Source organism: Manduca sexta, chromosome 8, assembly GCF_014839805.1.
Source record: "Manduca sexta isolate Smith_Timp_Sample1 chromosome 8, JHU_Msex_v1.0, whole genome shotgun sequence".
In the NCBI taxonomy this organism is placed as follows: domain Eukaryota; kingdom Metazoa; phylum Arthropoda; class Insecta; order Lepidoptera; family Sphingidae; genus Manduca; species Manduca sexta.
In genome coordinates, this window is record NC_051122.1 from 9,867,759 (window position 1) to 9,939,847 (window position 72,089).

At 34.5% G+C, this 72,089-nt stretch overlaps 6 protein-coding genes across 6 annotated transcripts in view; 1 reads left to right on the plus strand and 5 right to left on the minus strand.

Annotated features, from left to right (window-relative positions):
• Positions 1-5,385: 5,385 nt before the first annotated feature.
• LOC115445385 lies at positions 5,386-10,902 on the minus strand. Its single transcript, XM_030171626.1, has 3 exons — positions 10,840-10,902; positions 7,636-7,741; positions 5,386-6,726 (listed from the first exon to the last, which is right to left on the minus strand). The coding sequence occupies exons 2-3, from the start codon at positions 7,723-7,725 to the stop codon at positions 5,548-5,550; spliced, it is 1,269 nt and encodes a 422-aa protein (XP_030027486.1). The 5' UTR covers positions 7,726-7,741; positions 10,840-10,902; the 3' UTR covers positions 5,386-5,547.
• Positions 10,903-12,283: 1,381 nt separating this feature from the next.
• On the minus strand, positions 12,284-24,631 carry LOC115445375 (T-complex protein 1 subunit gamma). The gene is made up of 12 exons (XM_030171614.2): positions 24,448-24,631; positions 24,307-24,368; positions 24,038-24,214; positions 20,726-20,923; positions 20,328-20,452; positions 18,701-18,896; positions 17,321-17,475; positions 16,272-16,440; positions 15,574-15,666; positions 14,657-14,771; positions 13,943-14,118; positions 12,284-13,093 (listed from the first exon to the last, which is right to left on the minus strand). Exons 1-12 carry the CDS (start codon positions 24,476-24,478, stop codon positions 12,968-12,970), a joined length of 1,623 nt encoding a protein of 540 aa, XP_030027474.1. The 5' UTR covers positions 24,479-24,631; the 3' UTR covers positions 12,284-12,967.
• Positions 24,632-27,430: 2,799 nt separating this feature from the next.
• LOC115445380 lies at positions 27,431-56,158 on the minus strand. The gene is made up of 2 exons (XM_030171618.1): positions 56,084-56,158; positions 27,431-28,420 (listed from the first exon to the last, which is right to left on the minus strand). Exon 2 carries the CDS (start codon positions 28,415-28,417, stop codon positions 27,431-27,433), a length of 987 nt encoding a protein of 328 aa, XP_030027478.1. The 5' UTR covers positions 28,418-28,420; positions 56,084-56,158.
• Positions 56,159-60,608: 4,450 nt separating this feature from the next.
• Positions 60,609-65,673, plus strand: LOC115445370 (centrosome-associated zinc finger protein CP190). Its single transcript, XM_030171607.2, has 2 exons — positions 60,609-60,745; positions 60,971-65,673. The coding sequence occupies exon 2, from the start codon at positions 61,020-61,022 to the stop codon at positions 65,004-65,006; it is 3,987 nt and encodes a 1,328-aa protein (XP_030027467.1). The 5' UTR covers positions 60,609-60,745; positions 60,971-61,019; the 3' UTR covers positions 65,007-65,673.
• A 48-nt stretch (positions 65,674-65,721) lies between these two features.
• LOC115445371 (ubiquitin-conjugating enzyme E2 J2) lies at positions 65,722-68,223 on the minus strand. Its single transcript, XM_030171609.2, has one exon. It carries the CDS (start codon positions 68,044-68,046, stop codon positions 67,366-67,368), a length of 681 nt encoding a protein of 226 aa, XP_030027469.1. The 5' UTR covers positions 68,047-68,223; the 3' UTR covers positions 65,722-67,365.
• A 1,689-nt stretch (positions 68,224-69,912) lies between these two features.
• Positions 69,913-72,089, minus strand: part of LOC115445376 — a 15,669-nt gene continuing 13,492 nt past the window's right edge. Inside the window, exons 18-20 of the mRNA XM_030171615.2 lie at positions 71,770-71,894; positions 71,651-71,693; positions 69,913-70,965 (exon numbers count right to left, since the gene is read on the minus strand). Of these exons, the coding sequence (XP_030027475.1) occupies positions 70,818-70,965; positions 71,651-71,693; positions 71,770-71,894 (316 nt within the window). The 3' untranslated portion in view covers positions 69,913-70,817. The remainder of the gene's footprint in view (positions 70,966-71,650; positions 71,694-71,769; positions 71,895-72,089) is intronic.

The following is a 72,089-nucleotide window of genomic DNA, read 5'->3' on the forward strand; positions in this document are numbered from 1 at the left end:
CATCTCGAAACCTGAAATTACTGTTGCCTAAAATAATGATATTATTCAATTGCATTGAATTGAATTAACGATGTACAACACCTATTTCCAAGTTGTAGCCAACACTCTTAAACTAAAGGTGGAGTTACTCGGGCATACAAACTAGAACTACATGATATTAAGATGACTTGGACATAGAGAATAGACAACTTGATTATATAAACACTTGATGTCTAAAAAATCGGATAAAAAATTGATATATTTTTTTTATTACTTTGAATGACGAGACGAGCTTGCCGTTCGCCTGGTGGTAAGCGATACGACCGTCCATAAACAGTAGAAACAACATCCAACACCTTGAATTAACAAATATTGTTTGGTATTTCACTGCGCTCGCCATCCTGAGACGTGAGATGTTAAGTCTCATTATGTCCAGTAGTTACACTGGCTACAATGTCCGTCAAACTGGAACACAGCAGCGAATACACACTGCTGGTTGGCGGCAGAAATAAACATTGCGGTGGTACTTGCCCAGGCGGACTCTCACATATGAGAGACATAAGCATAAAATATAATAAATAATAATATAAAACAATAGTAGAGCAACATCCCCTCGGGCAAGCCGTCATCGTCCCACGGCGCGGTTACTTTATAGTCGTGTCATATCGGTTAATGGCTCGCGCTCTTTGTCGCCGCGCGCCGCGGTCGCAGCCACTCGGCAGCCGCTGTGCGTATATCAGCCGACGGGAAATCGCGAGCCCATTCCGCAGTTGTCTTTGTCATTGTTAGGTGGGTTTTGTTAGGATAGAATGGTGGTTTCAAAACAAATGTATGAAATTGTGGTTTATTTGTTTTTTCGTATGTTCTAAAACCGTAATATAGCTTATTTTTTGATTCAGTCTATTGTTTTTCCAGTCTAATTAACGCAACGCGTCGGCGGAATTTAAGAAACTGTATTAGCAACGGAAATTTCTAGTACATATTAGACCACAAGAATTGGACAATTAAAATATCAATTTGCCAAAATTTAAATGTCCTTAAATCATTAAAATGTCATGTATTTTTATTACGAAATTTTCTTCATCACTTTTTGTTAAATTACAAACGGTCTTCCTGGTTATTGGAATAGGCGTGCGATAAGTCATCGCGCAGCGTGTGTCATCCTTTAACACCGCGTAAAATGGCCGTAAATAACAATGTATGCAAATTATTTTTTTAATACCGAATCAGACGACAGAAATTCTTCTAAGAAACGAAATAACTCGATTGTTCGGAGATCGCGCCTCCTTAAACTTCTAATAAAGTGTCACATAAAGTAAAATGAGTAAGCCGAGATCGCGGATAGTGGGTTCGATGCTCGTTCTAAGAAATCGATACAATGTCGCGAATGTCACTGTTAATTTACAGCGGTGTTTTATTTGGTTGTGTTGTGATCTTTATTGTCAAACGTGTAGAGGTGAGTTTTGTTCTTTTTAAGCGTTGGTTCTTTTTTCATCTTTGTTTTTAATCAACGGGTTTTAAGCTATCAAATGCTAACCCATAAAAACAGACGTATATTTTTGCGTGACTAGAGAAACAAAGAGAATGTTTTTGTGTAAAACACAATTTATCTAGGTTATTGTAGTTACATACATAGATGCATTTGCCGTACTATCCAATTTTTGACCACCGTACACAAGGTTTTATAACCCACCATAGCAGCCAACGTAAATGTGTCGCGTTCTGGGATCAGCCTGTGTATGTTCGGTTCCTACTGACCGGCACAATTGTGTGGATTGTCGAGGGTTAATCATCTCTCGTCAGTCGTCATTCTATTGGACTCTATACTTACCATCAGAATAAAAAAAAGTTACGCGGCATCAAACCTCATTTCCTATAAAGGATTATTTAAACCCCCAATTAACCTTTGCTACCTTAATACTAAATACCCATACATTACTAATCCCGTGCCTCAGAATCAATTATTCACATTCCCATAATGGGAAACTTATACTATCCGCTAATCATGACTATTTAAAACCATTGGCAAATTAATTTAATACGGGACAGAGGGACAACGCGCGTAAATATTAATCCCGGGACACCGGGATCCATATCTCGTGTTTAATGAATAACTAATGTAACAGTTATGTTATTAAGGGCCGAGTGAAAATTATCAATTTCCCGGGTTTGAGAACGTCCCGCCGCCGGCCCGGGAGCACCCACCCCTGTGGAACTGTTTGAACTTATAGGGTGTTCAAAAATTTAAATAATGTATTTATATTTTAATGACTTGCGTAGTTTAGATAATTCGACGTCTCCTTAAGGTGTGAATTTTCGGTGGCTGTATGTAGTTAGGTTTTATTATGACTTCTTTAAAATTATGCCGTTTAAAATCGGCTAGCATCAAAATATTCCAGCATGCATTAAAGAACTCTTTAGATAGGTACCGTAATTTCAATGTTTACGCACGGGCGCACGTTATTTGTGATGAAACCTGCATACTTGAGGAGTTGTTTATAAAAACTTTTAGGGTGAAACTATGTGAAGTCGGCCAATCTGTAATAGGCCAGCGTGGTGGACTAACGCCTAATCCTTTTTAGTGGTAAAAAAGCCCCGTGCCCAGCAGTGGGACAGTATATAAAACAGGGCTGATGTAATTTTTTACACTATTTGAATATTCAAAATTCATGTTTATCTATATTTAATGCTAAATATAAAACACTAACGCGATTTTAGAAGCATTTTAAACTCAATCGCAAAATATTTACCAAAAATTAAAACCGCAAGTTCCGGACGTGCCAACCCTAATCCAACCCCTTTCCCTGCGGGTCCCATATCAAGTTGGACATAAAAGCAATTCAGCAAATTGTTATTGACATGTTAATAGTGACAGTGTCGTGTTGTCGCACCATGCAAACTTCGCCTTATGTTAGTTCCACAAACTGTTATTACGTAAACTGCTGTACAATGGCTAGTTAAAACGTTTGAACCGTAATGTTTAACTTGGTAATGAGTGTCTTCGTGGCATTAAACGAGATAGGAAATGAAGGATATTTGTTAGGAGTGTAGATAAAGGTTTATAATGCAACGTTCAGGGTTGTTTACTTCTGTTATGGGATATTTGAAACACTATGAAGCAAGCAGTTTAGCAGTCGCCATTCTTACTTGTTTGGAATGTATTGTAACTGCTATAGGAAATTTGACTTAAATAATTATAACATAATCCGTAACACCACAGTCCAAACTGCAGTGTTTCCTTGTAAAACTACACACCACATCGTTAAAAAAAAAGCTTTCAATATTTGTTTTGTTTAATTCACTGGTGGTATCTCTCATATGTGAAAGTCCGCCTGGGTCGGTCGGTCATTATCTATTTCTACCGCCAAGCAGCAGTTTCACTGTTGTATTCCGGTTTAAAAATTGTAGCCAGTGTAACTACTGGACATAATAACACTTAACATTTCATGTCTCAGGATGCCGAGCTCTGTGGAATACCAAACAATACTTTATAGTAGTTGGATGGAGTTTCTACTGTTAATTGGCGGTCGTATCGCTTACCACCAGGTGAACGACAACCTCGTCTTTCATTCAAAGTAATATAAAAACTGCTCTAGGAAATCTGACTTAACTAATTCTAACAAAATCCTAAATACAGCATAAACAGTAGTGTTTTTTCTCAACTCTACACACCATTAAAATATTAAAATACTTTCAATATTACACTACAGTGCGTCAAAACTCTTCATTCTTATATAACCGCAAGATCAAGAAGCCACAATAGCAACCCTTTACACGATTACCACAAACAAGGTCCCAATTAGCAACGCTACCCCGGACTCAACAGAATCAACCGATGGTCTGCTTCGAACTAATGAATTTCGCCTCAAGACAGACTCTGTTACAACAGTGCCCCAGGTCTACCTTCTGTCACAACCCTTTAGTAGTGTGTACAGGGTTTTATTATTTGAGGATAATTAATATACGTCTTTATTTAGAGTTTTTGGGTAAACATTATAGCTTTTAAGTGTCATTTAAGAATTCAGTCGCTGTATTAAAAATAGTCATTACGTTAATTGTATTTAGTTACTACTTGATTCTTTTTGTAAAAGGCTGAATAAAGCCTTCGTAAATCATGTTATTCCTAATTTGAACCAATAACATCATATGCATCTGTTAAATTATTAAAATTTAAAAAAACCTGGTAATTCTTTTAATCACTATCACTAGACTTAAGTAAGTCGCTGCTATTTATAAATTCCATAAAACTTAATTCAATATAATCCTACAGTATCGACATAATGTGGTTACCTTATCTATATGAGCTTATAAATAATTTAACTGGTAGCTGATTATGTCAACGTTCTACGGGCCATCTGTCTGTTTGTTTGCAAAGGATCATATTTGCGGCAAGGGAAACGTACCAATGTGACGCAAACAGAATATTTCATATATTCCAATAATTTTATTGATGTATTGATACATTTCGGTATACCAGTGTAAGGGGTATCTGTCTAAACATTAGTGTAATCGATTGTAGTTTTTTATTACTAGTGCGCTATAATTCAAATCTAAATAAGAAATAAATACAACGTTTTTAATCGGTGTGATATTATGAAGCATTATTTTTGAACATAGAAACTGTTCTACGATGCAAAAATTTAATTAATACCAACAAAACAATACAAATTTCCTCACGTATTTCTTGAAAATGTTCGAATTTTAAAATTCGAAATCCTTGATGACAGCCGGATATTGTAAAAAACATAAGGCTATCTTATGAATTAATGTGGTGGTATCCAATATAGACTAATAAACCTTTAGCGGCAGTTTCTCAGTTAATTTATTGTTCTCTAGAATGTTGTCAGACGATAATGTAGATGATTAACGCGTCTAATGTCCGTGTATCGTTGAATGGAAAATCTCTCTAAATCATTATTCGCATGCAACATTAGACTTTCACGAGCCCTTGAGCCGCAGACGAGACATTTAATTACAGTGTAATTTATTACCGGCCCATTAATCCCGCAGCTCTGAACACTGCTGGCACCAACATTAAAAAACCAAATCTATCCCCTTGATTACAAGCTGTCACGTCGTAGGATTTTTTCTAAGCCCTCAATTCTAATTAGTTACGTCTTGCACCGCTCGAGTAGCGACTATCCATTTTCTTAAATGCTGTAATCGGCCCCTACCTCGGATGTTGCCAGCCGCAAAATTTATTGCTTAATTACCTCAAGAAAACGCGTCGCGGCCTCGCCATCCGACAGATGTTTTTTATTCGCGTGGAAAAACAAAAACGGTTTAAGAATGACATTAATTAATTCTTAATGAAATTCATCTTCACCCTCCCGTGTTTTAATTTAAACGCTCGATTTATTACTTGTACAATTTGTCGTTTCAACCCTAACTAATTAAAACAAGATGATCATTTAGAACGTTTATTAGCGTCGATACACGCATTCAAACTTCCCGATTACCATTAAATAAATACTATTTTGTTAAAATCTTTTCTGATTGCATTTAAGGCTATTTTTCAAATGGTTTTTGTTGAAAAACGAGCCAAAAACGTCAGTATAGCTTTCTACATTAATATTTTCTTTGATAATTATCTACTGCTCCTTGGAATAGCGGCTCATCGTAGCGAAAATATCCATTATCAGACCTGACGACATCTTGGAAAGCTTTGTGCGTCGGTTGGTTGTAAGTGTCGACATTGGGTTGATACTGGTGACTCTTAATTATATTTCTATTAACATCTCTATTATCGGATACAGTTTTCGTCTTATCTTCCTTTTTAGGCATAACTGCGTTTGGAGTAACTTTCTCACCTACTTTCTTGTCCTTGTTAACAGTTCCAGCACTGGCGAGGTCTCTATAATTTCTTTCTTCTTTCCTCATTGGTGCGTACGGGTACCTATTCCTAAATCTATAGTCGTACCTACCAGTTCTCGCATACATATCTTCATCGTAACGTTTGTAAGGATCCACAGAGTATCTGTACCTCAGATCCACGCTCGGCGGGGTACGGACTACCTCAGGAAGATGGGCATAATATATTATTCTTTTCGGTTTTCTCGGCACATAATTGTCAGCAACCTCATCGTACCTGTCAACCCTCGGTCCATAACCAGCGAAGTATCTCCTTTGGTCGTATAAATCATAATACGGATCCCGTCTGTATAAATCATCTGGTAGATTATAGCGATCGTCGTAATACGGCCTTCTAGATTCGTCCGGGTAATAGACAGCTTGTCGCGGATACACTGGCTTATAATTCACTGGATCTTCTTCATCCGGTCTTACGAATTCTGTTCGCAATTCCTTTGTCCTCGATGAACGGTCTATGGATTGCTTATCATGCCTCGACTCTGATGCCTCTAAAGCCTTGTTTTGTGTGACAAAATTGACTCTAGGCATTCGGGAATTAATGAGCTCTCCAGAAGGTTGCGGTGGGGTTAGGATATCGTCGTTTTGGTCATTGTGACCAGAGAGAGGCAGTTTAACCCAATTTTCGTTGGATGCCCTTGCTCCCCGCCCAGTGGGTTTATCAGTAACTTTCTCAGTAGTTTGGTAATGAGAAACCACATCTTTAGCGTCATTGGTGATTGAAATTTTTGTTGTGGGGTCTTCTAATGGGGGCAAAGGGCCGGGGATCCAGGGCGTGGGTTGGTTAATGTTTTGTCTGTTGTCAGAGTGGATGTTGTAATACTTTTCTTCTTCAATAACACCGCGACGGCCTCTGGGCGTTTCTGAATCTTCATTTTCCTGAAAACGTAAGCGATCCATTATTAGAGCTTACTATTAAATGAAATAGCTGGAATTTGTTTTTTAAATTCTTGTAAAATATTTTAATTAATTAAGATAACCAGTATATAACTTTTAAAGTAAATTTACTTCTTTATTTCAGCATTGAAACATCAAAAATTTTATTTGCTTCAGTAATTGTTCTAAACACCCAAGATAAGTTTCTAAATTTAGTATTCATTGGCTTCTAGGATGTCGACACATTAAATCCTATGAAATTACCCGCGTGTAAACATAACGATTGATCGACACGAGGCAGACGACAAACACTTCACCATGATTACGATAGTAAACTCATTTTAAAATAGGTAGCCTTCGATCTGTTTATTATTTTATATAGATACGTTATTAAAATGAAAAAGAAATTATGTTATTTAATTAAAGGAGTTATGTTTGCCTACGCTGAAACGTTAATATAATATTAAATGTAATTTGTAAAGTCAAAGGTAAATATTACATAAAAATACTTATTATATAATAGCCCTGTAAATGCAATATAGGTTGAATACTATGCATGTAGATAATTAAAAAAATAATAATATCTCTTAAAAACATATTATACCTATATATCTTACAAACATTAATATAAAAGGAATACCCACCATCTGATGGTGAGGAACAAGACCCAAGCCACCGGAGGTTAGAGATTCAAAATGATAAATCTTCACACAATAGCTCACAAAACCTCCTCAAAATCAAATTTGGGTTTAGAGAATTTATTTTACTCATTAAAGACAAGATGTCTACTTACAATAGTGTTAGTAAATTAAAGTTATTTAAAAACTATGGTTAGCTGAATCAATCTTTACGTGTATTTAATTTAACTGTATATATAAAAATATTGTAAATAAGTACACATTCTGTTTTTACCTCGGTATTTTTCATAAAATCGTGTGGTAGTTCCACAGTAATTACGACTCCGATGAGCGCGGTAAACAAGATGATCGCTTTGGAATCCATTTTCACTCATTTACTCCTGAAATTGATAAAAATATTTCAATTATATTTAATTCCCAAAAGACTTATATTCCAACAATGATATGTATAGATAATTTTTTTTTAATTCACTATATTATAGTAAAAAATTAAATCCTAAAAGGAAATCTTTCTATTATACCTAAATACCCGTCAGGCAAAAGGATTTCCTGACGGTTCGGAGCGAGTCACAGCGTGTGCTTCTCATTCTCTTTCAAGGCGAAATGTAAAGCTAGTGATGCCAAAGCTTATATGTAATATTTTATAAGAAAAACAATAAAATAAATATACCACCCAAAATTGATCAAACATGAGTAATAACGACGTCGATCGTAAAACAGTAAGTCTAAAAATTAGCTTTTTTTGAAATACAATTATTTGCCTTCTAACACAATTTTCACGTAGATGCAGTCCCGGGCAAACACTAGTTCAGCTAACTGTCCCTTTCCCAAACAGGACAAAGAGAGTGCCGGAAACGTGATGAAACCGACGGAAGTCAGCGGGCATCGAGCCGTGAACAGTATCTCCATCAAGTACTATGACCTCGCGGACATTTTACCAACACAAAGGTGACACTTATTATGTTTTCAGCGAATATTGATTGCTATGTTATTACTGTTTAATGAAAGTTTCATGTTTCAGTCAAGGTTCGCTTTGAAAATTATGGCATATCAACATAATGGTATTATAAAAATCTAACGCAAATGATAGTAATTTTAGAGCCTATACACACAGCGTATTTTTTACGCGCCCACAATGCAACTAATACTCAAATAGTATACATAATTTGCGCACTAAAAACTCACAGAGAGCGTGCGTATTAAAACGATTTGGTCTTAAAACAATGGAAGTGTGATAAAGATTTAAGATTAATTAATTAATAAGACATCATGTGTTAAAAAATACTTAAGTTATTTCATTGTTATACATACCATCAACTATGGCAGTTAACAAAAGCTTATGTCTACACCAATACAAATACTATCGCAATATCCCGAACCGATCAATGAATGTGTTTTAAAGAATCCAAAAAAACTGAAATAATTATTTATGGACCGACCTAAGAACGAACCCAGGACAGATGATACTGCTTAAATAGACATCAATAAACAACTTCAAACGAAACCGTATAGACCACCAGTTATTGATAATCATAAATCTATGCCTAGACATGTTAGGCTAGTCAATGGTCCCACGGTATTATCACAGTTTGGGCGATAGCGTGTGACGTTCCGGTCCATATAGTTACGTGCTATTGCCCATTGTCCAGTTTTCTATCGATCACCGTTATAGCCTTCTATTGAAGGGTCATAGTCAACTGACCTAGATACAGGGTAGGCGAGTTACTGAATACCTACATGGGTTTTTACGTATGGAAATTGTAAGGGGGAATATGAGTTGACCAGTTTATATGCTTTTTGTTCTCAAAATGACGCTTACCAAATCATGGTAAAAAGAAGTCGCACCGCGTAAATGTTAATAACTTCGTATGAATTTCTAAAGTATCGTGTCACAAGATGTCGCTTTGCTGAAGTTATTATAGTATTGTCATATTAAAACCACCAACCGATGCCTATAATGTGCATCTTGACTTCTTCCTATTCCTAATAATTTCATTCGAATGCTCTAACGGTCGGTGTTAATAAGTTACCAACATTTAGTTGAAGTTTATTACCCCAACTCGTCAGTAAAAGTTGCGCTGTTACTGTAATTTCAATAACAAAAAATTTAATGCGTAACTGAGATCAAGAAAACACTCGTATCTAGGTATAGAAAGGTACTGGTGTTGGTACTGAGTACTTGTAATGTTGTTAGAAAAAAGTTATTGAGTACTTTTTATGTTTTCAAGTATAACCTTTCAATATTTTTACATTCAATATTACGTCAAGCAATTTACATAACATACTAAATAGATTATTATAGCAATGATAGCTCAATGTTTATCTTTGGTAAAAACAAAACGCACCAATAACAGCAATCATATTCGACCCTCCGATAGATGGAGGCTTCACGGATAAGGTATTCTTATTAACCTTAGTTTATAGAAACACAGATAATAAAAAAGTACGCGTTTCAATTGTTTTTAATCTGTCAGTATGTTATTCAGACCGGCTGTGAGTAACCAGCTTAAGGTGGTTTAGTAACATTCGTTGGCTAACAGTCTACACCAGCCGATAAAGATCTTTAGCACTTTCGTACTATTTGCATCTAAGGAGAATATTTCCGCGTATGTTGAATAATTACAATCAATTTTGATCAAAAACAGCGAATTTAGGTATATAAAGAAAGTTTATCAAACTTCGTTGAGTAACTTTTCACTTCCAATAATTTAATGATGTTACATCCATCTAGCTTCTAAAGAAACTTCAGTAAATTAAAGTCAAGTAGATAAAAATCAACAATTCGTTTAGTAATCACAATCATCGCAGGATCTATTCCGGTCGTAAATACATTCACTAGTGGTCTCGTTACACAAAATAAACATTAAAACAAATCTGTTATACTTCATACATGTGATTAAATGTGATCCCAAAAGACTTACTAACGATAACATTTATAATTGTGTAAAATTATAAAATGAAGGTTATTGTAATTGCAATTTTTCGGAAAACCAAAACCTAAATCCGCCCCATGACCATAAATTAACGACTACAAAGCCTTCGGAACATCAAGAGTAAAAATTAAACAAAAATCCCGATAATATCCAAAGTGGTGTTATTTAGATATCAACATTCTCATAAACATAAGAAACAACTATTTAACTCTTTTTGTGTGCAATAGGAAACTACATTTTTTAAAACGCTTCTACTTTCCTGCTGACATCTTTAAATCCAGAAAATATGTTTATTTTATCTTCATTTAAGGAGCTTGGTCGTATTTTTACGACAATGTCCCTCCGTACGTCCGCTTTTATTGGTGTTTACTCACTTTCCATGCTTTTATTTTTTTTACTAACATCTAACCCCTTCTGAGACGACAACAACCTATTTACATTACATTGATACCATTGATACAAAATACGGTGTAGGACTTCTCAGAAAATAGTAAATACAAATGTGTTTAATTATACAGGTGCAAAAAATTAATGAAGGCTCTTACGTTCGCATAATCCGCAGTGGACAGCTGGTCAGGAGAGCCGCCTTCCTCCTCTATGTGTTGTAGCGCAGTGACGGGCCGCGGTTCGCGTCGAGGGTCCACCCGTCGTCACGCGTCACGGGCTCATTGTTCGGACGTGATCGATGCACGTTTCCATTGAACGTTGGAAAATGTGTCAGATTCGTTACAAAAAGTTAGTTTATATATTGAAATTATGGTTTCTTGCTATCTGAAAGAACTCTAGGTTTCGATTTTGACTCTTTCATATTTCATCACTCTATCTATGGGGTTCATTTGCCAAAAGTAGGTATGTTGGTATAGTGCACTTTTTAAACATGGCATATTTCGGGTATAAAAATACTTATATTTCACGTATAAAAAATACTTATTTTTTGTAGAAAGAACCCGGATCGAACAAGTGGTAAACCTGACGACCATATGGAGAGTTGACGATGGGATCCCGCTCGGATACGATAAAAAGATACGAAGAAGCCTTAAAGAAACTACCAAAAATATCTCACTTTATTTATTGGTGGCATAGTAGTATTACGGTACGACTACAGTGCTGAGGTTTTGGGTTTGATCCTCGGGTCGGGATAATGATATTGAATTTTTATACTCAGCATCAGCCCGCAGTCCGGAAACTGTGCCCGGTAAGGCTATAGGCTCGCCCTTTAACATCATGGAACAGAATACACACGTCGGACACACTGTTGCGCCTCTGCTCACGCCTTCAGGGATAAACGGCATAAGTGTGTGTTTATTCCATCTTGTAGGTGAACTACATGAGTGTCTTATCTTCCAAAAAAAAATTGCTAATTCTTTTAAACATAATATCTTAGAAATTATGAGTAATATATAATACGGCGGCTCAAATGGTAACATTGCTAATTGATTTAAACAAAATATTTTATATATAATACAGCGCCGCAATGGAAACAAGCCTATAACTGTAACTATTTAGGATTCATCTTCGAGTGAACAATGGTGTCGCGGTGCGTGTCGCCTGTCCGCCACCGAACGCACTGAACACTGTTTCGGCGCATTATGTCGAGATACCGCGCGGCGATAATATGCTAATCTACGAACAGCCGGAAGTAAAATGGCTTATGTACTTGTCATGGGACGATTCCTTCGTTCGTGCCAATCTAAAATTTACTAAAAAAAAATTATTCAAACCAATTTTGTGCGATTTCCTGACAATTTGTGTTTTTTCTTATAGTGTTTGTGTAATGAATTTTCTAAGTATTAAACATCCCTACTTCTGCTGATTTTTACTTTGGCAATTAAATTATGATTTAGAATTTCAATATAGCTATACCATGTTACCGAAATGCACAATTAACTAAATACTAGAAATAAGCATAAATGAAATTCCACTCAATGCCCCTCTATTGTTACGTAAACTACAAAAAATCTTAACAGGTTCTCAAAATAAAACAAAACATAATTAGTTATAAAACTTTAATACTATTATTGTTCCATTCAAATAACAATCTGAAACTTAAATGCACTCCAGTGTCGAATAAACGCGACCACAAACAAAAATAATTGCAGTACGAATACAATACATGGAACCATTATAAATAAGGCGTGTTTAGCACTAGGTTACGAGAGAAGCTAAAGTTAGAGTAAACAGTGGTTAATTGTGAATCGTTGCAATGTAGAAATGCCTTTATGTCCATACTTGAAGCGTGGATCAAAACTTAATCCATGGGGGTCACTATCCTCTAGCTGTCCCCTTGCTTCCTCTCTGGTATTTAAAAGCCAAACATTGCGAACAAACCACGTCTTCACAGTGTGATAAGCTTTATTTGAAAACAAAATCAAAAATGGCTTCGGAAATGTCAAAACACTGGTATGTATACAGAAATCCATATTTCAAATTAAGAATGTGCTAAAGATAAAATCTTTAAAATCATAAAGATTTATAGAGTTGTGACACTGGCCATAGACAGGCACGAACGTTCAGCCTAATCAGTTACATTTACCTTTTTAAAATAAATTTTGGCATTACAAACATACAAAGCTATGTAACTGTAAGGTATATGTAACTGATTTGTATAAAAGCGTGTAGATAGCGGTGTGGTGCCATTGATTTTGTCTCAACACAGTACGGCTAAGCTATGTGTTAGTGTTCTTGCTCTGCCATCTGCGCAGGCGTCGCGGGCTCGTTGCCGCTCTTCTTCTTGGACCCTGACACGATGTCGTCGATTCTGAGGAGCAGGATCGCTGTCTCCACTGCTGTTTTGTACACCTAGAATGGATAGAGAAAATTTTTATTTATTTACACATATATAACACCATACCAGTTATAGTACTACAGCGATATTATACAGACAAAGTAGGTAATACCTATATATAGTATGCTTGGTTGTATTGGAAAAATTTTCGGATATAATGTAAATTATATCTTACTAATGTGCTAAGTACAGTATATCAAAATAATTCACATTGGTATCATACTGAAGCAGAAATCTGATTTTTTTTATAGAATGTAATTGTTGTAAATTATTAACTGACTATGCAATTGTAATTTTAAAAAATAACACAATTCCACAAAACCAATTATCTGCTTGGATCACGGTAATTACTCTCGTTATTGTTATAATTGTAAGTCGCTATTTTAATAATAAATAATAACATTTTGGTTAGCAACGGATTGTTGCTACGATTGAGTCCTTACACACAACACATACTGTCCTAATGGAGTCCTTTAATATTTTCAGTATTGAATTCACAGGCAGCATGGCTGGGACGCAAAATCACAGAGGATTAGTACAGCAAATTCGAGCTCATTGCATTCACTTTGATCTAGAAATCAATGAAGATTGACTTGGAACTCAGGCATGCATATTTCCAATCAACATGCAGTTCCAGCGCCTCCGACAGTACCTATTCGGAGGTGGTATATATGCTGCACGTCGCGTAAATTCAGGATCGACGTCGCCATCTATCGTGCTTGCTGTGTGATATCACTGTAGTTGCGTCACTGCATCGATCCTCTTGCAGTTCCGGCGATGTTGACAAGATGGCGGTGTATGCATCGATTGTACCGCCACAAACATTTCACTCGCCTAAGTTATGTTTTAATAGTTGTACTGACCTGCAGTTTGACGGCGAGCGGCTCCCAGATGCCCTTGACGGCCATGTCGACGATCTCGCCGGTCTCCCCGTCGATGCCGGCGCTGCTGGCCCCGGCGGCGTGTCGGGCCCTCAGGGCGGTCAGCGTGCGGATGGTGTTGGCGCCGCAGTTCTGCGCCAGTGTACGCGGGATGATCTCTGCAAAAACACGATAAAAATTATCAGTATAGTTTATAAGTTTATTTATTTGGCAAAAGTTTGTACAGACACTTACAAATAACCTTATGCTAGTTGATGATACAATGCAATATAACAAATTATTATAAAGTGTTTGTTTGAATACTGGTACCCAAGGTAAAATTAAACTTATGTTATGGGTACTAGGATTCTCACATGCGGCATTATATAGTCTATTGGGGCTAATTTGCTAAATTCAATCATAAAATGTATTAATAATCAGTAACTAGACATTATAACTGCCCATATGTACACACTATCAGCTGCGAAACATTACTGATATTTTTTTACGTATTATGAATTTAAAATATTCATACTGGTATAATGATTCATAAGTAATATTTAAGTAAATCCCAATCAATCACTTAGTAAGACTGAAGCAACATATTAGTTACTGGCAGCTTTAGTTTTCAGAGTATACAGCAACGGTAGGAGAGAGGTCTATAGCGGTAAGGTTCTGCTCTAAAGGGTTATTATTAGACATAGTGTAGTGCGTTACCCAGAGCCGTGGCGACGGCGCGGTAGGGCGAGTGGTGCGGCGCGGCGGCCGACAGCGCCTGCGACACCGACATCTCCACGGCGCCGCCGCCGCACACCAGCCGCGGGCTCAGCACCTGCGCACAAACACATTACTATCTCTACAAGGTTTGCTACCATACAGACGGTAAAGAAAACTGACTTCTGCGAATTTTGAAGCTTGTAAGTCATGCGGCCAATCGGACGTGTTTTTTTTTTCACTGTAATGCAAACGACCTAACAGACCACCTGATGGTAAGTGATCATCGTGTATGGACGTCGACAATGACAGTCACATCGTCACATGCACAGCCAAGCCGCTACTGTTTAAACAAGTCCTTCAATGAGTAAAAAACTTTTTTTACTTGTTTAAAGTATATGTGATAACGCTAAAGAACACACAGTATAGGTACCAGGCATTTCCAAATGGAATGTATGAACTTTCCACCTAGAACGGGTGGTCCAAGGGAAGCACCAAGATGACAGCTGTATGTATAGAACTATTGAAATATTCCCACTAGTGTTAGCACATCTTAAAATACTTGAGTAATAATTGCTGCGAGAACTTACTAGTTTAAACACGACTTTACTAATCTATCTCTTATATACAAATTTCAACTTTGTACGAATATTACATATAGCCATAAGTGTCATATTTACTTTAATTGTTGATTTCAGCAGTGTATTGATAGTTTACCGTCAATTATTACCACTGAACCATCATTTTCAATAAACGATTTCAATCACTTTTGTCTGTCTATCTTAAAAGTGGACCAATCAGAACACAGTATTTTGTGACAAGCTTACAAATGAGTTATTTTGAGTGGTTCATTCCTGAAATCGGATTGAAGATTAAGATTGGGATCGTTTATTGAAAACTATTGTAAGTCATGAACTCACCAAGTTCTTAGCTACGTGAAGTGCGTCCTGGAGATTCCTCTCGATCTCGTTGAGCACGTCCTTAGAAGCACCACGTAGTAAGATCGTACACGCCTAGAAATAAAAACGGTAAATGAATTGTTGAATAGATTTTCGATTGACAAATGAGCAATGAATCACTTAATAGAAAACGAACACCTTTCATCAAAATCTAAAATGCTCGTGGATTGTAAGCTATTTGCTAAACCTTAAGATAAGGCATGGGCCCTGGGGGTAATGGGATTGTTTTTTTAGCTTTCGGAATCGCAATGACTACATTTAACTATTACATAAGTATTCCACATGATTTTTCTGTAAAGTAATAACAATGACGGGTCGGATTCTTCACGTATTTAAATTTAAAATCCAGTATTGCATTTTAATTGCTCACTATCATTATTAGACCATTATAAAATCTAGCTAAAACCCAACACGATATTAAACTTTTGTGTTAGTTTAGCAAACCATGAAGTTTTGTAAAGTATCACTAGGTGGCGCTAATACGGTTTTAGATTATAATTTTATTTAGTTTTTAAGTTCCTTTCACAAAGAATCAAATCAGTGGCAGACAATCAGCAAGTCAAAACAGATATTTTTACAGCACTCGCTAACATACTTTATTTGTTATAAGGACCACAAGAGTAAGCAGACATTTTTGACCCCATAAAATATCAACTGACCTTAGGGTTTTTGCACTCTGTGATGAATGTGAAGTAATCGTCTCCGATCTTCTTGACCTCGAAGAGTCCGGCGCCGGTGCCGATGTCGGACTCCTTGAGTTCCTCGGTGCGGTTGACGATGGTGGCGCCGCACGCGCGAGCCACGCGGTTGTTGTCCGTCTTACGTAATCTGATGACAAAGATTTATTGCTAACATTGATGTATATTCTATAGACACAAACGTCCACAATATAAACTATTTGTTCAAGATCTGAACTAAAATAGCAACCAAACGTCACTGTTATAACCTATTTATTCACTTGAACAACAAATAATTTTACTTATTTGACGAATATTTTTTATTCACATCCAGGTTTACACTTAGACTCGAGTTCTTATATTATGAGCGCCACTCCGTACACAACCACAATCTATCAATATTGACACCATACTAAAGCAGTTGTATGGATTGCAGTTCAATTCAGTTGAACACAGTGAACGTTCGGAACGCCAAATTTAGTAACTTGCTTGATTGCAAACTATTTTTCCTTGAATGGCACTTTTAGACCCTGATTATAGTTAATGATTGTTAACTTCTAGCAATGAGATAACACAGATATTAACTTCCACTTGGCCCGCTGCTACAATGCAATTTTCAATTTGAAGTTTTCCTACGATTACAATTTCCCACCTGAACCGTCCTATGAAAATTGGAAATTTTGTTTACATAGATGTAAGTTAAATAATAGCATATAAAATCAGAGAACCTCAATTATCTGTCCAAATTAAGTTCAAGTTCAAATGACACAGTGTTAACAAATAAATACCAACACTAGGAATTCAGAAAAAACACCCCTGTGTATTTCTTATGACAAAGAAACGTAAATGTTAATTGAGCTCATAGTTTATGTATGAACTAAATTTCATCTAAATCCATTGAGCAGTTTGTTCATTTACTTCTAACAAATATAATTCGACAAATTCCACATATATTAAGAAACTTATCACATTAATATTACTTCTGTACATTACAGTAAAAGATTAAGAGATAAATTTAAGTAAATACAGACCTCCTAATAGCAGTGATGCCAGCCTTAACGAGGTAGTGTTGAGCGATGTCCGACACGCCCTTCTCTGTGAACACCACATCCGGCTTCAGCGCGATGATATCATCACACTGACGCTTTACGAACTCCTCTTCGATTTGCAGCAGTTTTGTGAAGTCCTGGAAATAACAATAAGTAATGTTGTCCGTTTAAAAGAAAAAAAATACCGTAAATGTATTTATTCGCCACCAAATCCACATTGCACATATTTTTTATTGCTTGTGGCACTCTGCATGTTTTTTCTCCATGATAATACAGGGAGTTTTTTCTTATATTTTCCCAGGATAAAAACTAGCCTGTAACACTCAGGAGTAATATGGCTTCGTTTTACTGTATTTTTGCTATTATGCTTAAATGCAGCCATTTGGTTTATTTGAACAATCAAACCCGATGTTTCGTTCTTAGTTTTGAAGGACATAATGTCCTAGATTACTGAATATTCTCTTGTTTCGCTGTGTTGATATACAATTTGCAAATCAGTTGTAAGCATTAACAAAACAAAATGTAAAACAATCAATCATTTTAGTTAAACAAATGCTGATAATAAAGATGCAAGACTGCAGACCTTAGTATGCTTTAATCTGATTAGTCTTAAATAGGTCAATGAGATTATATGTTTGTATTTATCAACAATGCTCCAATGGGTTTCGTTCATGGTTTTGCCACATTACATATGACTTTCTTAAAATTAAAAGATAATATAAAGAAGGGATGAGCTGAGTGGCTTTTTTCTATATTATGTTACTTTAAGTTGCAGTGTCTTCATTTATAATCATATTATAATGTGCGATTACACCAGGTAAATGTCTGTGTTGAGTGTTTGATTGCCTTAAAAGGTTAAGAACTACTCCACCAGCAAGTACTATAAATTATATTAAGTTACAAATGTCACCAGCAAACTGTATTTAACGAAAATCCATCATGCATAGTATCACATATTATGAGCTATTTTAGAAACCTTATTAAAGAGAATGTAACAAGTTATAATCTCTGAAAATATAACAATTTTTAAATTTCTTACACCAAACAGTTGCTAGACTGTTCCTGACTACTGGCTAACACTAATATGGCTACAAGACAGGATATTAAAAGAAACATTTAGATTTTAATCTATCACCAGAATATGTTAAATCCCGCGACAGTGGCCCACGTAAGTGTGTCGCGTTCCAGGATCAACCTGTGATATGCTGTTCTAACAGGCCGGCATAATTGTGTCAACTGCCGAGGGGTAATCTCATGTCAGTCGACATTCTATTGGACCCTGCTCTACTTACCATCAGGTGCAGTGGGGTCTCTTTGCCATACAGTATATATATAATTTACTGTATAATTGTAAACACTCACCTGTTCCCCAACAATTTCGATGTTAGTCTGACTCTCACCCGACTTGTACTCAAGAGAACAGTCGAGCAGCATGATGCGGGGATTCTCGATGTAGCGCCGCATCTTCGGGTGGGTGACGTCCTTGTTGATCATCACGCCGCTCAGCACACGAGACTCCTCGATGGAACCGCCGGGGAGTTTCTCCACTTTGGCGTAGCTGTGGGTTTAAATAATATATTTAAATATTGGTTTTATAGACCTAATATTGTTGGATAATGGTAAAGACATTAATTTTCTGTTTTGGATGTGTTTTAGAACATGTTGGTATTAGTAACAGCCGATTGTACAATCAGCCACGAAAATAGCTGAACAGTTTCAGAACTTTAAAATGCTTGTACACATTAACATAAATCGAAATATGCTTTTTTCTTTAATTCAAGAACAGTAATCCCATTTGGTGCGGAATTTGTTGTCATGATTACGAAAAAAATAATATGTAAGTTGTACCACCCACCAATTTTTCACATTTCACTATTGAGTAAAAATAATGTTTACGTTCGAAAATATATATGGTATATTCTTAAATGTGGTTGTAAAAATTCTCATAACGCTTTTTGCTATATATGTGGTAATTTTGTAATTAAAAAACGTCAAAGTAACATTACTGAGTGTGTAAAAAAAGTTTACTTCGCATATTTTGGTGTAGAAATTATTAATCAATACAAGTATTGGGGGGTTCCTCACAAAGTATTTTATGTTTGTTTCGAGGACCTAAGGCAACGGTCTAAAAAAGAGAAAATAGCTTTTAAATTTGCAGCACCCATGATATGGAGAGAGCAAAAAATCATTTAGACGATTATTATTTTTGCTGTATAGATGTTAGTAAACTTATAACTTTAAAAATAAAAAACGGTATCTATCCCAATGTTACATCAGTTGTTTCGCTGGTAGAACATGGACAAGCTTTCCTATACCTGTGCCACCTGAGTATATTGACAATTTATTTCTTATATTTATATTTCAATCAACTCATGACAATTTCCAATGTGCTTCAGACAATTTTTCCATGGTTATTTGCACAAGCCGATTTAAATGATTAGCCTTAAAGTCCACTTTTTCCACAACAATCTTGACATTTTTCCTAAAAACTTAGGTAATGTGAGTGAAGAGCAAGGGGAACGGTTTGATCAGGACATAAAAAAATGGAGAAACGATAGCAGAGATGGTGGAATATTGAAATGATGGGTCATTACCGTTGGTCACTTCACAGAGTATAAAAAAACGCAATACATAGTCTAAAAAGCAATGCAAGAAAACCTATGGAGAAAATGGAGAGGAAATATAAAAAAATAAGCATTTGATATTATAATTCAAGTAATTAAATATGATTGAAAGCGAAAATATAACCAATAAAAAAATAAGTCTTTAATTTTTGTAGAAGAAATTTTCTCTATTTGTATTAAATCAATACCAGATTTTAAAAGAATGGTGGATGATAAAAAAAACACTATGAAATACGGTTTTAGCATCCAAAAATGCATAAGATTCAGGTAAAATTGTTTCAAAAGTTTTCACAAAAAATTTATTTGTTGGCCTGTGTTGTCTAATATCTTTTAATATAACTTTCTTTTACTAAACATCAGCTTACTTTTTAATGTCCACTTCTACTCGGCCATTATCATTGATTGTAACAGTGTTGACGGCGTCCAAGGCAATGTCCACAGCAAGGTCCGCCCAGCGCCCAATGTATTTAGTGCCAATGCAGGAACGAATCTGAGGATATTTAGTGTTGTCGTATTCATTATGATCCTGTTCTTGTCGATGTTATTGGACCGTAAGTATATACTCTTTCATTAGCTTGGTTTTATGTTTAGTATGGTTTAAAATGTTTACACAATTCCTTAGTATTCATGGCAACCGAGGGACTGTAATTTTTAGACATTTAATTTTTTATTTGGACTTGAGTTCATTGCTTTCATTTACACTATAATACACGATAAATAAACAAAACATTCGAAAAATAAAATAAAGACATAAACTACTCACAACTTCCTTCAGCTTATCTCTATCATTGAGATCAATTGGCACGGAGATCTTATCCTGCAGTAGCTTGATAGCATCCTCAAGAGCTTGCCGGTACTCCCTGATAATCACTGTGGGGTGGATGTTCTGGCTGAGGAATTGCTCTGCTACAGCCAGCATCTCACCAGCAAGGACGATGACAGATGTTGTACCATCTCCAACCTGGAAATAAGACAGAGTATTTAATTCATGTAGTTTTGCTCTCAGTTGTACAGTAACTAAGGGGAAGGTAGCTTTGTCTGTAAATTGAAATGCAGGCTTAATCTGTACTCATATATAAACCTGAAGTTTGTTTAATTATTGGAATTAAGCTCAGGAACGAATAAACTAATTTTGAAAACATAATCACTAAGAAGATGTTTCATTACACCAGAGTGCTTTTATCCAGGGAAAAGTAAAACTAATGAAATGATGTGTATAATTGACCAAAGCATAATAATTCTGCCATGACTAATTATATAAATCTAAGATGTTTTTATTACATAGATACATTGCCCAAGCTCAATACTGGCGATACGAAAGTAATGTAATTGCCCGACATTCACTTACGCCCGAAATTAATAACCAATCCTAATCCAATGTATGCCATCTAAGATTGATAATTCATTCGTTTTTATGGATAAAGCATGCCAATAACCAATCCATAGATTCAGTAAGCTATCTCTAACAATAATCGATCTTTGAGAGGACGGATTACAGATCATAGATTACCCTCTGTTTGAAAATGACAGTTTACGCTTGCCAATACTCTATCTACCCGTTTTGACATTTGATTTGATTGTTGTAAACAATCGCATTTTCCAATCGGACCAATTCCTCAGTTTACTCAATATGTTTTGAATATCGCTTACACTGATTTTAAGGGAAACGAAAAGGCAATGGAAATATCCATATTCTCTAGTGACAGTGACGACAGTGATTTGGAGGGACTAGCGATACTGATAGCGAAACTGAAAGTCGCGCTTCATCACGGGTAATGAAAAGAGTTAACTACATGCAGACCCTGGATGAGTTTGATTTCACGTTTGGATTAGGCTTTCGAAATCTGCTTGCCAATCATTGTTAGTTAAACTGATCTCGTATATTCGTGTTACTTCTATGTACAAGGTAAATAATTTTTGACATTATTTACAAAAATACCGTACCTACCGAACTATTAGATAGGTACTAACAAGGGGCAATTGCATCGTTTTTTCAGGAACTATGGTGTTTCTCCATTCCATTAACTTTTGCTGAGGAATAGGAAATATTTATATTATCTTTTTCAGGACATTTGGTACATGGAAACGTCGCTTCCCTGTGATTGCATTGACATTGCGTTTATCTTCACCTAAAGTTCAAACAATAATAATTGCAACTGCAGTTTTGCACAATATTTGTCGGAATCACAGGCTAGAGGAAATTCCAACCTAAGTGGAATTATCAACTGCTGATATTATTAATTATGAGAACAATATAGAGAATCAAGATGTTGGAGAAAGAACAGCATTAACAAATAACTTCTTTACTTAATAAAATAAAATACCTTTACAATCACTGCTATTTATTTTATTGCTTATCTACATTTGTAATTCAAAATAATAATTACAAATTAACATAGTTTTATTAGTTGAAAGTTAAAACATAACAGGCAAAATTTCCATACATTATCTATACTATTATATAAAGCTGAAGAGTATGTTCGTTTGAACGCCAGCTGGTCTCAGGAACTTCCGGTTCGAATTGAAAAATTCTTGTAGTGTTGGATAGCCCATTTATTGAGGATGCCTATTATAGGGTATATGTATATCATCACACTATGACCAATGGGACCAAAAACGGCTAAAATTGATTACTTTTGAGAGCTTCAGTTGCGTGCGCAGCATAAACGGTTAAAGTTATGCAACAATTATGTATAACGGAATTGTAATTTGTTCCATAACACTGGATAATGTGTACAGAGTCCAATTATTATTATATGGCACCGAGTTTACTGCGTACTTCATACTAAAAACTAAATCCTTTAAAGATTTATTAATATATTATGAACAATGTTGTTAAACTTCAGTGTCAAAATATGTCAGCAACCACATTACTCACGTTCCATTTTGAAACTAATTAAAAAGTTTGTATCTTAAATATGACATGTACTAATTATTAATTATTTCTTTTGAGGGCTAAAATACATAAAATATTTTTTTATTACTCCAAGTCTTATTTTTCGCAATTAGGCAAATATTGAAACGAATAGTTTGTATGGAAAATACAAAAAGTATTTTTTTTACGAATGGAATATTCTGCATAAAATGGAATGGTCAGGAGGGAACGCATCTGGAAAGGATTGCCAGCGATCTATCGTTGAAGGCAAGCAAGGATAGGCGAGTTAAGATATTGGCATGCCGATAGGAGAGCAATCGAAAGATAGTCGGCAATCTAAGATAGGTTTTAGTCTTGGATAGTAGATACATTATTAATTTCGGGCGTTAGTCAACCTCTAACCACTGTTGTGGCTAGTCGGCTTACTAACTTAAAGTATTTTTAATTAAAAAAAATACTTGCATTTCATACATTAGTAATAAGTCTACACTATTTAACTTATTTTTTAACTAATAAATGCATTTTATTCGACTGTCATGGCGACGGGGCAGTCAACACTCGAGCCCATTCGGGCCCGCTCGAGCCGTATCAATGCGAGCCACTAGGGCTGTGAATAGTCACAGTCACACAGTCACAGTAAATACTGCGCTGTTTTTATGTGCAATTTTGTTAGTGTATGACGCATCTATTTGTAAAACATCATTGATATAAATTCATTCAATTTTGATCATAAAAAAAAAACAAGAATTGTGTATTGTTTATAGGTGACAATAATTTTATATTATTATCATCAATTTTACTGCTGTTCTTTGACCAGGTATTTACAAAATGCTCTTTAAAAATTATTATTAAGGCTTATTACTTACTGTACATAATTTATTTTTTCTATACAATGGGAGTAAAAGCATATTTGCTCATAGTTTTTAATAGTTATATTGATAAGTCTATTTGATTACCTTAGATTGTTTACTGAGTATTAAAGTTAATCTGAAAGTCTCAAGTTTTATTTATTGTAGATTAGCAAATAAGATAAGGGCTATGTAGTACAGAATAATTGTTTGCCTACACTATCCTTTACTTATTCGATGAAGATACAACATTTGTCTATGTGATTCCAATTTTAAATGTACAATTAGTATTGAAACATGAGGGAATAAAGAAGTTCGAATAAAAAAAAAGCCAGTAATGACTAATCCTAACCTCTTCATCCTGGGTCCTGGCGATTTCGATCATGGACTTGGCGGCCGGGTGCTGCACGGTGATTTCGCGGAGGATGGCGTTGCCGTCGTTGGTCATCACGATGCCTCCCATCGGGTCCATCAACATTTTCAACATCGCTTGCGGCCCGAGGCATGTTCGAATTACGTCTGCTATCGTCTAAAATACACAACATATACCACATTTGTAACACTAAATCGAATATTTATGGCAAAAATTTCAATAATATAATAAATTCTAGCGATAAATACCTTCCCAGCATTTATATTTTCGAGTTGAACCTTCCGGCCGGAGTCACGTTTTGTGTTTTGGCCTGCAAAACGACACCACTGTTGAATGGAAATTCGTTGATACTCACATAAATAATACTTGAATCGATATGATTTACTTACTGAGAACTAAAATTGGCTGTTGTCCGTACATATTGAATCACCAACGAAATTAATTTTAAACTTTTATAGATAATTTGTTCGAGAAATTCTACAAAATTCAACTCACGAACAAAAATCGCGTGGTGACTAATGTTGCCAGTATTAAAAGATTTATCTTCCTACACAAACTTTTCACTAGATAATATTAGTATTTCTTTTAATAGAAAAATATTTTTCTTTAAAAATTTACTGATTTATAAAGTAATCGTTTTTATGGATACATAAGATCATATTATATATATAAAATACAAAACAAATTTTACATAAATTATGTGAACCGGAACGCTTTTATATTTTGTAATTGGTAACATACAACAAATGTCAATATACATAATGTTACCATTATAGAAAATTTTATTTAAAAAATATTTTGTTAGAAAGGTTTTTTTTTTCAAAAATATATTTTAATTTTGTTTTTTTAAATTCGTACCTACCAAAATAATATTTCCATTGTTTTATAATATAAAGGTAATTGATACAATACATAGTCAAAATATTCAGTGTAGTTTCGAAATGGCCCGCAAGGCAGCGGCAAATTCAAAGTTCCGCTGCATCCAATGGCTATTCCGAAGAATAACAACATTATCTTTTATAGTAAGAATTCTAAGCTATATTATGATGTAAGAAGCTACAGTATGTCTTTGAGATTATCAAAGACAAAAACTGTAAAAGGACTATGTTAGTGGGTATATACAATAGCTATAATATATTACATTAAAAACATACACTTGTAGGTGCAATCAGTAAGTATGTTTTCTACTTTCCTGCGTGAAATATCGCATTTTAGTATTTTAATGTAGATACCTACTTTTTCATAATAATACTGCATAAACATTACGATCTCAAATCATAGATAGGTAACATAAGCTGGCAAGTACTTAAAAATTAAAATAATTCATAGGAAGGGTTGTTTGCTGTAGATTTCTACGCCGGGTTGTAAAATCGTTTTTTTTAACAGTCTATTTGTCGTTCTGGATAGGCATAACAGCATTAATTTTAACTGGGCAGTGGATATCTGGGTAGTAGTAAATTTCAATCTCGGAAACAGATAAAAGGTTATTTGAATTTCAGGTTTGTATAACCCCGATAAACGGTATTAACTATTATATAGGTACTAACTATAAACATTAATATTATTACCTCATCATAATATTGGGATCGAGCTACATTTCCGGGTACTTAACTCATAATTTTTACCGAATTTAAATACTTCATTCTTTGATAATTATGTATCTTAATTTAGGTAGAATAAAACAAAATCACGTACTTTAATACATTTATTTAGCGATCATTTTAAGATTCTTTGTTATAAGCTTTGGTTATAAGAAACTTAGGTATCTCTATAATGGGATATACTTATTGGTAAGAAGTAAATATTTTATAGTAGGTATTTCGCTTTCTATTAGCTTTAAAATGATAGGTATACTTAATATTTTTAATCATTTTATTAATCTAAGACTAGACAATGAGATCATTTATAATTATTTATAGCCTAAAGCTGATTCTTATAAATATTTATTCATGTACTTGCAACTTATAAAACAAAACCACATAAGTACTGTTTTAATATTGAGGCATACATATTCTGAAATAAAAATTGAACATAAATAATCACAAGAAGATATACAGGTGATTTTGACATTGCGTTACTAAATGAAACCAAATATTCAACTTTACTTCTGCTAACCTTGAGCCAAAAATAACAAATATGTTCACCAAAAATATATTTTAGAAGACTGAGAGTGTGATTTCGCCGCTGCAACGAATACTCTCAGAGTTGTAGTAAAATTAAATTAATAATATAATAATATCAGCCCTGTATTATATACTGTCCCACTGTTAGGCACAGCCTATTGGGCCTCCTCTACTACTGAGAGGAATTAGGCCTTAGTCCACCACGCTAACCTAGTGCGGATTGATACACTTCACACATCATCTAAATTCCTATAGAAAACTTCTCAGGTATGCAGATTTTCTCACGATGTTTTCCTTCACCGTTAAAGGAAACGATAATTCACAAAGAATACACAAATATTTTTTTTTGAAACATCAGAGGTATGCCTTTGGGTTTTGAACCTGCGGACATTCATCGCGGCAGTCCGTTCCACAACCAACTAGGCTATCGCCGCTTACTCAATTACTAATTAAAATTACTTTTAATTATATTTATTTTGTTCGAACACTCTTTTATTTTACATCTACGGTGCAAGTAACTTATTGTAAAATGTTATTTTCAATAAAATAAGCATGTGATTACATTAAATAACGCAATGTCAAATTGTCCCTGTATAAGCAAGTACAACAATTATATTTCTAAATAGTACGTTTAAGCTTAGATACACATTATAATATATCTTTGAAATTCATTAGGTACATACGGTACGTGTTTATATATTTACATTATATACCTACATCTAAGGGTAATATCCAATATTCTGTCTAAACACTGCTTTATATTTTTGTTAAAAGTACATTTGTAATATTATAATCAAAAAAACAAGTCACTAAATAATAAAAACAGTAAGCCATTTAGGTCTTGATCACTGATTATGAAAATGAGAGTTTGCTGTATAAATCTTTAAAATAGCTTTACCAACAGTTGAAACATAAAATCAATAATGCTTTTATCAACCATTAAAAACCGACTAGGTAATTGCAGAAATTTCCTCATTTGACCTCGTCACGTTTTCTACAATGTTAACAAACAGGGCTATATTAATATTATTTATATTATGTAAATGGATCGAAGTTGATCGCGTACTACATGTTACAATATTCTTATTCCATTATTTGTGTTTCTCTAATCAAGTTATAGCTTGAAAACAATGTGACATGGTTGCAATTGTGAGCTCTGGTACTAAAAATGTTTACAGATAAGCTCCTATTTATAGGTATATTTGTTAATACATTATAATAAACAACTACATAGATATATAGCAAAATTTTAATCAATTATATCATCATCTAAATCCGATGATTCGGCTTTAGCCTCTTCGTCATTGCAAACTTTGGATTCATCTTTATTTTCTCGTGAATTCCGCAGACTATCATACATGTGTTTCAAATTCTTCATTATGTGTGACGTCCCGTTCACCTTCCCCAGCCTGCTGATATTCAAATATTTCTCCGAACCATCGATAGCAGTCGAACGTACCGGCACAGAGAAAGCCGACAAATGTCGAGGTCTACCGAATTCTTTTCCTATTCTCTTATCAGCTGATTCCTCAGTCCTTATCTCCTGGTTGACTTCCATACCCTCAGGCATTGCCCTCTTCCTGTCGTAAATGTGGCCAGAAACGCGCAGGTCTATGAAGAAATTTAAAGGATCTACGCCAAATTGAGGATTGTAAAGCGGTGGATACCACATCGGTGGAGGAGGAGGAAGTATTAAGTTTGACTGCGGTACGACATTTTCTGGTGGGTTTCGTCCAACGCAAGGCGATGGTTTCGGCAGTTCCTCCGTCCCGACATCAACGAACGAAGAGTGTCTTCCAGGGGGACCAGGACTGCCGCTAGATTTAGCTTGCTCTGTTTTAGGAGACATTCTCCTAGGAGACGCTTCACGCATCCTTGGGTGCTTATCGACGGTCAATTCTAATGGAACTTCTGGACGCGTCTCCGGTGGTTTCTTCTCTTCCTCCTGTTTCGGCCATTCTCGGCGCCATTCGGTTTCGTTCTCAGCGAAGTATTTGTGAGTCCTGCGCTTGAAGCGCCGATGGTAATGTGGCGGTCGGCACCCGTGACGCGCGTTGACAAACGACCTCAACATTTCGCTAAAGAAGAAAGCGTGCGGTTGAAGCGGTAAAGCGCTGTAGAGGTAAGGAGGCGTCGCGGCCAGCAATCGTGACACCAGCTCCGTATTCCTCAGTTCCCGGACATGGGTCTTGGGTTGGCCGTCGCCAGGGGGCTTCTCTTCCTGCACCGAGCTCATGGTCTGGAACAAAACATTGAGCGTTGTAACAATTTGAATCTATCTGCAAATGAGCGAGCGTGCAGCCGAGCCGGGGATCGGAATCTCAATGTGAATGAGTTGCGATGAACAAGTGAATGGGGTGTTTTGATCCATTTACACCACACGATTGTAATTTTTTTGGTGAAAAATAGTTTAAGCGTTCATATTATATTTTTTTTTTATTATTTTAAGTTTTAACTAACCAATTAAGTTATTATTTATGATCGTAATAAATGTGCCTATTATATTTATTTTATGTAAGATGTTTTCACGCAATATTTCGTCTACATTGAAACCAGTCACTTGCCAAGGAAATTTTAAAATTCGATTGAATATTGTGAAAATGTATCAAACAGACTTTTGCTTGCCAACTTTTTTCGGGAATAATATACCATTCTATTAGTGAAACAGTTTTCTGTATTTTTTCCGGAATTTATCAGGCTATATTATTTAAAATCAGAAACTGAATTACACCTACGTATGAAAATATTTTATTATTATGCCTAAATATAACAATCGTTGATTGTACCTTCCTCTATTCATTTTATAAATAACTAACATTATTTCACAGCTCCACCTGCGTTTGCGCCTACTTCCAGAACAAAAGTAGCCTATAGCACTCAAGTGTGTTGTAGCTCCCTATAAGCGAATTTTCACACTCAATTTAGTTTTGAGTTTTGACGGGAATAAATTACCAAAAATCTATTCTCCGTGCTTGCGTCATTTTAAGGAACCCTTATTTAAAATATCATGATTGTAATCAGTCAACCAGTCAGTTTTTACATCAATATATTTTATAGAGTCAAACAAATATGTCGTAACGTTGTCGTGGCGTATAAATCGCCCTCGTCCCGACTAAATGTGAATGTGATTCGAATCGAGCAGATAGTAGTGCGGTGATTATCGCGGACTCGGCGAACAATGCGTCTGACGCTTTTGTACCCGAGTACTGCACTCGAAGACTTGCCGAGACTCGCCTAGGTATTACGCAAGACGTGCTCACTTTCTACTTCTACTTATGTTGGAGAAATGTTTCATAGCTCTTAGACTATTTGTAAGAAATGCAGATTTAAAATAGACGTCTGGTTTTTAGTGTAGCGAATTGCTTGATTACTCATCGGTATCTATATTTCAAACCATAATACGTTTACAAATAACGTTCATACTAGAAACCTTAAATAAAAGTTTTCTAATCCCAATTAAAACTATAAAAATGTTACACGTATATGTATTACTCCGCATACAATAATTTACGTATAGAGATTTACCTAAATGTAAGTTAACATACATGCATAGCTAGGTATTCCTCCCAAATTACTAAGTCATTCGAAGAACGTTCTCGAAGTGCCTACTACGTTCCATTTTTAAATTTCCGATAAAACCGGCACAGTTACACGCCCTACAGCCAGGCTCGATATAGCCGTTGTCGGTTCGTCTGTCAACATCGATTTTTCAGCTCATCGCGGTTTTATTGCCAATATTCGAATGACGATACGTCCGCATTCCAATAGCGAGTAACAGATTCCTATTTTGAATTTCTCTTTGAAGACTGCCATATACCGTGAATTTTGCTGCGGAATTCTATATTCAAAATTTTCACGTGGTCATTGAGCAATAAAAAAAAATTAATGTGACCCAACTCCAAAGTTAAACTATACATTAATTTAAGAACTTTTTGAAATAGACTTACGTAACGTACTTAGAGACTCAAGTAAGTACGTAAAGGGACGTAAAATTTTCTTCATTAAGAATAAAGGCTAGCAACCAAACTACACAGCCAAACATAAAACCGATGACAACCCAACGAAAATTATTCAATACATTTCGCAAACAATAGAGATTAATAAAGTACACGATACGTACCGCATGATTCAATCAACAAAGGATGGCGAGAGCCCACAAGTATCGCCCACTAATAAGGGATTCCCGATAGGAATTAAATGTCACATTACCATATCACCGAGTTTGAGTGGAGGCGATACATCGGATTTGTGCGACAATAAAGTGTTGAGGGTGAAGCGGGGTGGGTGTAGGGTTGTCACATTTTGTATATTTTTAACGCATATTATGTGATAGAAGTTTTTTTTAACTAAATTTCGAGGCGAGGACTGGATAACACCTAGCATCCGTGCATGTTATTAATGTTTTCTTGTGTGGTTTTTGAGAGAGTAAAACAGTTTAGTAGCAAAAGATAAAGTCGACAGCTAGAACATGATTTTTAATAATCGTAATAGTCGTTCCATATGAAAGCATAGTATACAAAATATATATTTTTATCAACTATAAATTCTAGCCTGCATGGTTCAACTATGTTACAAAACACTACTGGGTCGATTGTTAAATCAATATAAACACTTGAATAACCTGCAACAACAAGTTTATAGATTGAGGGTTTGCGAGAATGAAAGACAATGACAGCCTCTTTTCCACAACACAAAACTTGTATTTCAAAAATGGAAATAGTGGCAATCGGGCACCGTAGTTTATAATATTTTAAAGACATAACATATTCAATGCTCTACATTTTTCTATTTAATAAACATATTTTTCAAATCCGTGACAGCCCTAAAACACGCTGTTCACAATAAATTCAGAGTGGCGTATCTCTATTCAAACAGTTGATGCGGAGCGTGAAGCGGGGACTGAATCTTACGTACGCGACGATGGGCAAACACGGCGGCAACCCTCGCGTCTACGCCGCTACGCCGTAACGCCACTACGTCGCTACGAGGCTACACGTCTACTTAAAGCAACGTATTGAAAAAAACATTCTGATTTATGACTTCTTCATGTTAAGATAATGTTAAATAGTAATAATCTTGTAGTTTTTTTTTACTATTGGCAACTATCCTCGTAATAATAAAATAATAATAATATCAGCCCTGTATTATATACTTGCCCACTGCTGAGCACGGGCCTCCTCTGCTACTGAGAGGGATTAGGCCTTAGTCCACCACGCTAGCCTAATGCGGATTGGTAGACTTCACACACCTTCAAAATTCCTATAGAGAACTTCTCAGATGTGCAGGTTTCCTCACGATGTTTTCCTTCACCGTTATAGCGAACGATAAATTCACAAAGAATACACACATGATTTTAGAAAAGTCAGAGGTGTGTGCCCTTGGGATTTGAACCTGCGGACATTCGTCTTTGCAATCCGTTCCACACCCAAGTAGGCTATCGCCGCTTTTATCTTCATATTTCTGTGAATTTTTGAGGTCCCTTATGACTTAGCCCGCTGAGGGCTGTGAACAGATTGATGAAACTAATTCTACATTTCGATAAATATTCCTGACGAATATAAATGTAAGCAATGTTTTAAATACCTCTTTATAGGAAAATCGGCTGAAGATATCTAATACCTGCGGTTCCAGGATAATTGTGAGTATGTTACAGACCTTCAAGAAAAGACAAACAGAAGATGTGGTTCTCCAGTAAGGCAAGTTTATCTTAGACAGTAGAAACCATAAAAGTCATGAGACCTCCATGCACTGACCTTAACCGACGCGAGGCCCTTCGCCAAAGCAAAGAAAAACCAAAACAAGATCACGGGCAAGAGCAAAAAAGTTCTCAATTTTTTACAGTTTAACCTCATAAAAAAGGTCATCTAAGGCACCACGCGAGGCTCCAGTTTGCCCGGTTCGCCTCTCTCTACGACCGCGTCTGCCTCCATGCCACGGATAAAACTAACTACTGTCAAATGTGCATGTTATGATAAACAAACATACACGTTACAATTAGTGCGAAATTAAAACAAACAAAAATAGTTTTTCCGACAAACTGATTCATCCATTCATACAAACAAAACGTAGAGTTCCGTCAAAATCTCGTATTCGAATACTACTCGTGCAATAACAAAACGCAACGGCAACAAAACACGCTACAAATGCCTCGAGACTGAATGCAAACACGGTACAAATGAGATCGGTATAGATGTGTTCTTTTATGCATTTTTTTCCGGTGAAAAAATGAAAAAAATGCGACGCGTACGGCGGTTATCTTTTAATTATCGGAAATTGTATGCGAGAAATGGAACGTTAAATCATATTTCGGTTTCGTTTTCTGGATTTCAATGACAGGTAAAGTGTAGTGTCTTTATCTGAGGTTTTGTGTAACTTGTATAGTTAAAAGTACCATTGGTATTTGAATACTTTCTTTTTCAAATTATGTTCTGTGAGTACCAGTTTCGAAACGTCCATACAACCCTATTCCTATCGGCTTCCCTTTTAGGTTTATTTACGTCTGTCTTAGCTTTTGTTTTCTATTAAAATGGCAACGATATGTTAACAAATGCAGTTTTATTTTCATCGGATTACCTTTTGAAAAATTTCACCCTTCGCCACTGGTACGTACGTAAATATATCTACAGAAAATCCAAATCGCTTGCCTATAAGTTTAAAAATCGCTGGACAATTTACCAAAACAAAATTGTAAAATCCGTCATGCAGAAAACATTAAATACGCCGAACATAATTCCCAGAAAATTCATCTATATTTAAAAAATAAATTCGCTAAACCGTGAAAAAAATGGAAACCACTGTTAAAGTACATAAAAAATTCAATTAGACTCAAAAGCGGCGGCGGACGCGCGGTTTTTAGCGACAAATTCATTTTGGTTGCAATTTGCCGGCCGGCAACGGGTGTTCAGGGGATTATGGACTTTATTTCATCGCTCAAACGCCATGAGAGACTAGAAACATGTGTTAATAAGGCGTAAATAATATGGTTGTGGAGGTGTTCCACGCCACACGGCAGCAAACTTTAATTTCCATATTAAAACCGTCACAAAGGAAGCAGATTCAAAAACCGTACCGACGTGGGGTGGGGAACATGGAGTTACGAAATTAGGTTGCGGCGCAGAGTATTCGATTCAGTCTGTGGGAAAGTTTCACTAGTATAATAAATGTTCATTACACTTTCTTTATTATGGTATTTCAAATATTTAAATAGTGTATTACATTTTTTATATGCGTAATTTTCTTCAGGCGATGAAAATATCTTTTCTCCATCACTATCGGACTGAAATACAAAGCATAAAAGAGACCGAATTTAAGTAACGTATTTTATACTGCTATCAATTATTATAATACATATTTTTTATAATAATTTCACATAACACTCACTTAACATGATAGCGTTTTGACAAACAAAACATATATCACTCAACAAAAAAGCCACATCCAAACTCTTCAACATTTCCAACATCCTGTACGCAAACAATATTGCGCTCAGATACCGGCAGGGTATGATAATCGCGTCAAAACGCACGTGAAGAGACGCCGGGCGAGCGAGGGGCGAGGGGGGCGGGGGTACAGCGGGACGGGGGGGGGGATACTAAGCCTCTGACGGCTTAACGTTGCCGATTATCCGACTGAGTGTTCTCCACTCGGAGAAGTATGATTTATTGCGGCTTGATTGTCCCTTTATTACATTTCTTTCATTAAAGTACGAAATGTAGATTTTAATGCTTTTGAAACAAATTTAGAAACAATTCTTTACCACCTGTTAAATAAATAAAAAGGAAAAAATATAATTATTAATTTAATATCAATGACACATAGCAACAATTATAGCTGGAGTAACTAAATTATTTTGCACATATGTACAGAATTTGTGATTCCAATTATGTATAGCCAGGGTACACAAATTATTAAAGGTATCATATTTAAATAACATCCTAGTTCGGATTTGTCAATATCGCAAATGATGAAATAATTACAAAACCTAACAACTATGGTACAACACAAACACACACAAACATAACTCAAAACACACGGCTCAAAAACGAAACAAAATCATACCCGCCACATGAAAAACACAAATCCGAGTCTACATCAAATAAACCAATCGAAGCGTGTCATTTCACCGTCAAATAAAATCTAGATATTTTTCCCGTTTTTATTTGCAAGGCTAGCCTACGTGACGCTGTCGCGCTTTTAGATCCGTCATGTTTTTTTTTACAAATAAAACTACACGCCTGTGTAATGACCGAGGATTTCAAAATGCTGGCTGTTTCAGCTTGCATCTGTATAGAGGTTTTTAACTTTCACAATAATGTTAGTACATTTTGATATGAAAAAGTTGTATAAATATTTTTGGTTATGTTGTTTACGTATTTATTTTGTGGAAAACAATATAGTTTCTTTAATTTTTGAAAAACGTTTAATCAGTCTTCATAAAAACGTTCAAATACGTAGCATATTCAATTGATAAGTATTTTATGTAAATCTAATTACATATAACCATTATAATATATCGCATAGCTCAATACTTAATGGAACCAAAAAATGAAAGATACGTTCACTGTTGAACGAATAAAGCACCGGAACCACGGCACACTAATCAAGCGAGCCACTCAGCTGGAAAGCTGAATGTACCCAATTTCCTAACAAGATCTATCTCGGTGATAACGACATTACAGAACGAATGATACGGGAACGAATGAATGTAATGACGCGCGAACGATGTACTGATTTCTTGGACATTGAAGTATAATGTAAATTGTGTGTGATACAAAAATAGGTTTACTTAATGATATGGCTGTTATTAAAACTATTACAATTTATTTTCTTTTTCATCTTCTCAGAAGTTGCGAAGCAGGCCTTTAACAAATAAAAATACTCCTTTGATAGATCGGTGTAGACAGAGAGAGAGACTTATATTTTTTTCACAACTGAATCATGAAATTTGCTCTCTTCCTACCGTATGATTTTTTATGCTTAAAAGAAGACTATTACCTAATAAGCAAAACTTATTAGGTAATAGTGGTAATCTAGATCATAAATAGTATCACCAAAATCCTACTATTACTACAATATTCTCATATCCTTAGAATTTCACATTAATTCTCGAAAGTTAAACTTTAGCTGTGTACAGAAAACTGTATCTTAAATTAATTGTATTCTTGTTTACTTTCCACTAATTATATCTACTCCTTAACAGCCAAATGTCATTAGAAGTGTTTGGTGAAATAATTAAACACATTTCAACATGTCTTACGTATCAAAGATATTTTAATGAGATACACACATTACACACTCATGTCTTAGTGTTGAATAAACTCAGAAATATGTCTTTATGAGGATATAGAAGTAATTCTTATAAATTTAAAGGGCAGGGAAGTAGTGATAATATATTTGGAATGTATTTTAGGTCCGGAACTATGAGTTTTGAATTAAAAAAACATGGAGTGATAAAATATTTGGAATGAAAATATGTATATTGTATGTAGGTCCTTGGATTATATTGTGATTTATAGTTGCAAAACTAAATAAATTAAAATGTTCGTGATATTAGTTTATAAAAATCTGTTTTTTTTTTATTATTAGATACATTATTTTAGAACATAGATCACGCGTTAATTGACTCAAATGTAAAAATAAGTAATACTAATCAGATAGCATCTAGAAATAAATAAAAATATCTCAAGCCCATTTTAACAAAAAAAAATTTGAATACATTTTTCAAAATAGAACCCATTAAATATAAAAACAGCGGGGACCAAACACATTTCTTGAAGATGTTCATCCACGAGTACATTTCACCGTATCATTGTATTCTATGTTCTTTTTATTAGATTCTCCCCCGGCGCGGCTAATAATAATAAAAGCGTTATCGTATCGCAACACAATGCCGCGCCGTCGTTTACATTCCGTCAAAGCAAGTGAAGGGAACTAGGAAGCGCAGGTGATGTGGGATGCGGTTGATTACAGAGAATGAGTTGAGCAAACATACTTTATATAAACATTTATACCTTCTAATTCTACTGTTGCACTCTGTAGATAATATAGTAGCCCAAGATCCGAGCGTAGCTTAATTTGGTTGTCACTGGCAAATATTGTAAAATTTTAGTACACATACTTTTCCTGAATAAAAATTATTGAAATAAAGACTATTGTTAAAACTTTTATGAAATTTTGATGCTTAGAAAGGTGGTGGTAGTAGAAAATTTAAGTGACGTCAAATTCTAATAGCCAATGTGTGAATAATTTGTAAATTTTTGTATATAGGTGGGGCTTAGTATGGGCCGTAATCTCATGTTTGTTCATTTAAAAGTGAAGAAAGACTATGCACGTAACGTATAAAAGATCTCATATTATGGCATACCAGAATTCAACATAAAATTGTCATCGATCATATCCATTTAAAATTAGAACTCTATGTATTCGTTACTCAGTCGTCGCATGGAGCGGCTCTTTGTGTCGTAGGCAATAAAAGTACGTGCTACGGACCGCTACGTAGCTACGATGCTACGTAAAGAGCTACGCACCTGGATGACTAGCAGATTGTGAAGTTTGTATGTAAACTACAAACTCGGTTCGTACAGCTGCATCCATTTTGCACAAAAGAATTCTTAATTTCATACATTTATGCAGACAGTTATTAGTACCTTTTTCCAAATACTTTTACAATTAGATTGTTCTTTATTCAGCTAACATACACATTAAGGACAGAGAAATTTAATTTTGCATACTAACCATAAAAATACTATAGTCTACGGGGGCGAGTCCGTCTGTTTGCAATTACGAACATTCTAATAAAAAGACAGCTTTAGCTTTGATAGCCATATAACTAAAAGAGTAAAAATCCCCTATTTACCTACACGGCCATCAAATTCCTTCAATTCGAATGGCCGTAATTGGAAAAAGGCGTATTTGCTCCTTTGACGAAATAAGGCCTCCTGATAATATTTCATAGTTATTTTAATACGTATTTTTGCTAGCCTTATATAGCCTTTGTCACAACTAAATTATAACATATATTCAAATAATTAATTTAAAGTATGTCGCATCCAAACATAAATTAATATTTGATATACACATTTCCATTGCTGTCACCGGAGGAAGCTTGTATCGAATTTCGACAGCGTGTCGCCAGAAGAGCTTTGAGCTTACATACAAAACCACTAACGTATGTAAATCAGGTGTTTGATTTCAACGTCAATAGGTATAGAAATAATACGATTGTATATTAATATCGTATGATACTTTTTGCTTTCATTTTTATTTTGTTTGACTTTTTATTTTGTTGCGTTTATTATTGTCAGGAGAAGGTTCTTATGAAAGAAAAAATTCAAAAAATCTCGCGGAAAATTTGAAAATTTAAGAAAACCTAACGAAAATATTAATTTTATATAACTGTCAATTATTTGAAATAACTGTCAGCGATTGACAGAATGCGCGCTGCAAATTCATAGTTAAGACAGGACAACGTCTGTCGGGTCAGCTAGTATTTTACATAATATATGTATTGTCTTATTTATGTTTTATATACTTACCCCCACATTGTCTCATTTTTGCGTCATCCAAAGGTTGACTGTTAGAAAATGCCTCACTGTCCACCTGTACACATCTACTGCATATAAAGTGCGAATTTAAAAAATAAATATTACGGTATGACTGCATTGCCGAGGTCTCAGGTTCGATCCCCGGGTCGGGCAGTGTTATTGGGTTTTTCTACCTAGTCTTGCCATAAATATTGTAATAAAGAAAAAAGAAAATTGTTAACTGCAAATAACATTTATTACTTTTACAGTGTGTCAGTTTAATACATAAATATAAAACAATTAAAAATATAAAAAGCTTATTCGAAGTGGTCTCCATTGGCTGCAATACAGTCCTTTAAACGATGAGGCCAGTTATCAATAGAAGCACGCACTCTTTCCATGGGAAAATTCTTCACTGCCAATCGTATAGATTGTTTTAGGGACTCCAAATTATCATGGCGTTTAGAGCAAGCTGTACTCTCTAAAACTGACCACAAATCATAATCCAGCGGATTAAGATCGGGACTAGACGACGGCCAGTCTTCAGCTCTGATGAAGTCCGAAACGTTCGATTCCAACCAAGACTGCGTGGACCGAGCTTTATGACCCGGCGCCGAGTCTTGCTGGAAGGACCATACTTGGTTATTGAACATGGTGATGTTAAGGGGCTTAACTACCTTCTCAAGAATGGTATCTTGATACACTTGTGCCGATGTTTTGATACCTTTTTCACAAAAATATGGCTCAGTCACTCCTTCATAGCTAACACCCCACCAAACCATCACTGAAGTCGGATAATGTCCACGTTGCACTCTGTCGACTAATTGGGAAGCTTCCTTAGAGCTTTGAGCATAAATACGGTCATTTTGTTTGTTAAAATGTTGCTCAATTGTAAAAATTTTCTCATCCGTAAACAAAATTTTTCTGTGACCTCCCTTTGCGTACCGCTTCAGTAGTTGTTTCGATTTTACCACCCTATTCTTCTTTAAATTATCAGTTAAGAAATGGCCAGTGCGTCTCTTATAGGCTGCAAGTCCTAAGTCATCTTTTAAAATACGCGACATGGTTCTAGGTGCTATCTTCATTTCCCGAGATAAAATCTTTTGCTTTCGGACAGGATTTCTTCGAATTCTTTCCCTTACTGCTTTGACCACCTTTTTCGTACGAACACTACGTGGACGGCCAGATCTTTTTCTGTCACAAACAGAGGAGGTCTCATTGTACCTATTAATAGCCCGGTACACAAACATTTTACTAATACCAAGTGTATGGAGAGTTTTAAAAATTGCATTTGGCTCCATACCTACTTTGTGTAATGCTATCACAGCGATTCGGTTCTCTTTATCACCCCACACCATTTTAATATCGCAAAATATTTTACAATGTATTGGCGCCAAAATGAGAAAACACAATGAACAATCGTATAAAAATGACAGATTCGAAATTCAAATGTAATATTTTTTTATAATTAAGTGTAACAGTATTTATGGCCAGACTAAGTATTTAGTATTAGTCCGGAGTCTGGAATTTTTGTCTCCTTTCACGTCATAGAACAGAATAAACACAGAAGAAAGTGGGTGCACCAGATGCGCTTCGGCCTACCACTTCGGAAATAATGGTGTGAGTGTGTGCGTTTAAACTATATCTGCACTAAATATCGCCTTACAGATCTAACGTATTTGGACTGTAAATCATAATATTGTAATGTCAAGTTGAGACTATGATTTGTATGAATTAATATATTTTTTTATTATAATATTTGTATGAATATCGAGACTATCTCAGCAACCATGATGAAAAGTAAAAATCTTAATGATGTAAGAATGTCTGAAGCTGAAACATATAAATTTGCAGACAAATAAATCGCATATACCCTAAGGACAAATCCCCCAAAATCTGAAGAGCAAACACAGAGCGGATTAAATTGAGACGAAGTTTATTTAACGTGGAGTATACCTACATGCCTCGCATGCAGATCTTAATTAAAGGCAAAGATTTAAGCCCTAAAGTACTAAGTAGTCGTACTAAAGTTAATTATAATAAAATATATCCCTAATGTCTATCAGTGGCAAATGATGCTTTTCGAAAGGTAATCCGACGCAACTTACAGGTACTAATATGCATAAATGCGATATGCAAATAGTTCTATTGATAATTAGATTTAAGTTAAATGACGAAAGGGAAGCTAACAGGTTTCGGGCAATATGGACCCGTCGCCATTGATGTCTTTATCAGTAGTGAAATCTTACTAATATGATAAATGCGAAAAAATTAAAAAAAATATTAGATGTTTGTTACAAGTAAACGCAGAAACAGCTGAACAGATTTTGGTCGAATTTGGCATATAGATAGACCATGTCTTGGAATAACAGTTAGGCTAATTTTTATCCCGGTAATTTACTCCCATGGGAAATTATTTCGAATTTAATTAGATTTTTGAAATAGATGGTGCTGACGTCATAAATATGTCGACGCAAGGGAAGTCGAGCAACACCCAGTTACTAATACGGCTTTGAAATAGATGTTGAGAGTTCAATTGCATGTTAGACAATAAAATAAATATTTTGTTAATATTTGAATGTGAAGAAATACGTTACACTTAAATGAGGTTAAAATTTGAGCCCAGATAAAAAATCAAGGCATAGTATACACTTATTATTAGAAAACATTATGTTTCGGATATGACGAATTACACTTTTTTATAATATATATTATAAAAAAGTACATTATACATTACATTTTTAATTTTTTCATTTCAGTGTTATACACCCTTTTTACACGAGATTATTTAGTTTTCAAACAATGAGTCCCGAACGGCGACTCGGAATCCCTAGATAGCGACAATAGCGTCGCGACAGCGGGACACGGCTGAAAGGTGCATTGTGTCGCACCGGATGACAGCCACACGTGTGGACGCGCCGCTACCACGCTCTGACGGGCTCGGCGTAAGAACAAATGTCTGTAACTATGTTTTATAAAGTTAGAGATAGCCCATCGTCATTTTATTAGTAAATGTATTAATTTGAGATGTATTGCAAATATTTTTAGCAAGATTTACCTGCACTTTAGCCACCTAAATAGGTAATATGCGTGTTTCTTTTGACATCGAAAAATATAAAGATATAAGACGATGTTAAATCATTAATGACGGAACTAAAATAGGTTGATATTTAATACTCCCAAGTGAAGCCGAAATTTTCTGGAATGTGAAATATTTTCAACGATAAAGATTTTGAATTATAATAATCTATACTTCTATACTATTATATAAAGCTGAAGAGTTTGTTTGTTTGTTTGTTTGTTTGTTTGTTTGTTTGTTTGTTTGTTTGTTTGAACGCGCTAATCTCAGGAACTACCAGTCCAAATTGAAAAATTCTTTTTGCGTTGGATAGCCCTTTGTTCGTGGAGTGCTATAGGCTATATATCATCACGCTATACCCAATAGGAGCGGGGCAGTAATGGCTAATCTCAGGAACTACCGGTCCAAATTGAAAAATTCTTTTTGTGTTGGATAGCCCTTTATTCGTGGAGTGCTATAGGCTATATATCATCACGCTATGACTAATAGGAGCGGAGCAGTAATGACTAATCTCAGGAACTACCGGTTCGAACTGAAAAATTCTTTTTGTGTTGAATAGCTCTTTATTAGTGTAGTGCTATAGGCTATATATCATCACGCTATGACCAATAGAAGCGGAGCAGTAATGACTAATCTCAGGAACTACCGGTTCGAACTGAAAAAATCTTTTTGTGTTGGATAGCTCTTTATTAGTGTAGTGCTATAGGCTATATATCATCACGCTATGACCAATCGGATCGGAGCAGTAATGAAACATGTTGCAAAAACGGGGAAAAATTATTAGTTTTGAGAGCTTCCGTTGCGTGCGCTGCGTAAACGATTAAAGTTATGCAACAATGACGTATGACGGGATTGTTCCTCTTAAAAAAGTTCTAAAAAATATATTATAAAACAAAGTCCCCCGCTGCATCTGTCTGTCTGAACGTGTTAAACTCAAAAACTACCCAACGTATTAAGATGAAATTTGGTATGGAGACAGTTTGAGAGGCTCCCGGGAAACTACTACTTTTATAACGGAAAACTTTAGCCTGAAAAACTTTTATAACGCGGGCGGAGCCGCGGGCAAAAGCTATACTATTATATAAAGCTGAAGAGTTTGTTTGTTTGAACGCGCTAATCTCAGGAACTACCGCGTCAAACTGAAAAATTCTTTTTGTGTTGGATAGCCTTTTGTTCGTGGAGTGCTATAGGCTATATATCATCACGCTATACCCAATGGGAGCGGAGCAGTAATGGCTAATCTCAGGAACTACCGATTCTAACTGAAAAAATCTTTTTGTGTTGAATAGCCCTTTGTTTGTGGAGTGCTCTAAGTTATATATCATCACGCTATGACCAATAGGAACGGAGCAGTAATGAAACATGTTGCAAAAATGGGAACAATTGATTAGTTTTGAGAGCTTCCGTTGCGTGCGCTGCGTAAACGGTTAAAGTTATGCAACAATGATGTATGACGGGATTGTTCCTCTTAAAAAGTTCTAAAAAATATATTATAAAACAAAGCGCCCCGCTGCATCTGTCTGCCTGAACGTGTTAAACTCAAAAACTACCTAACGTATTAAGATGAAATTTGGTATGGAACAGTTTGAGACCCTGGGAAGAACATAGGCTCCCAGGAAACTACTACTTTTATAACGGAAAACTTTAGCCTGAAAAACTTTATAACGCGAGCGGAGCCGCGGGCAAAAGCTAGTATTAGATAAAAATCAGCATGTAATAATCTGTGGTGCCTCTCTACACGTTCAAAATTTGACTTAAATAGTCCAAACTCTTTCTCTGTCTTAAGACTGAAAAATTTTAATTCCAAATTTAAATGGTTTTAACTTTTTTCATTCCCCCGCGTTACATTTAGGCTCAAGCATAATGGAATGTGCGCCGAGAACACACTGACAGGTTTATTGTTACGAATCTGAGTGACGAGCGAACTGGTTGTCATAGTATTTGACGAGATAGAGTTGGGATACCTATCCCATCAACATATTATTATATATGAATATATATAGCGTAAAAATGACTTTGTAATCTAAGTTTTAAAATATTTATAAATCTATACTAACATATAATACTGAAGAGATTGTTTGTTTGAACGCGCCAATTTCAGGTATTACTAAACCGATTTTGATATTTTTTCAATAATGGGAACCTACATTACTCCTAAATTCTATAAGCTATTTTTTATCCCGCGAAATATTTATTCCGGGATAACTTTTTCACGCAGGCCGACTAACAAAACAAACAAAGGCCAGTACCATATACAAATGAATCAAAATAAGATTCTTGAATTTTTATAAAATAATTTATAAACCGCAAATCACACTAAGTATTATAATCACATCTTAGATTCTAACAGCATTTTTGTGACATGATAAGTATGGAAATATAATTTGATGGGTGGTGATGAATATTTAAATTTTGAGGTAACTCAATTGATTATTTAAATGATGACGTAACTCAATTGCTTATCACGGACTCTACCTATCATGAAAAATAATTTACAATTGATTTTCAACTATATAAAATAGAAAAAAGGTTTCTAAAATAGAAATGTATTTTGAAATCCTCTCTTGATTCTTATCTCCCTCGAGGAACTTTTTAATATTCTAGCCTATAGCTTCGTATTAATAGATTCAACTTAGTTTTGCTTTGAGTGCGACATCATCTGAGTCGCTGTCAAATTAAAGTGAATATCCTAAGTTGGTCGCACTTTAATAAATAGACATCAGCATCACGAATCTCAAATGATATTTTAAGTTAACAGCTGAGTTTTGTTAACAACACCGTTTCAGCTAAGAATAAGCTCATAAAGAACAACTTAAGAGTTGATTATTAAATAGTTCAATTAGATGTCTACTTGAGATCCTACTCAAATATGAGATTGATTTATTAAAACGCTCTTAAGTCCCTGAGATATCGTGATAAATGAAAGATATTTTGAATAACTACATACACACATAGACATACTCTCTTTCCTCCTATCTTATATATACATTTCGCCCCTACATATTGGTAGTGTCTTCATCACATCAAAGTGTTATGAGTATCATTCGAGTTGATGGCGTTGCAGTTATTAAACCATTGTTCAAACACTTTACAATGCTGTTCTTGAGTTTAATTGTTTTACGCTATTGCGTCTCTATTGATTTATATATTGAGTTATTTATAATACTCTGAGTTACAAATTATGTGTTTTTGTGCATTTTCATAATAACATAGATGTTAAAAAATCATTTATAGGTACCTACTGAAGTAAATAAATACTGTACTAAATGAGTTTTATTTATTCAGTCATTACTTCATGTCTTTTTATTTTACTGGGTTAATTTGTTTCAATGGAGATCCATACTACGATATATTATAATTTGCAAAAAATAAAATAATATGTACAATATTCGCTAACCCTAACGACTAATTAAAAAAGGTGTTCATTAACAAAAAATATAAAAAAGACCCCAAAAACATACATTACAAAACATATCCCCTTTTCTGTCTGTCTGTATGTTATCGATTTTCTTAAAATCTACTGAACAGATTTTTATGAAATTTTGGTATGGAGATAGTTTAAAACCCTGGGAAAGTTTTAAGCTTTTTATCTCAGGAAAATATATAGCAGGACTTTTATTCCGAAAAACTCCTTTATGCGGGCGAAGCTGCGAGCAACAGCTAGTTTATATCAAATATCAATTCATAAACTCAAACACGCAAAGAGCCTCAAATCCCATCTGCAAATACCGTGGGTAGATCTTAATACCCCCTTTGTCTAACACATTTGTAAGTCAGCGGCAGCCGTCTGGCGATATTAATGTGGGTAATGGGCCCGTCCTTAAGACACTGAGTCGGACAATGTTGACATACTGTCAGTGATTTATGTACGCTCCTTGATTTGATTGCTGTTATGAATATTTGTATCGGACCGCTTAAACTTCGAATCTCAATGAAACTAGTTCAGGATACAATTTACGAATGACATTCAGATTTTGTACATAACAATAGTTTACGAAACAATCTTATTAATCAAATACCGCTAGTAAGTGTTAATCTATTCTTCTTTTGTTTAAAACATTTGTAAGTCAGCGGTAGCCGTCTGACGATATTAATGTAGGTAATGGGACCGTTCTTAAGACACTGAGTTGGACAATGTTGACATACTGTCAGTGATTTATGTACGCTCCTTGATTTGATTGCTGTTACGAATATTTGAATTCGGGCCGCTCATAGTTCGAATTTGAATGAAAATTTGGGTTAGATTTGAATGTAAAGCCCGCTGTTCAGGGGTAGAGTAAATGACATAGTAATACAGTAAAGTAGTAACTATGCTACTAACTATACCAAAGTAAAACGATTTAGAAGACTGCTGTATTCAATATACTAAAACTGGTTGAGCACTAAGTTGGTTGACTCTACTATTTACTCTGACCATATCCACTGGGCTTTAATACTCTTAAGCCCAGAGGATAGATAAAAGTATTATTTTACATTCTTTTTACGTTATAATAGGTAAGTTGGTACTTTACTGATCCTACTACATTTTTTTTTAATATAGTTGAAATGGAATGCGATCTGTAATACGCATTAAAGCACAATGCAATGCTAAAGCAACTCTAAACAATACCTATATAATAAAATAACAAAAATAAAGCTAATAATGCTAATGAATAAAAGGACCTCAAATTACAAAATAAATACAGAACAAAATCTTTAAAAAATAAACACAAGACAACCAACAAATTATAAAAGTAATTCTGTCTTACTTGTTGATTCTCGGATGCTCCCCAACAAGGAAATAATCAACCCTATCCCTCGGAACTCGGAATTTATTGCTCAGCCATAAATATTAAAAAGTTGAGCGCATAAATCTCCGCTTATATTAATAAAAGCGAAGAAGTTATAAAGACATATGCACGAGCAATATCGCTCCGAGACTTCCGTTTCGTAAATCACGCTATATTGAAACTTGGCTTTTATTGTAATAAACATTGTGTTTGTATTAACTTTTACTTGAAATTTTGCTTGTTAAATATTTTCTAGAATACCACTAGGTATGCATAAATTTCGGGAAATGAAATGTGTTTTCGAGAAATAAAAATTGTAATATTGTAATGTTTCTTTCGAGAGTGGTCTTTAAGTGACTGTATCAAATCTTCATGATCATCTAGTGTGGGAACTTTTCAATCTATGATGAAACGAAATGTAAAATTTACAGGTATTTTATGTAACTATTGAGACGGTTTCCGGAGTGCCGTGCAATCAGAACACATGTTCTGTGTAAATGCTTATAATTTTAATATTCTTCTTCTTAGAACTGCGTTCGACACCCAAGATTATTAAAATGATATAGCATAACTAAAAAACATAAATTACAAGGCATAAAATATAATGAATTCCAATTATGTATCCAAGGGTAAAAAATAGTTATTAAAATATTTAAAAAATAATCATGGTAAGAAAATATATATCACCAAATAACAAATCTTAATTTAAATGCACCGAAAACTTCAAGAAACTCGAGTAATTAAATATTAAAACTTTACCCCACAGCAACCGGATATGTCCCGCTGTAAGCCGGCCATGCTCAGCGAATTAATGGCTGCCGTCCCCGTCGCGCGGCGAGAAAAGAATGGCACTAATTAATCAAAAGGCGCATACTGTTGATTTCCATAGAGATTTTTCCAGAATCCAACGATTGACTGAGGACGATTGCATCTATCTAAATTGTAACGCTGTACCAATGTATTGTTATATTTACCGCAATCACTGTAACATCATCTGACTACATACTCTGTTCTATGATGATGATGACTAGTGTTGGTCAACGGACTATCGCTGACAGCCTTTTTTGTGTTAACTTTGTTGTATAAAAAGATGTCTAAGATCCTTCTATGAATCGAAACAGGCATACTCTCTTTTAGATGTATGAAAGATTTTTAACTTGTAAGATACTATAAGGTCTTCTCTTGTAAAAAACATTTTAAAAAATCTGCTTTTGACTGACATTACTTTGTATAAGATTTTATTTGGATAACGTCATTAAAATTGTTAAGCAGTTTTTACATATTGTATCCACTACATCACTGGTCAAATAGGAGAAAAAGAGAATTAACCAAAATAAACCTTTTTAAAATAAAAGTTTTTAATTTAGAGTACCTAGAACAGACACCGAAGAGCTGTATAGCTCGTACATTTGCATAAATCCGATTCCTAGCACTTAATTTTTGTACCAATAAAACGAAAGCAAAAAGAGAACGAAACCAGCAACTCACCGAACATCCGTCTGCCCAAGTCAATCACCGATCGAATCCGAAGACCGCCCGCCAAGTTTTATTCGCTAATGGCCGCTTTGTGCTAAGACAATTCGCCGGATTGAATTTTTGTTTGTCGTCTCTCGTTTCGTTTTTATTAGTCTCCCCGTTGTAATCCCGTGGTGATTAATGTTTGCCTTGTTATTGAAACTCGCTTTTGGCGCTTTTAAGCCTTCTCTTTAGTATTATCTGCTTTTTGTGTTTTAGGTTTTTTTTTCTGGCTGTATATGTAACTTCGTATCTGTTGGATTACTTATTTAACGCTTAGATATGGTTTACTTTCAAGTATATTAAGAAATTCTTCAATAAAGAGAAGGTGTGATTCACTTTCAAGTATATAAGAAATGTTTTCTTCTATAAACAAATAATTTAATTAAGTATTTACCTTTCCCTAATATCACATAAAATATATGGCACGTTAACGTACAAACATTTAGTCGTATATATTTGAATGTTAAACAAATATAATTTGCCTTCAGCTAGTGCACTCAGTCCATAGTAGACAGTCACCCTTCGATTTATGACACTCAGAAATATTCCAAGTCTTCAAGAATCAGTAACAATCATACCTATTCCATCGTAATTAAAATATAATTTACGTCTTAAGAATCATAAAATTCAATCCCCGTCATTCAAATTACACCTGAAATCAAAGTTTTATTCGTCAAAAGACATTCGGCGAGGGAAGGCGATCAGTGGAGAGGAATAAATTTTTGTCGGTCTGCCTCCACTTCGTTGTTAATTAACACTCAAACTCAACAGATCGGTTTTATTATTGGCAAATTGTTTTCGAAACAAATCCCGCTAATTTGACGTTGAAACAAAGTTTGAAACTTGAGAGAAAATCTTTACGCACGATTTGATTTCTCGTTGATATCAATTTTCTAAACGAATTAGTAAAGTTTAAAGAACATTTTATTATAATAAAATTAACCTACTAGTAAACTGATTAAAAATCTGAGAAATTTAACTAGACCTAATTTAGGAGCTCCATAATACTCTTTAAATATGTTCGAATTTTAAAACCTGCCACAGACGAAATTACACACAAGTGAAGTGTAAAGAGGACACATCCTAAGCTGTAACACACATCCGAACCCGATTAAGAGAGTAATTATACGTATTACGTAGCAATAATTCGCAATCAAGAAACAATAAATAAACACACACATAATAAGTACTCTAAATTCCCTAATGTGACAAATACGGTCACATTAGGGAATTTAGAGAATTAAATTCATTATTCACATTAGGGAATTAAATTATAATTTTCCGTTATAATTCTGCCAACAAGAATTATAACGGAAAATTATAATTTTGTACTTATATTGTAAACAAAGGCAGGAATCCTAAGCCGTAGTGTAGATGCTTAACAAACACTACACTGCTATGTGTACTTGCAGTAATTTTTACTACCCACCATTTTCAATAAATGATACCAATCGCTTTTTCCGATCTATTTCAAAAATGGAACGATGAGGGCAAAGACTTTTTGCCATGTTGACAGTTGTTTTAATTTTTTTCGTTGTCTGAATCGGATTAAATATTGAATTGGGATCGTTTCTTAAGAACGGCTGTTAATGAAACCACATGTTTGACTTTACCTCTACTAATATTGTTCCAAAAGACACAGTTTTAGTTTTCTGATTTCTTGATCATTTTGTAATTTAGAGTGAAAATGGTGTGTATAATAAATTGTATTTGTGACTGAAAGTATGATGTCGCCGCTCCGACAAATTATCTTTGTGTAGTAGTGGTGACCTTATGACAAGTAAAATTAAAATTACTTTTTATAAATTTTTACTTTTGTTTGAAACACAACTTTTTATTTTGCATCCGTTATTATAATAACTTTTGATACAGTATTGTTTTCTAATACACAAATATATGATTTAATTTATTAACGCAATGTCAAAATAATCCTGTATAATAAAAATGAATTTCGTAATAATCTTTTCAATAAAGTAGCAAATAAATACGCAGAACACAATGGAGGTGTCGTTTTTAACACGAATGACATCTGCATCAAACTTGATACAATAATCATACATCCAACACGAATCGGACACGTCACAATCGACTAAATCATAGGTTAGAGAACAAAACTAAAAAGTGTGGGGCGATCCCCCGCCGTGTAATTATATTAGCGGTAACCTCGTATTAACCGCGTGTGCGACCCTTTGTGGTACGTAGTGATAAAACAGTGGGAACAATTCCTTTGACGTTTTATTACGCGTCCAACTGTACGGGTGTTATGACGTAATATAGCAATTGGAGAACTAATATAAATAATCGAATAGCCTTCCAAATCCAAGATTACTATTATCTAGTAACCTAGGCTGGCCAGCTTCTCAAGCACCTCGGGTGAAATATTATGTAGGATCCAATGTATCTTTGTAGGCAATAGCGGAACGTTTATGTTGACGTTCGAGTCACAGGCGGCCTTAGGGGGACCAGGCAACCTCCTGGGGCCTCGCGCGTTGTCTAAGAGGATCTTTTTTTACGATCTTACCGACGGAACTGTTAAAATCAGGGATGTTTTTGGTCCACCCGGGGCCTCACGTAGTTTTCTTTACTTTCACCAGGGGCCTTGTGTCATTTTCTATTAGGATCTGCTTGTCCCCCTTAAGCCGGCACTACCTCCTAATAATAATAATCGTTTGACTTCTGCTGCTACTGTGCAACTGCACATAAATAGTACCACACTCAAGACAAATTATGAATCACAGTATGCTACCGCATTGCGCTCGAAATCCTTATCGTCTTAACCCTTTATCAGTTAAGGCCAAATCATTTCTCGATTTTCAATGTTCATGAAACTGGGATATCATAGTACCTACTTGCATACAGTTACTTGGTGACACAGAACTAACGTAAATATAATACTTACCAATGGATGAAAATGTTTCAATTACTTAATCAACTCTGTTTCCAACACCTACAATATTTGCTATCCATGCTAACATATTTTCAGTAGATGTAGTTGTAGGGGGACATTACCACATTATCCCTAAATGTCACAGGCGGGAGTCCCCTAACGAGTGCGATTCGTTCCGCCATTATTGGGTGACAAAAATGTCATACTGTTAACGCCTAATACAAACATATACCTACGTATACAGAACAAAGTGTATATCTTTAGGGATTGTGGCTAAAGAATTATAACAAAGCTTTATAAATTAAGTCGGTCTTTTCTAAATTAATGTGCTCTATTGTTTTATCGTAAAAGATGGTAATAGAAAAATCTTTTGGTTACTACATTCTCTTATACACAGTAAGGTCTCTAAAGGGGCAGTGCCGAAGGGTTAAATTGGCTTACTTTATAAGATTCCTATCGACTTACTTGTGCAGCCATATTGAATAGATACTATAATAATTTATGTCGATTTCCATTTTTAAACTTTCTCTCTTTACCTTTGCATTTTGGTAATAATGCTATGACCATGGCACCATCCTTCAAGCCAAACATTTGTAAAAGACAAAACTGTCAGATAGAGCGCGACTTTAACACTTCTAAAGTCAATTTAAACACATATAACATTAAATACCGCACATACCTAAAATAAATTATTCACAGAACTCAATACAACTATTAATAACATTAAAATCATTTGAATACCTAATTTCGTACAACGAAGATATCAATGGAAACTGCGAGACAATACATGTCAGAAACATCTGCATTCGATATACTGTTACATTAATGTTTGTTATTGATTTTGACCTCTATTATGTGTGTGGGAAGGTGTATGTTGCGCTGTTTGTATGACGTGAATGATTGACGGATCAACAATGACAGGGTCGCAGTAATGCGAGGCACGAAGGGGACTGTGCGATGCAGTCGATCGTTCAAACCGCTAATAGGATACTGTTTTAGGGGTCTGTGGCAGGAAAGTGAATACGAAACCCTTGTAAGAGTTTTGTGTGACAATATGATGTACAATGAAGAATTGAATTGTCATTGTAAAAGTTGTAGCTGTAATTTTTTTTTTGATGAGATTGTCCGGTTTTTGAAGCTCACGAGAAATATTCTATTATTTAAAAAAAACGGAGAAGTGTGAATTGGACTCGCGTACCAAGGGTTCCGTATAAACTTGTAGTTATGGTATTATATATATGTTAGTTCAAACTTGAAAAACCTTATTCAACTGAAAATAATATGTATATAAAAAATTCGCTTTTTTTATTAAGGTACCTTTTTTCCTAAAAATGTCCTGTATTACTTCTTGCTAAATATCATGATTCTAGGCCAACGAGATGTACGCTATAAGTTGTGATTTCCTTGGGAAATTGTAAAATATGCAACAATATGCGACACAAACGATTCTATGTTTTAATCGCATTGAATTAAAAGTTTGTATATTTCTCAGTTGAAACAGACCGTAGACCCGAGTATTTCATATAAATTTTGGTTTGATATCTTTACATATTATTGAGTAAAAAGGTCTTGGCAGAGAGACAAACAGTCAGACGGACAACAAAGTGATCGTATAAGGATTCCTTCTGAGGTACGGAAATGACCACTTATATTAAATATGTTTATTTATTTTTTGTAGTCATAGAGTTCATTAAATTATTATAAATAAAATATGTTCTATTACTTTAGAATTTAGATGTTACTTCTACCGAACACTGCTTCGATAATCTTGCAAATAAAACAAGGCCATTTAACAAATGCTTCTCGTTCACCAAACAAAGCACTCGAGAAAATGGGAAAAATTAAAAAGTAATAAAAACCCAAATGAGGAGCTTTCAATCATCCCCCTGACGTCGTGGGGTGGGGTGTGGTGACGTCACATGAGATTAAAAAGTTTGACGGCACTCCCACGGAAATTAGCATTTTACCCGTGGGCTTCATTTGCATACCGGCCGATCTAATTTTTAATCTTTTGTTGTGTTAAAACCAAAGGGAAATGTGCGCGGAGATTGATATTAAATTTCAAATATGGAATTTAGATTTATAATTATTTAAAAGTAAATGTATCTATGAGAAAATAATAACTGTATTTTTTTAAATAAAATAAAATGCTTTATTCATCACGTAGGCGAACATAGTTGCACTTATGATAAGTGAAGGTACATGAGAATATTCAATTAATACATAAATAAAGTCGCTTATACATATAACTAACGACTTTTTATATTGGACATAAAATAAATGAAAGACTAAAGTAAACAAAGAAGCCAGCTCGGGCTGGCAGGAAAGAAGAAATAAAAGAGATATTTTAAAAGATTTTAAACAACCAAAACAAGCACACACCCGCTGCACCCCCGAATGGGTAAGCGGAGATGCAACCAGGGAAGGGAATTTGTAATTGTACACTGATATTATGGATTCAATATAAAGTATGGACAGCTTTAGTAATATATTGTATGCTAAATAAAACGAAACAAATTAATTATTGACACATAATCTCGCCTTTAAGCCCGAAGGTGTAGCAGAGGATGATATCCCAATTTTCGAAAAGTTTATACCCACCCTCCCGTGATGTGATGCGGGGTGAACCTATCGTATATCGGTCACAAATTTGAGACTCCAAGCTGATCGCAGAAAAACCCAAATTTCACTTAACCCAAACCGGGATTCGATCCCAGAACCTCAGGACAGTATTCGTACCGCGCACGCGATACAATAACCAAGGCAGTATAGATACAGTACAAATTGATATGCACATAAAGATTCAGTCAGAAGATAATAGGCGCGATGGAGTTTGTAATCATATAAGTACTTATAAACTTGTTTTAGCGTTAAGAGGTGGTTAAGAATTGCTTGACCAGTTCCTAGTTCAAACCTTATTAAGAGGTAAGATGGCGGGTTTTGACTTACAGCTGATCGAGTAAATTTTTGTTTTAACTAAGCATAGCTTTGCCAAATATTTATAAGTACGACTGGTGATTTGTAATAATAACATTAGCGGCAACCTTGATAATCTCATTGACAAAATAATTATCACTTTAACTGAGAAAATATATATACGACATATTGGAAAAGCAGATAATTAAAATACCTAGTAAGTGGTTTAATGTGTTTAATTTATTAAAGCAATGTCAAAATAATGCTATGTAACCTACCAACAAGTTTATAATAATTCAAATTTCATGAAAATGTATAATTAACAACAAACTAAAGAGTATTATTATTATAAAATGTTTTATTGAAAAATATCCGTCAGCCTTCGACAACGTACCCTTCAATCGATAAAAAGTATTGTGCACAGCCTAATTTAAAAATGAGAAGCGAGGAAGCATTGTGCGAGCGGACAAAAAATATGAAAGAGCACCCAGGGGCACTGCAAAATAAACGCAAAAGTATCCTATTTCATATTTAAAGAAGCTTCACTTTGACATAAAGAGAATTTTTAGGTCTTAAGTAACGACTTTTGAATAATGAAAACAATAAAAAACTACAAATACAACAAAATTATTAAATATAAAGGTAAAATAATAAATGGAACCCAAAAATCCCAGTTTTATTTTTATTAGCTTTCACTACAGTTTCTAGAAAAATATTTATAGCCAACACCGCAAACATAAAAATAATTTTAAATTACTCATTTTATGTCAATAGATTCAAAAAATATATTTCCAAAAAGGTATATTTATACTATATTTATCCTACAAATATAGTAAACGAATCCAAACCAGCCCAGTAATCGTACGGTGACTCTACCGCCGTGGCTAACCGCAGAACCATAACGTTCGACGCAACCCACCACAGCTGTCACTTAATAATTTAATTGTGCATTTCCCTCCGTTTTTCACACCGTTCTCGGCGGCTCACGCTTTTATGCATTTCATGTTTCAATTGTCTTTTATTTTGCCAATATTCGCGCATACGTATATTTAGCTACATACTTTATAATACACTGCTGACGTGTACAGTAAAATGGTTTTTAAAATATACGCAACAAGGCTGATTTTATCGCTAAACAATTACTTCTAAACAAGTAAATAGGTGCAATATATACTTTACTGTATGTAAAAATATTCATACTACGTTATATGTTTCAATTGATAATTATTATAAGACGCTTTATAAGTGAAAAATAAATCACGAGAAGACTTAAATAACTAATAATTCTCCTTAAGTATTTCGAAGATATGAATGTCTGCACCAGCATTAGGCCGGCTTGGTAGAGTAAGGTCTAATTACTGAAAAGGTTAGTAATAGAGGATGCGCGTGCTTGTCCAAAGAAAGTCGTTTTATACAGAGTTGATATTAATAGAACTGGCATAATTTGGCACGGCATCTAGGCAAAGATGGTGCAATTCCGAAACTCTAGGAAATAGGGGAAAAAAGTATAAGTAGTTTTGAGGTAAATTTTAATAAAAACTAAAACTGCATCATTAGGCCTTTATTATTATTATTATTGTCAGCAATTAAACTGGTTTTGGAAATAAACAGACTTTCTATTATTGAATCTCACATCTCCGCGTATTGCTGTTAACCAGGATTTTGAAAATGTTTGGATGTTTATTAGAAGTAGGCACAAAAATAGCTAAACATGGGAAATCATATTTTTTTTAAATAATTTTTAAAGTAGATGGCGTTAGTGTCGAGTAGGTGACTTATGAATCATTGAAGTGTTTTGGGAATTTTGGTAGCGAGAAAGGGGTCTCACACAAGCAAAGCCGTAAGCAACACATATTTAATAATAAACTGATTTATATTTTTAGTTGCCTTAGAGTTGGTGCCAGCCTATAATAAAAGGAATGAGAATTTGCTGATCTTGCCATTGTCATGCCTTCACAATAATAAATATTGTATATACCGATAATCTTTTATCGATTATCATATTTCGTTCTGTAAGTTATAGTAGGTAATTAAGTATTAAAATCTTATTGCACTTATTGGGATTTAATATCAATTCAGTCAATAACAGTAACATTTTTAGGTTTAATTTAATCTAAAAAAAAATTAAGACTTTATGGTCACGGGGCTGACAGAGCATGAATGCTGCAAAGTCTTCGAAACGTCGGGAGAAAATATCGTACATTTGTTTATGTATTTATCTAACTTAACTAGCAATTTTAATTAGTCACCGACTTTAAAATTGGTAACCATTATATAGAAACGTTTAATTTTTTTTAATGGTTTTTGAAGGCGGTATAATTTTTAAATAAAAAGTTTTTAATGTTTAATGTGGTAATTATTACTGTCGCGCATTTTATTTGTATTACTCGATCTAAGGACGTCCATCCTCCGTCGAGAATCAGGTATCTATACTTTACTATGCAGAAATGCCTCTAGCTTTTAAAAAAATGCTTGTATTAAAAAAAAAAACAATGCTATAAAAATCAAACTTTACTCAATTTATAAAACAAAAAACGAGCGTGATAAAAATTTCGCAATGCGTGATTCGCATTGACATTTATAAAAGTCTCTTTTCTTCTTTGCTTTTCTTAAGCATTCCATGGCATTCAGTGGCATCACTGACACATCTAATCCTTTCTGCTTACCAACACGCGACTATGCGGGTGCGCATAATCTTAATAGGTATGATGTTAGAATTGTCGATGCGTGTTTCTAAACATCGACCCTTAAAAGGCAATCATATCTAAGCGAAAAATATACCAAAAATGTGTTATGTACATAATATGTGTAATTGCCATTCTTTTAAGAATGTAGTTTCTTTATACATAATATGTATGAATTTTCTTATTAAAGTCAAAACTTTAAATCGATTAACTTAAATGTTTACTTATTGTCGCTTAGATAGGATAGCCTTTCGAGCGTAGATGTATTTGATAATAATCGATGCATCTACCCTCGTATCTATACTACAATTCCTACATTTTTTCGCATTACTCTAGCAATGATAAGTTATCTCTCTTTTAAAAAAAAATATTGCCATCGATGAAAGTTTTATATTTGACATTGAAAAGTAAAATAGAATGCATCGCATGTTTATTTTGAAATTATTGTTCCAATAAAAAAATCTTTAAAAAAAATTTTTTAAAATAGAACAGATTAAAATAATATTATTTAAAAATAGAATACATACCGCAACCTCTTTCCGCGAGCAAAACACGCGCGAAACCACAGCGCGACCACAAAAACGATAAACACTCCAGTCCCGTGGAAGTGAAATGGAATACTGTCGGAATATTCGGGACTCACCGCCCAGCCGAGGAAGGCGGGGCCACAGCTGGGCGGGACGGGACTGGCAAATCAGCTTCATTTCAACACTTCTTTTCTTGTCGCTGAGAAGTGGAATGGTCAGGATAAGTGGGCACAACTTGCGAGATACCGCGAGATAAACAGCGCCGTAAGTAGGTAAATCTGTCGCATCGGCCATCTTTTTTAACGCTCATTAATGCTTCTGATGCAGAAATTAGCACACCATTCTAAACGAAGCTTTAATATAATATCATGATTGTAATATCGATCTTGCCTAATAAAAATGTAAATAAGTATTAGAATTGCCAACGCCACGCCTTAATTCAAATTGAATTATATGCGAATGAGATAATGGTTGTTTATTGACCAGTTCTAAAATATATGCATATTGTACGTGTGACCTATACACGACCTACCTATATATATCAATGACTTACAATATTATTATCTAAATAATTGACTGAAATATAGAGTTTGTAGAGTCTTGTGCGCTTAGTGGCTTCGCTCTACATGACATCTTATCAAATTACAAAATGTAAGCATTTTGATTTCGTACATTTTGGCAACCTTATTATAGTTTTTGGTGAGATATAGAACGATATTTTTAACAATATGCTAAAGTTCTTGAGACAATCCTTTTGTTTTATGAACAAAAGAGAAATAATTTAGAATCCACCGAAATATAAGTAGCAATACATTCATACTTAGAGCGTTTATTACCCGTGGACGACTCGTTACTACTATAGACAATTTGGGGTCAATCGGTGTACATGCAAGTCACGTCGCCATAATGCTATGGTCTGTGACCGTCGACGTCTTTTGATGGTCAGTATATTCGTGCCAGCAGGCTCAGTGTAACAACTAACAAAAAAAGGGTTGAATAAGACATCCAAAATTAATAAGTACAGGTAGCTGCATATTATACTTTTAGGTTAAAATTATTCTTGTTAAGGTATTCATGAGTTGTGACACCTTTTGCTATAAAAACACTGAATATTTGACAGACCGAGGAAATTGGTCATTGACAGTCGTATAAGTCGGTTGGTTGGTGAAATATTAGTGAAAGTATTACTGTAGTCACTAGTCAGTGATATAGTCAGCGGTTTCGCAATCACAACCCAACTATACAACGAAGTATCTAAGCCATGTTTTGGTTTTGGAAAGTTTTCCATTTCCTACAGAGCTAGTAAATCTACGTGTACAAAACCAGTCTGGCTGTATCATGTACCTACCTATCATCATCATTATCATCAGCCACATGAAGTCCACTGCTAACGGAACTGTCAAAGCGGACTGCGTCTCCAGCATGTTCTAATATCTTTTATCAAGACGTCCGTCTACCTTGCAGGTGTACGTCCTACGCTATGCTTAATGGAAACCGCTATGTTGTCACGAATGTCGACCAAATATGTTAGTCTTGATGTTGATACTGCACGCATTGTCCTATGGTCGATTTTATTGTCCTATGGTCGATTTAATTGTCCTATGGTCGATTTTATTGTCCTATGGTCGATTTTATTGTCCTATGGTCGATTTTATTGTCCTATGGTCCATTTTATTGTCCTATGGTCGATTTTATTAAACTACCCCAACCATTATCTGTGCACGAATAGAAAAATAAACCAATAAAAATGAGTTATTTGTAAGGATGTCACACATTATTAAATTATATTTTTTTCTTTTTGCTATGGATCCGATGGCAACAGACTGTAGTTAAGATTGTTTATAGAAATCAGCTATTAACGAAGCATGGTTAAAAATAATATCAAACAATTTATCACGTAGGCGAAGAAAATCAATACATAACGGTATAGTTTTTATGGAATATTTTTACAAAACCGTCCGTGTTGTGTTTCAACCGTCTTTTTTTGTTTTACTTAATACTTTTGTGCTATAAAATAATATATAGATTCAATGTATGAAAAAAAAATCGTAATAATTATATTTAGTTATGTGCCTGCATTAATATTGGGAAATAATCTTAAATAAGTGAGGAAATTTTATTTTAGGAATAAAAATAAAAACAAAACACAAGGTACACCAAAGTACCCAGCTCAGCACTTCAAATATTTGAGACTACCTATAAATTTTTCTAATTTATCGCAGTAGAAGTTACGATTTATTTATCAATTATCACACTGCTTACACATTTCTACATCCTATAATATTAAGTCCTCAGATGGACCGGCATTCCTGCAATGACCATCGAGAAATAATTTCGCTCGCTGGCAGAGCTGTAACTAGCCTTTTGTACGCCAGGTGCAACCTGCTATATGCATCCATGACCGAAAACTTGGTGCCGGTCTGGTCATTTCTGTGTCTCTCAAGGGTTTGCACTTTGAGCCTGGGCACAGCCGGCACAGTTACTGCTCGCTGATCGTCAAATATGAACTTCTCTATTCTCTAGGCTCTTTATATCCGATTTCGAACAAGCATTATTGTATCAATGAGGAATAATCAGCTCTTGTCACACGGTGCATAGGAGTCTCTTCGAGCCCGTGTAAGTCTATTATGAGTACTTAGTTTAACTGACACTCCCCCTCCCAAACACTCATATGTGAAAAACGCCTTTATAAGTTATCATTAGTTATTATTGTAATTTAATAGACAACAATTTAATGAAATAATATAAAACACCAAACGTAAAATCGTTAAAAGAAAAAAAAACGTTCCACAGCCTGATGGTGCGGTAAGGATGAGTTTCCGAACCTTTTGGTTCGCGTCAAGATGGAAAGCACCACCAATCTGTGGTTCCGCAAGGGCACGCGTGGTTCTGGAAAGAAATTATGAGGATGGGATAAAGTTGAATATTCTTCAGAACACTCACCATGATACTGACATACATTGCTGCTCGGCGAAAACAAACCTGGCCAGACGGATGCTCCCATACAAAAGAATTACCTATCATCATCTTATAAAATATTACAGTCTCGGGACCTGTCCACAAAGGAATCCTACCACAGTTTGCATACTATTAACAACAATTATAACTTGGACTCTTTATAGTATCACGACCCGTATCGCGAAGAGGTCAAACTGTTATGGTTATTATTAAACCGCGTTTATAATATGACTTTTTATTGATTTTTCATATTAGTAGATAATTATAAAATGGATTATGAGATCATATAGTTATACTAGCTTTTGAACGCAACATTGCCCACGTGAAAAAAAATTTCCGGGATAAAGTTTTCCCGTAATGGAAAGTAGCCAATGTCCTTCCTAGGGTCTCAAATAATCTCCATACTATGTTTCATCGAAATCCGTTAGGCAGTTTTTGAGTTTATCGCGTTCAGACAGGCAAATAGATGCGACGGGGGACTGTTATACAATAGGTATATTTTTTTTTTTACTTAGAAAAAATAGCGTCATCCATATTTGTTGCGTTTACTCAGGGCACGCAACGGGAGTTCTCAAAAGTAATAAATAAATTTTCCCCGTTTTTGAAACATTTTTCATTACTGCTCCGCTCCCACTGATCATAGCGTGATGATATATAGCCTATAACCTTCGCGATATGTAGGCTATCCAACACTAAAAGATTTTTTCGATTCGAACCGATAATTAATGAGATTAGCGCGTTCAAACAAACAAACAAACTTCAAAATATACTATCTGAATAGTTGTCAGTCAGTAATAATCTAAATTACTTAGAAGTTCCATAATAAACGCGCCACAACCAAAATCTGGGATTCGTACTTATGGCTTTACAAGCGCTAATCTATATTTCATAAATTAAGAATAATGTTATAAACATTAATTTAGAATTTTATAAATTCGATTAGTCCAGAGAATTAGACCAGATACCTAAACAAAGTCTTGTAATTATTGTTTTTGATATGGACCTACAGAAACAAAGAAACTAGCCTTTTAAAGACATCAAATAAGTATATTTAGAGAGTTATTTAGAACAATTCGAAAATTATATAACGAAGAAACTACAAAAAAAATTTACATTGTAATACGTCTAGTGACGTTTGGTGCATTTATTTTATGAGTAGGCGTTCCCTCTATCTGAGTAAGCGCATAATCACAATATATTTTAATATTTTGAGTTGTACAGAGCCATCTATTGAGTTATTATGGCTACTTATGTAATAATAGAACACTGAAGTAGATTCCAAATCGTATATGTATTTTGCGTTTGCTGCAGCACTTTCCACTACGTATAAATTTAGAACAGAACTAATCAATAACAAGCTGCAGAGGGCGCCACATGCTAGTTATGCGAGTCAAATCCAAACATATTAATTTTTATTCCTACTCAATAAATATAAATGTTACTCTAATTTCTTATATTTAATAGTAATATCTCAGATCTGTTAATAAAATTTTGAAAAAGTGCGTGATTTATTTTTATTTATTTATACAAGCACTCTGTTGACTAGCAATAGCGTCAACCGGGCTAGGTCAGGAAAAGCCGCCAATACACCGCCATCTTACGTATACGCTGTCAACTTCAGATGAATTTGGTGCAGTAATTTTGTGTTGATTGTGACGAAGACAAGTTATTGAAATACAAACTATAAAGTTTGTGATTTTATTTGTAAGTACTAAAATCAAAATGTGTATATTGTGGCGGAAAATTCAAGTAATTTATGAAAAGATACAGGGTCAATAAACGCATCCGTAATGGCACCGCTTGGACGTTACGATCATTAATAATGTTTTAATGCACGATCGATCGGTTTACCGTTTTTAAGTTACATTTGTTATAAGTTTGTGACAATACTTTCATGGTGCTAAATGTGTCGAACTTTTATCATTTCAGAACATAATGCCGCAAGTTTAACCTATAATGCTACAGTAAAATTGTAACAATGAACGAAGTAAAGCAAGTGAAAGTTGACAACTGGGGAGTGTATTTCCTCCAGAGGTTAAAGCACTTCTTTAACCGTACCGACTACTGCGACCTGACGCTACAATTCCAAGACAATGCTCAGCTCAAAGTACATAGACTTGTGCTCAGTGCGTGCACCGAGTACTTCGAACTTCTGGAGAGAACATGCGAGATGTACGAGGATTGTTTGGTCATGCCGGACGACCTGCAAGCCGACGTCGTTGTGCCAATAGTCAACTTCATGTACACTGGCCAACTCGAGTTTCGAATGGATTTATTAGAAAGATTGTATCTGACATCGCAAATTATGAATTTACCTGTTTTGACAAAACTTCTCGAATCCCATCGGCAAACGACGCCAAAACCTACAAACTGTTACACGGCCAAGCGAAAGGCAAGTGACTCGGGTCATCACTCTACACCATCCACAAGCCACAAACGCTCATATAGTAAAGCGTTTGAAAGTAATAAAGAAAAGAAAGTGTATCAATCTAATAAAACAAAAGAAGATATATATGCTACGCCTTCGATACTGGACAACAAAAATTTGAATAAAAAGTATGTTCTTGGTGAGCCAAGACCTACAAGGTATGAATTACCCGAAGAACTGGATACGGATAATGTATTTGACAATTCATTTTGTAATATTTCATACACATCTAAACCCCTAATGGTTCATCCAGACACAGTTAAGCGATACTCTTCAAGAAGATCTGCATTATTTGGAGAGCCATCAAGTTCAAAGAAATATACTGAAGGAACAACAACAATGGATATTGTTGAATGTAAGAAAATTACTAATGACAATATTTTTGAGGATAATATTCCAGACCACAAGTCAATTGATGAATCAGAAATGTTTCCTTCCTTTAGCAGTCTCAAAAGTCCACCAAAAGATACAAACCAGCTTTTTGATCAAATTTTAGATCAAAATGACACACCTAAAATAACAATTGATACTAAAAATAGTAAAATATCTGCTAATAATTTGGACCATGCCAAGATAATAAGTGAAGTATTGAAGAAGTATTCACATTTACTCAAAGGCAACAAAAATATTAAGTTAAAAATTTTGAACTCCCCTAATTCAAAACCTAAGAAACAAAAATCTCAACCGATAACAGTGGAAGAAAAGCCTATCCAGTTAATAACTGAAGATCAAGATTTAACTTTTGAGACAGATGTTATAGATTCTCAACAGGCAGCTAAATTGATTGCTATGGGAGCAGAAAACATAAAAGGCCCGTGGATATGCCTAATATGCGGCACACCAGGCAGGGCTTTGCATTTTACAACATATTATAAATTCCGGAGACATTTGGTGGAAGTGCACAATGAAAAACCTGTTGTAAATATTTGTGAATATTGTGGTCATAAGGCCTTTAAGAGGAACTACTTACTACACCATCTCTTTTCTAAACATGGCATTACACCACCACCACAATATAATTTCCCTAAATGTAACCAATGCAATTATATTGCTCTAACTGAAGGTTTCCTTGTGAAACATAAAATGACTCATAGTGTAGATTCTGGTTTCCGTTGTAATGTTTGTGCTTCTTTGTTCTCCACTTCTCATCAATTGCTGCAACATATTCAAACCACTGGACACAAGTACAGTGCTGATAGAAAAAATAATCTGCAGTGTATTTACTGCATGAAAGTATTTTTGAGAGAAAATAATCTCTTTGCCCATTTGAAAACACATCACAAAAAAGAAGCCAAGTCAGATGGAATTATTGAAGACTCTGATGAAGAAAAACCAAGACTCCGGAACGATGGAAAGATAGATGTGAAATTAGAACCTGTTACTAGTAATAATGACAATGTGTATGAAGTTGATGTTCAATATCAAATTCAAGCAGATGGTAACATACATGTTATCACCAATAAAAAGCCCAAAACTACTACCTCAAAAGCTAAGCAAACAATTTTAAACCCTGAGTTTGGTACATCAAAACAATCTCGTAAAACAAAAGCTATTCAGAATCCCCAACCACAACATGTGCATAATGAATTTCTACAAGAAATTAATGTTTCCTCTGCAAGTAATGATGAAGAAATAGTCACAATAGATAACAATGAGTATATTCTGAAAGACAATCAATTCTTCCCAAGAAAAATGAAGTCCCAAGCTAATGAAGAGTACATTATATCAGATATGATTGACTCTGATGCTGAACACAATATACACTCTGTTACTCCCACAACCTCAGTTGATTTTAGGAGTACACATAGTGGAAGTTTTGTGGACAACATACAACAGTCTAGTGTTATAATAAATAAATCAACAAACATAAATCAGCCCATAAGATTTGTGGTATCTAATGAAGAAGATTACAAAGCACTGATGGCTGGCAATCACCCAATTATATTTGATAATGATGAAACAAACAAAACATTAACAGTATTAACTGCTCCACACACTACAACTTTAGATACTGCTACAATTGATTTGGATAACACACAGTCTAATGACATGATGATAATTCAAGAAGATTTCCCATTAAATGTTTCAGAGGCAGTTCCTTCAGATAATTCAAATATTGTAGTAGTTTATAGTCACCCAGTGGACAGTCAAAGCAAACAGTTTCAACTTATTACTACACAAGGATTAGAAGCACAATTTGTGCAAACTTCAGCCATGATAACACAAAATTATGAAACTGTTACTACATCTGCTCCTATTGTGAATGCTCAAGTAGTAAATTCACAGGAAGTGTGGCCGAATGAAGTACATCAAACATTAGAAAATGAAGATGTACAGACTACACAAAACCACCAAATAGAAATAATACCGCAAACAGAAGAAACCGAGATTATATCTCACACAAACACAAATGAAGCAGATATAACATCTGAAGCCAATGTATCTGAAACTAGTTTAAGTGATCTACCAGAAGTTCAATTAATAACAGACTCAACAACTGAAGTTACTGAATCTCAAACTAATGAAACAAATGACATCATGGAAAATAATGACCAGGACACTGTTACTACTCAAGTGTCTATTACAGTTGAACCAACAAGTGAATCTATAGAACAAGAAATTTCAGAAGATGTATCAAGTTTACAACCTCAAATTGACACTACCGTTGAATCTAGTGTATCATGTGAAGAGGTAGTAGAAATGGCAACTGATAATATAGAAGCAATTCAAAATATTTGTGAGACTGTAAGTGTGATAAAAGAGCCAATTAGTAATGAAATATCACATTCTGACGTCATAGAAAAAGAACCAGATGTTATGCTTGAGACATCACAGTCATCTGAAGTACAAGAAAATCCACAAGAAGAGATTGTACCAAGTGCAGAACAAATAGCTAGCCCAACATATACACAAGAAGAAAGTCTGGAAATCAACGCAGAACCCAGTGAACAGTCTGAAACTGTTGATGCTGTTTGTAACAATACTGAAGTAACAACACCTGTGGAGACCAATGAAAAAATCAAAGATCTAACATCTGAATGGTCAGAAGACGAGTATGACATTCCTGAGCCAAATGGAGAAAATGAAAATATATCTAAGGAGCTGCCACAATCAACTTCTGGAATAGCTGACAATGATATAGAAGAATCTATTGAAAACATTCAGCAAGAAGTTGATAAACAGATGTCTATTGTAAGTAAAGAAAATATAGAAAGCCAGACTAATGGAAATTCTTCACAGAGTAGTGTTATGATAATTGCCAATGGGCCAAAAGAATCAGTTGAAAATTTGAATCCTGACATATCTCAAGAAAAAATATCATCACTCTTGAATGATTGGGAAGATAATGATTCTCAAGGTTTATCCAGTGATAAAATTGAAAACATGCAAATAGATTCTAATGTGGATGAAAAAATTGAAAATGCTGAACATAGTGAAACTGTAAACAATGAAAATCAAAATACAATTAAACCAGAAGACAATATCAAAAGTTTAGTAAGTGATTGGGATGATGATGAAGAGGAGATTAAAAATTAAATCATTTAATATCATATTCCATATTACAAAATAAATTATGAGTTACAGAAGATATAACTGTTATCTTAGAGGCAATTAGTACTGAGCAAATCATTAACTTTATTTTCATAATATCAATATGTAATTTTTAAGTACCTAGGTACTAACACCAAAATAGATTTACTATGGATTTAAGTTTATACATTAGTTGTAATAATGATTTTACATTTTTAATATATTATTATGTATACTGTAAATTTTTGTTTGTGCCACCATGTGGTGTTATTTTTATAGTACTTTTTGTTACTATAAACATCATTTCTATTTTGATATATATATAATTATATGGGCGCAAATGTAAATCATATAAAACACCAAATAAGAATTCTCAAAAAATACTAAGTAAATATATAATAATTAATGAAAGTAAGAAAAGTGTACCTTAGACAGGTTGGACCATAATATAAATAATGCCAATTATATAATTTAAACCCTCAAGTTGTATCATGAGTTTGTATCTATAAAATCTACAAATACAGAATATAATGAGCAATTAGTTATTGTAGGTATTTTTGTTTTCTTGCTTGATAGAAACATTAAATCCTAAGAAACTATCATATTCCATTTGTTATATCTAGCTAAATAGTGCATTTGCATATTATAAATGTAAATAAATTGGGTATATAAAGTGTTCTTATTTCTTTTTTAGGGTAAATGGTTATTAAATGAAAGAATATTGCTGATAAAAAAATAACATTTACTGATTTTTGTTCAATTTATCTACAATTACTGGAAATATATGCAGTATCAACATTAATAGGGCTACTTGCACCTTTACATAATGCACATAGCATAAACAAAACAGCACAATAGATTATTTTCATTGTCTAAAACACGTCAATTACACATGTTAGCCTCTAAGAAAGGATATAACTAAATTCAGTTTATTATTTACCTATTTTCTTACATTGACCTCAAAGTATTGTGTCTGAAAAATAGATACTTTTCAAACATTTGTTACCAACCTGGAATGGTTGACTGTATCATATGAGTATACTCATACTCTGATACAATCTTTATAAAGTAATATACATAAGGAAAAAGGCTACAATAGGTAAATAAGAATTAATGTTGCCAAGTTAAATTCAATAGTTTATTCATAATTAGACCTTTGCAGGCACTTTTATACAACAAATTTAGGATCATTAATACAAGTTGAACTGGTATTTCAACTTTTGTCATCAACCTGATGATTAATTTTACTGTCCTAAACTATTTCTATTGGGCAACATTGCCTTATTTTGTTATCCACTCAAAAAACATATTGAGGCTCAAAATCACACTCAAATTTCATGATAGCTCTCTTTCTGAATTGCCTACCAATGTAATTCTTATTTCAATAATTTCAATATAAATTACTCATTTCCAAATAATTTCAACAATTAAACACACACCAATCCATGGCATGCCATACATATCTAATGGAAGGGTCCAGAACACTTTCAAAACAAATTTGCAATATCACTTTCACTTGATTTCACAAGTGCCCAGTAGATTGTTTTTAAATATACTTGAATTTTTAATCTTTATACTAAATATTGCTAGGCTATAGTAATATAAAATTTACATAATTAACTTTGAGAGGCACCTGTGTGTTTCATCTGGACCCAAATCCACACTAAAAACCTATGAAGGCATATAATACAAATTATACATATTATAAGGTTATCAAGTCACAAAACAGGAATCATCTAATACATTAAATGCGTAAGAAGTAAGTATAGTACATTGAAAAATAAAAGTGTTCTTATTGCTCAAAACAATAAGTAAACATTAGATCAAATTAATTGAATTTAAAAATAGAGAAAATGTAGCCAATGTTACATATACTGCTTTGGTGATGGTATTACATTCACAATAAATGATTATTTCTTGCATATTAATTCAATAAATTGTTTGTAGAATAAGTTTACTAAGAAAAAGAAAATTTACAACCCAATTACAAATATAATTAAAACAAGCATAATGGGTTGGATAAGGTGTAAATGTGTATGTTTCTGCACAGATTTGAACCTGTAGCTAGAGTGAAGCACAAGAAAGTACATAGAACACAGGGTAACACAATATCAGACAGCAAAATCTCAGTCACAATTTGCCTAATGGAATATGTGTATGTACAAAAATAAATTACAATATATACATCTTATCTCTTTAGATCTAAAGAAACCTATTTCATAATAAAATGTCAGTGATATTGCACAGAAGAAACAAGGATGCCATCTATGATCAATTAACACTTAATTACAAATGGCCATGTTATATTTCTGATAACATTTCTTTAGTTCAAAAAGATGCCTTAACATATAGTGAGAAATCAAATCTAATCATTAGATATGGAGACCAAAACATATTTGACCATATAGGCGAGAAAAACAAAACCAACAAGCACAAATAAGTTTGTCAGGATGTAATGCACGTTGGATTGCTGTTCGTTTGTCACATCACCATCACTGCCTATGTTTGCATTCTCCGAGTTGAGCATCGCCTCCTGGCGCTGCTTCAGCTGCAACTCAATCTCGTCCACATACTCTGGGAACAACTCACGAAACATCTTATTTTTAATGTTTATTTCAAGAGATTCCGCCGCCAAACATCGCTTCTGGTAGTCCGATGTTTCGATGGAACCCAATGTGGGAGTTTTCTCCAACATAAAACTCAACAAACCAGTAAGTATGGTCGATATAGACCACGCCGGGTTCCATGTATCGGGGTGGAAGTCGGTGATGCTGAGACATAACTTTGTGTTCGTTTTGAATCTTCCATTCGGCGTAATCATGTAAATTGACGGTGGTTTGAAAGGAAATTCTCTTGGAAAAATGATTTTGCCATGATAGTATCCGCCTTCGTATGGACTCTTTTCTGGGCCTTTTACAACATAATGCCACTCAAGAATATTAGAAGGTACCGGCTCAGCGGTCACATATGGTACTGGATCGTTTTTTAGCCTCAAATAGTCCTGTTTTAGCCTGCTGGTGGCTCCAGTCACTTTAGTTTTAGCCATGACTCAACACGATGGATTTAACATTAAATGTTTGTATTTTTCAGTATGATGTTTATCAATATTAGTGGTATTTATTTAGGCACAATATTACTTTTTATTGAATCAAAATCAATTCGTGAATAAATAAATACGTCAAACAACATGCGATCATACGATACGTCATTCAACTTGAGATGTGAGAGATGTACCATATAAAAAATTACTAAGCAATTTTATTTGTAGTCGATATAGACTAAAATAGAATTACTATTTATTTAAAATAATTGAGTCGATGGCGTAGTTGTACCGCGTTCGCGGTACACTACCGGTCTGAATGTCCCAGAATGTTTAGTACTGAGTTTTAAGCGTTCTTAGGGCGCTAGACTCGCTCCTATCACAACGGAACACACTTTGCGAAAACTAGACGCCCTCTCCTGCATCTCCGGGCATAAAATCAAGATATGTGTGTCAATACTTCATTTGGTTCGTTTTATTTGGCATATTGCAGTAGATTGTTCAGTTTACAGTCTATCCACATTACAGACGGGAGATCTAAATAACCGATGATCTAACACAGTGAAATGAGTTGGTACCAAACGTGAAGTTATAGCTAGCCGTTGCATTGTAACCAAAGAGAATATAATCACTACGTTTTAATGCTCTGCTCTCTTGCCCACGAAGTAAGACAGTAAGCTTTTTAAAGAGTTTGACATTGACAACTGATAACTGACAAGTAACATGAAACATTTAACCTTGACTGTAGAGTTGGGTAGGACATGACATAAAAAAGAGTTTGTAAGAGTAGCCTCTTTTTAGCATTGAGCCGGTACAACGTCCTACTTTAAATGAGGCGAGGCGCAGTGAGGCTCGGCGTTTCAATGCGTATCTTACAGTATTTTGTAATGTTAACCCTCAAAATATTTCCCTCTCGCTCGCGACTTGAAACGCCGTAATGTAATGTCCATTGTAAAATAACGTCCTATTGCAATTTGTAGCATGTGGTTCTCTACCTCATTGTCTTCGTCCTACAGTTTACCAGAGACGGAGAATAAGTAACGCGACTGCCGCGACATAAAATTTGAAGTAGTACAATATATAATTTTGAGCCACTCTTACATTTTGACGTCATGTCCCGGACAAATGTACCGGCCTCTTGTATGTCCTACTCAACATTACTTGACTGTTGCAAACCGCGCAAAGTGAAAAAAAACCCTTTACTGTTTGAAAACTGTTTTTGTTTCTGTATTATTGATTTTAAGTCTAGGTAACACCCATATATTATAATTCTCTTTGGAAAAGAATAAACAAACTTACTGGGTAAATAATTCTGCTTGGAGCTTAGTGGCGGTGGCTACACCGTGGAACATTCCTGTAACATGGATTCCGTATATCAATTTGTATCCATTTATCTCTGGAGAAACCTTTGATTTCAATTTCCTTAGACCCAAATTTAATTTTTCGGTCTCCTATCAATTTCCTTTTCTTCTTTTTCTTTCTGCTTCTTAATAAGATGATATTAGCAAGATTGCTCGGTTTTTAGCAAGATTAGATCAATAACAAAGAGAATATAAGTAAACCACTATTAGAACATATATGCCAGTTAAAATTAGATTTTATAAAATAATTCAATTTTCTTGTGGCTTCACCCATGTGAGTATTACGGAATAAAAATCGCGCTATATATTTTCCCGGGATAAGATTAGCTAGTAGTATATAGTATAGTATCCTCGCTAGGATTTCTATCCCATACTAAATTTCATCAATACCTTCTTGGTAGTTTTTCAGTATTTTGTGTTTAGGCAGGGAAGCAGCGAGGGACTTGTGAACATATGAGAATATTGTTAGGAAAAAGGGATAAGATATCAGGCTACTCATTTTACAAATTAATCATCATTATATAACAAACATTTATTTAATTTTATAACAAATGTTTGACAATTTACCACAGTGAAAATGGGGTAATTCTAGTATACAATAACATAACAATTGATAATACATATCATAAAAAGTTATAAAATTAACACTGTCAAGTAATTATTTGTCACAATCAGATAGGATTATGTATAAAAATACAATCGGCACTTTAAAGCGGTCCTGCAAAATTCTCTGACATTTATTCAAGTATTTAAAAATATTTTATAGAATAATAAATGATAAAAATTTAGGTAATCAATATAATATCCAGAGAATTGTTAGTTTATCTTGTTCAAAGGCAATGTTCCGTACAAACAACCTTTTTTTGTTATTAAAGTACTTATTTACGATTTTTTCCTTGACATATGCTGTAAGACATTGCTTCTTGTTAAATGCCATGACTAAAGATAAACGGGAAATACACCATGTATTGGTTTCCCTTGTGAAAATGCAAAATATGCAACATAAAGGATAATATGGTTTGATCAAATTTACTTACAAGTTTAATTATTAATACATGAAAGAGATCATAGGCCTGGGTACTTGACATTAATTTGCTTGTTACCTAAGTTCCTTTCAATGTTGGGAACCCCAAAACTCAAATTATAATTTGCACATCAAGATAAAATATTCTTTGAACCAAATAGTCAATTTTATTTAAACATCAAAATACGTAATGTATTTGTTATAACGCAAATAGCTTCAATGGTTTAGTGATAATATACTCATCACAGTCTAAGTTCAGAAACGGTTACACGAAATTCAAATTAATTGAAAACTGCCCCATACCATGTTATAGTACAGAATCATTCAATGACTCGCCTTTGGTAAATATAAATATCTAGTTATAATATAAGACTCTTCAACAAAGCCTTCATTTAGTTCCCACAGTTAAGCAACATACTCCTAATTTCATGGTTCAAATGTTTAATTAACTCTTCGTCTGGACTTTCGTTTTGAATGAGTCGGTCGCGCTGCGCTATCAGCTCATTCAGTTTTTCATTCACAGGATTTTTAGGCATGTTTCTGTAAAACACGAAAAGATTTATACATTTTTTTTTATTTTATCGGAATAAATTTGAGCATACGAAGCGACCAAATCTTACTAAACACTATGCTGACTCACAATCGTTAATTAGCAATGGCCTTATAAAAGATTCATAAATAAAATAGTTTTGTCAACATCTTAAAATCATTATCAAGATGGTAAAAAAAAATAAGCGGCGATAGCCTAGTTGGGTGTGGAACGGACTGCCAAAACGAATGTCCGCAGGTTCAAATCCCAAGGGCACACACACACCTCTGACTTTTCTAAAAAATCATGTGTGTATTCTTTGTGAATTTATGGTTCGCTTTAACGGTGAAGGAAAACATCGTGAGGAAACCTGCACATCTGAGAAGTTCTCTATAGGAATTTCGAAGGTGTGTGAAGTCTACCAATCCGCAATAGGCCAGCGTGGTGAACTAAGGCCTAATCCCTCTCAATAGTAGAGGAGGCCCGTGCTCAGCAGTGGGCAAGTATATAATACAGGGCTGATATTATTATTATTAAAAAAAATAATTGCCAAGATGCTCTGCTATTTGTAAATTTTGGCCCGACCGGGATTCGAAATATCAACCTCAGCACGGTAGCCGTAGTTCGTACTGGTACCACGTACACATTACAACTACGCCACCAAGGCAGTCATAATTTCTAACACATAGTACTAACTTTATATTATCGTATATGTCCAATCCTTCTGGCCCCGTAGTACCTGAAACATTAAAAGTAGTGTAAAAATATATTGTAGAGGGTAAAAGTATTTTTAACAAAATTTCAGAGTAACTCACTTATGACTGAGTTGGATTCTAAAGTAGGCATATTTGTAAGTATGTCAGCGTAAAAATCATCTTTCAATTTCTTTATGTCAACTGGATTGTGATTGTTTTCTTCTTGATCTTCTATTGTTTGTAATCTGTAATTATGAACAATATTAGTAAAATAATTATTAGAAGGTTTTGATAAGGTTTTTTTTTTTATTAATTTGAATGAGGAGACGAGCTTGCCATTCGCCTGATGGTAAGCGATACGACCGCCCATAAACAGCAGAAACACCATTCAACACCTTGAATTACAAAGTATTGTTTTGTATTCCACTGTGCTGGCCATC

Bases quoted from the DNA above. Each gene is read 5' to 3' on its own strand.
- LOC115445370 (XM_030171607.2), top strand. From the start codon at position 61,020: ATGAACGAAGTAAAGCAAGTGAAAGTTGACAACTGGGGAGTGTATTTC.
- LOC115445385 (XM_030171626.1), bottom strand. From the start codon at position 7,725: ATGGATTCCAAAGCGATCATCTTGTTTACCGCGCTCATCGGAGTCGTA. The intron at 6,727-7,635 runs GTAAAAACAGAA...TTACGTTTTCAG, and splicing joins ATTTTATGAAAAATACCGAG to GAAAATGAAGATTCAGAAAC.
- LOC115445380 (XM_030171618.1), bottom strand. From the start codon at position 28,417: ATGAGCTCGGTGCAGGAAGAGAAGCCCCCTGGCGACGGCCAACCCAAG.
- LOC115445375 (XM_030171614.2), bottom strand. From the start codon at position 24,478: ATGTACGGACAACAGCCAATTTTAGTTCTCA. The intron at 24,369-24,447 runs GTAAGTAAATCA...GTCGTTTTGCAG, and splicing joins ACAGCCAATTTTAGTTCTCA to GCCAAAACACAAAACGTGAC. The intron at 17,476-18,700 runs GTGAGTGTTTAC...TGTTATTTCCAG, and splicing joins TCGAAATTGTTGGGGAACAG to GACTTCACAAAACTGCTGCA.
- LOC115445371 (XM_030171609.2), bottom strand. From the start codon at position 68,046: ATGGCTAAAACTAAAGTGACTGGAGCCACCAGCAGGCTAAAACAGGAC.